Source organism: Coptis chinensis, chromosome 6 (assembly GCF_015680905.1).
Source record: "Coptis chinensis isolate HL-2020 chromosome 6, ASM1568090v1, whole genome shotgun sequence".
In the NCBI taxonomy this organism is placed as follows: domain Eukaryota; kingdom Viridiplantae; phylum Streptophyta; class Magnoliopsida; order Ranunculales; family Ranunculaceae; genus Coptis; species Coptis chinensis.
Genome location: NC_141461.1, coordinates 32,121,703 through 32,193,791, shown reverse-complemented (window position 1 = coordinate 32,193,791; position 72,089 = coordinate 32,121,703). Strand labels below are relative to the sequence as shown.

General features: G+C 38.8%; 3 protein-coding genes and 1 long non-coding RNA gene across 4 annotated transcripts; 2 read left to right on the top strand and 2 right to left on the bottom strand.

Moving 5' to 3' along the window:
• Window positions 1–34,419: 34,419 nt before the first annotated feature.
• On the top strand, window positions 34,420–36,573 carry LOC147492608 (2-hydroxyacyl-CoA lyase-like). The gene is made up of 2 exons (XM_086567559.1): window positions 34,420–34,494; window positions 36,259–36,573. Exons 1-2 carry the CDS (start codon window positions 34,420–34,422, stop codon window positions 36,571–36,573), a joined length of 390 nt encoding a protein of 129 aa, XP_086423685.1.
• Window positions 36,574–37,219: 646 nt separating this feature from the next.
• On the bottom strand, window positions 37,220–39,848 carry LOC147492607 (uncharacterized). The gene is made up of 3 exons (XR_015200243.1): window positions 39,176–39,848; window positions 37,712–38,048; window positions 37,220–37,628 (listed from the first exon to the last, which is right to left on the bottom strand). It is a non-coding gene; the product is annotated as an uncharacterized LOC147492607 (long non-coding RNA).
• A 115-nt stretch (window positions 39,849–39,963) lies between these two features.
• LOC147492606 (Inositol monophosphatase family protein) lies at window positions 39,964–42,866 on the top strand. The gene is made up of 3 exons (XM_086569331.1): window positions 39,964–40,450; window positions 41,447–41,843; window positions 42,184–42,866. The coding sequence occupies exons 1-3, from the start codon at window positions 40,067–40,069 to the stop codon at window positions 42,582–42,584; spliced, it is 1,182 nt and encodes a 393-aa protein (XP_086425457.1). The 5' UTR covers window positions 39,964–40,066; the 3' UTR covers window positions 42,585–42,866.
• Window positions 42,867–43,605: 739 nt separating this feature from the next.
• Window positions 43,606–47,361, bottom strand: LOC147492605 (protein ECERIFERUM 2-like). Its single transcript, XM_086569329.1, has 2 exons — window positions 46,647–47,361; window positions 43,606–44,594 (listed from the first exon to the last, which is right to left on the bottom strand). Exons 1-2 carry the CDS (start codon window positions 47,073–47,075, stop codon window positions 43,728–43,730), a joined length of 1,296 nt encoding a protein of 431 aa, XP_086425455.1. The 5' UTR covers window positions 47,076–47,361; the 3' UTR covers window positions 43,606–43,727.
• Between the last annotated feature and the right edge of the window lie 24,728 nt (window positions 47,362–72,089).

The window sequence follows — 72,089 nt, the reverse complement described above, 5'->3', positions numbered from 1 at the left end:
AGTAAGATCCTATTTTTTATTCATTTAACAATTTCAGCCAATGGCCAACACATCAGTACCAAAGTATCCGTATCCAGCAAATCTCAATGTAGCCAATTTCGTCTCTCTTAAACTCTCCTCTACAAACTATCTTCTGTGGGAAACACAAGTTTTGTCATTGATTAAAAGTCAAGACCTACTTGGTTTTGTTACAGGTGATACAATCCCACCGTCTACTGAGATTACTGATGCTAACAACACCAATATAATACCGAATCCAGATCTGGCAGCATGGACTCGCACCGATCGATTAGTAAAAGCATAGATAACGACAACCAGCTCTGAAGAAGCTCTGGGAGTCATAGTTGGTTTGAAAACATCACATAATGTATGGTCTGCATTACAAAATGCATTTTCTCAAGGTTTTCAAGCTAGGGAGTTCGAACTACTTCTCTAACTTCAGGAGAAGAAAAAGGATTCAACACCTTTATCTGACTATATCAAGGACTTCAAGGCTATATGTGATCAGTTAAATGCCATTGGAAAGCCACTCTCTGATGATAAAAAGGTATTCTGGCTTCTTAATACTTTTGGACCAAGGTATGAATCTTTTGCAACTGCTATGTTAAAACCTCCAGTTCCATGTTATGTTGATCTTATTCCACTTTTGCAAAGTCATGAACTCCAAAATAAGTCAATCTTTTCTGAAAATGTCAATCCTAATATGGCATTTGTGGGGCAACGTCGTAACATTCGACCTCAATGGGAGCGTGGCTCATCATCATTTAGCTATAGAGGTCGTGGCTTTACATAGACTAGCAATAGGCCTAACTATAACAATAGGTCACAGCTTACAGCACCAAGGAATCCTACTCCTGCTCAGGCTCAACCTCCTGCTGCTCAACCTGCTATCTTATTCTGTCAAATCTGTAACAAAAGAGGACATAATGCTCTCAAGTGTTGGCACCGATTCGATAACAATTTTCAAGATGAGAACGTTCCACAAGCCTTAGCTACTCTCCATATGAATGACTCTAATGATGGCGAGTGGGTTCCAGATACTGGAGCTACATCACAAATGACTGATAATACAGGTACTCTTTGCAATTTACAACCATATACTGGATTTGATTATGTTATGGTTGGTAATGGAGATCGTCTACCCATCACACATACTGGTGATGCCACTTATAACTTTTTACTACAAATTAAAAATGTTCTTGTTGTACCTGATATTAAGAAGAAGTTTCTCTCTATTTCTCAATTAACATCTGATTATCCGTGTTATTTTGAGTTTGACAAAAATGGTTTTCTGATTAAGGATCAAAAAACGAACCAGGTGATGGCATCGGGAGTAGACAAACAGGACTATATGTTTTAGCCAATGCCAAAGCTAAAGCTTTCTTCTCAAATAGAATTCGAGTTACAGATGAAAGTACTTGGCACAGTCGGCTAGGCCACCCTCATTCCAGAATCATTGCTTTTCTTAAGAAGAATAACTCTATTTCAGTTAATAAAAGTTCTTTTGGCTTATGTATGAGCTGTGAGATGAGTAAAAGCTCCAAACTCCCATTTTTTTCGTCAAGTAGTAGGTCTTCTAAACCACTCTTTTAAGTTTATTGTGACCTTTGGGGTCCTGCACCAGTTTTATTTAATCATGGCTTTCGATATTATGTTGTCTTTGTTGATGATTTTTCGCGATATACATGGCTTTATCCTATCAAGAAAAAGTCTGACTTTTACAGTGTATTTCTATTGTTCCAAATGATGGTGGAGAAACAATTTGAGAAGAAAATAAAAAAAAAAAGTCAGATAATGGGGGTGAATTCTTGAAACAAGAGTTCCTTGATCATCTTAGTGGTGAAGGCATAATTCATCAACTATCATGCCTAGGTACTCCTAAACAAAACAGCGTAGCAGAGCGTAAACACCGTCATGTTGTTGAACTTGGCTTAGCTATGATGTTTCATGCATCAGTTCCTAAGAAATATTGGGTCGAGGCTTTTAACACGTCCACATTTCTAATAAACCGATTGCCTTCACCAACTCTTAACATGGCCACTCCATATTATCTACTACATCAAAAACCGCCCACATATGATTTCCTTAGAACTTTTGGCACTTTATGCTATCCTTATCTGCGAGGATATACAAAGGATAAACTAGAACCAAGATCTCTCCCTTGTGTATTTATGGGTTATAGTGTTAAACACAAAGGCTATCGGTGCCTCAATCCTCAAAATGGGCGTGTTTATATCTCGCGTCATGTCGTCTTTGATGAGTGTCGTTTCCCCTTTCACAGGCCCACACAATCCCAAGATACACTCATTGACACAAGTCACACAACTCATTTTCAGAATTGGTTGCATCCTATTGAAACTCATTCCAAAAATCCTCTCACTGAACTTTGCTCACCTACTGGCCAAGAACTTGCTAGGCTATTTAATTCAGCTCCTATCAATCCATTACTACCCACTGAACAATCACCTATCATACCACATCAAAATGAACCACCTATTCCATCTCAAAATAATCCACCTCAAAATGAACCTAATACTACTCAAACAGCCCCAAGATCAGTACACATATCTTCTTCCACCCTTCCTAGGCCTGCACAACCGCACTTAATGATAACTTCAGATGAAAGCGAAAGATTAAGCCCCAAACCGAAGTATGGATTACTTGCTACTACTCCTCCTATCCCTACCACACCAAAATCCACAAAAAGTGCTCTTAGTCACCCAGGATGCATGGAATTCTGCTATGCTAGAAGAAATGAATGCTCTCTCACACAATGAGACATGGGTACTTGTTCCATGACAACTCTACATGAATGTCATTGATTGTCGGTGGGTGTTTAGAGCCAAACTCAATTCTGATGGTTCATTGGATCGGTTGATAGCAAGACTTGTAGCGAAAGGCTATAACCAAAGGGAAGGAGTCAACTTTCTCGAAACATTCAGTCCGGTAATAAAACTTGCTACTATCAGGACTGTTCTCACCATTGCAACTGTTAAAGGCTGGAATTTCCGGCAACTTGATGTTAAGAATGTTTTTTTACATGGACATCTTCAAACCACAGTTTTCATGGAGCAAACCCCCGGCTTTGTAGATGAACTATTGCCAAATCATGTGTGTTAGCTCCAACGAACGTTGTATGGTTTAAAACAGGCTCCACGAGCCTGGTTTGATAGATTCAGTTCTTATCTCATTGAGTATGGTTTTAGATGCAGCCCAGCTGACTCATCATTATTCATTTTCAACAATGGTGTTAATATCATGGTTCTACTGGTATATGTTGATGATATAATACTCACTGGTGACAATAATATTTTATTAGATGAATTTGTTGCAGAACTTGGGGCTCAATTCTCCATCAAGGATCTTGGCCCTCTCAGTTACTTTCTCGGAGTACAAGTACAATATTTCAAAGATGAACTCTTTCTATCTCAAACAAAATATATGCTGGACTTGCTTCATAATACAAAGATGACTGACTGCAAACCGACATCTACTCCTATGGCTGCTAAACCTGCTCTCATTTCAAATGGTGAAGCTCTCTATCATGATGTTACCGAGTATCAAAAGATTGTCGGCACACTTCAGTATCTCACCTTGACATGACCCAATTTGAACTATGTTGTGAGCAATGTTTGTCAACATATGCATGCACCTACCAATGCACACTTCCAGATGGTTAAAAGAATACTCTGTTACATCAAAGGAACTATCTCTTGGTTTTGCGATACTCGAAACCGCAGCGATCTTGATCTCTATGCCTTTTCTCGACGCCGATCGGCTGGTGCCCCCTTTACTAGACGATCTACCCACTGGTTTCGTACCTTTATGGGGTCTAAAAATGTATCTCTGGAGTGCTAAGAAGCAGCCTACCGTATCCGCGTTCGACGGAAGCCCGAATATCGAGCAATGGCATCTACAACTGCTGAACTCACATGTATTTCTTTCATCCTACGTGACCTTGGAATTTTCCAGTCAAAACCACAAGTTCTATTCTGTGATAATATCTCAGCACTTCACATGTCAATCAATCCAGTGTTCTATGCTCGAACCAAACACATAGCTATTGATTATCATTTCATTCGTGAGAAAGTTGCTCTCGGCACACTCGTTACTAGATTTGTTCCTTCAGCAAAACAACTTGCAGATATTTTCACGAAACCTCTATCTTGGGCTGTCTTTGAAGGATTTAAAAGCAAACTTGGACTTTGGCTCCAACCCACGTCAAGTTTGAAGAGGAGTAATAGAGCACAGAACACACTGTTGTGTTAATCTACAACAGCTCAAAGACTTGGAAGACTTGGTCTTATACAAGTGTCAGTAGATCCCATTTTGTGTAACAACTTAAAAGATAACTTGTAGTGGCAGGATGTAGCACCGGGATATCAATGGTGAGATGGGCCGGGTCAGCATAGCACATAAGTCCGCGATCCACCGGATCGGGGTGACAGCGCAGGTCGTGATGCGATGCGGAAACCCTACACATGGAGCTAAGAGGACCGCGAGATGGAGGGACAGGTGGAGGGCCATGATGGATGAAAAGAAAGGTATAAAGAGTAATGGTGGGAGAGAGAAAAGGGGGGATGGATCCATTAACCGAAGAAAGGAGGAGACCTAGGAGAGAAAAAGGAGAGTGAGAGGGCTGCGAAGGAGAATAGTGCTTAAGGGCTAGGGAATAGTGCTCGTAAGAGAATTAAGGTTGTAACATTTGGCACCGTCTGTGGGGACAACGAAGTAGAAATGGCACCAAAGAAGGCGGCGGGTAGGCCCTGAAAGATAAGGGTCCCAGAACAGATGCCGGAAGCGGTGGTAGAAGAAGGGGAAGGACGAGAGGAGGGAAGAGCAGAAGAAGAAGCGCGACTTATGCGGGAAGAGATTGAAAGGCTGAGGGAGGAAAATGAAGAGTCTGAGGAGAGAAGAAGGAGAGGGTGGAGGAGGAGGGAGACCGAGGAAGAAGCGAGGGGGAGGAAGCAGAGAATGAAAAGGCGGAGGACGAAGAGGAACAAGGACCGACCCTAGTGGATAATCCGGTGACCGGGTTAACGGTTGAACAAGTACAACAAATGATTAACAGTGACCGAGTGGCGAATCTTCAACAAACAAGGGTCCAAATGGGCACGGCCAGTCAAGTGGTGGCGGGGCTGAACCGCAACCCGCTGGCAGATGCGATATGGACTTCGGAGGTACCAAAGCGCTTTAATCAGCCGAGATTTGAGAGATATGATGGAACGGGTGACCCGGCAGATCACATCCATCATTTTAGACAGCAGATGCCTCTTTGGCAAGAGGCGAGGTATGATGGTCTGCGGTGCATGATGTTCCCGGCCAGTCTTAAGGGTGGGGCTTCCGACTGGTACTATCGGTTGCCTTCGAAGAGCATAACCAATTTCCAAGAGTTAGAGCAGGCGTTTGTTGACCACTTTATACATCAGAAGAGGAGGGTTGTGGACATCGCGACCCTATTTAACGTTAGACAGAGATCCGCGGAATCGGTCAGAGAGTACCTATGTCGCTTCAAGGCAGAGACCCTAAAGGTAGAGAATTTGGATGAGAGGACAGTGGTAATAGCATTCGAAAGGGGGCTGCAACCTGGAACGGCAGTTCATCAGTCCGTGGCGAAGAACGAGATAGCAACATTGCACGAGTTATATCCGCGGGTAGAGAAGTATATAAGATATGAAGACACCATGCAGAAGGAGTCGAAGAAAGGAGCCAAGACAGTATCGGCGGTAGAGAAAGAACGCAGAAAAACCGAGGGAAGTGGTCGAGGCGCGGATAGGTACCGCGGACAGTCCTCAAGGCCGGAAAGAGGAAGGGAGATAGCGCGGAGAGAGCAAAGGGAGCGGAAGCCATACCGCGAGGTGGAACATGTCCCGTTGGCGAAACCGTTAAGTGAGATACTACCGCTGATTAAAAATGTGCAAGGATATGAAGGGCCGCGAACCATTCCGACCAAAATGCCCAACAAGCCATATTGTGAGTATCACCAAGTGCGCAATCATGAAACCAATGATTGTTATGCCTTGAAATAGTTAGTCCAGAGATTAATAGAGAAGGGATCGAGGAATTCGTTGGGGAAACTCGGGCCCGGGAACTGGCCTGCGGCGGGGACGAATATTGGGAACCATAAATGTTATCTTGGTAGGAGAAGCATTGAGTCACAATGCCCACCGGGATAAGGTCGAGGACAAATGAAAGTATTCACCAGGTCAATGAGTCCCCAGAGGGGCAGAGATCTGAGCAGATTTAATGGCGGGGAGGAGAAAATTACGTTCTCAAGGCAGACCTCCGAGTGGATGGATACGCCACACGAGGATCGTTAGTTATTACGATGGCGATGGGCAATTATGTGGTCAAAAGGGTCACGATAGGCGTGGTAGCGCCCGTGGATTTGCTATTCAGAGGAGCTCTTGAGGAGATGGGGATCAACCCGGGGCAACTGAGACCTCCGCGGACAAATTTGTATGGATTCAATGGAAGTGTGACAGAGCCTATGGGGGAACTTCTGCTGCCAGTAACAACGGGGCCCGTGCAATGTTCCCAAGGTTCATGGTGGTCGACTCCATTTCACAATATAACGCGATCCTGGGGAGGAGATGGATACATGAGATGAGGGTGATGCCGTCGACTTACTATCAAGTTATCCGATTCCCTACCCCAACGGGAACATATGAGGTCCGCGGAGATCAGGTGGCATCCAAGAATAGTCACCAGAATACAATTGATAAAAATAATTTTACGTATTCTAACTATCTATGCGTAAACACAAATAATCAATTTACGTAAATACGTGTTTATATCAATATTCCTACTCTCAATAACGAAGTAATATAAGAGAGTCAGGATTCGTTCCACTCTTAAACCTCAAGACTTAAACAAATTCAACTAATCAAACCCAAAATGAACAATGGTGAGAGTAATGATTTGATGTGAAATTTCTATTCTACCATTCCCAACAATTGAATCTAAACAAGACATAATATAAAGATTTGAACTTTATTTGTTTAAACTCAATTCGAAACTACTCATGCAATAATTGAATTAAACTAATAATGACAAATAAGTAAATCTAAGGATTTAAGCTAATAAATAAATGAAAATGAAACTAGATTATGGAGAACTAATTAACTTTATTTATCTAATAGAACAATAAGAACAAGATATGATTGAATGAATAACAACTATTTTATTTATCTAATGAATGATATTCAATGATTTAAATAACTAATCTAAAACAAAGAATGAAACTAATTAATGGAATGAAAACTAAGTAATTAACTAATCTAGATCTAACTATCTTTTTCTAACCCTAAACTCCATTAACATTAGCTTCCTAACCTAATTTATTTTCTAACCTAACTATCTACCATTAACAAAGAGCTAAGCTTTGGTTTTTATATGTTCAGATCCAAAAATCGTGCATGGGCTTGGATCCATGTTTCGGGCCAGAGAATCAGGCCCAAAACCCAATACTTTCAGTCTAAAAAGGCCTCTTCAGCTACAGTTGACTTCGACAGACTTTTCGTCCACTTTTGCTCCTTTGATTGGACCAAGGCTGGGACCATTAGAAAGCTCTTTCCGAGCCGGTCGTTTTGACGTAAGGTAGGCCCAATTCCGAGGTCTGAGTCCAAAGATATGGTCTTCGGAAGTTCTGTTGACTTTGTGCACTGTTTCTGCCTGCATGGACTTTGACTTTTCATCTTTTGACCGGGCTTTACAGAGACTTTGTCTTCTTAAAAATTGGCCTTTAATCATAGAACTCCTTAGCAACCGACCTTTGCTCCTTTATCTCGCTAAAGTGGCACATTTCTGCACATAATGGACTTTGAAGCCTGAAATGCATAAAAACACGTAATCAGTATTAACTCTTACTTATTATTCACATAATTGGTTTAAAAGTACGATTGTTAAGGGGTTAAAACTACAATTTTGGGCTCTTATCAAACCACCTCCAAACAGCATTTTGCTTGTCCTCAAGCAAATATGAGAAATTAGAATAAGTGACCAAAAATGGAGTTCTAACTACTCTCGTTTTATTTGAGTCGCGATTGCATTGACCATATGCAACAAGGCCTTAAACCACTAGGAATTCCCTAGTGGATGAGTTATAGCCTCATTGAGAGTTTTCGGTGAAGGTACTCACAAACTTCATCTATACTACAACGACTAAGAAATAAAACTATTGTTTCCTCATTCATGTCTCAACTATCTATTCATCTCACTAGCAATTGAATAAGAATAACCAAGTCAAAAACCTAAACTAATATATGCATAATAATCAATCATCTATGATACAAATATATATACTATGAGTAATACTATGAAATGCCTAGCAAGTTCGTTTCTGAAAACTCGGAATAGCATCCTTAAGTAGGTCCTCACATAAATGTCAAGATAAAAACCACTCTGATTTTTCCTCTTAAGTTTTGCTACTCCAGTGTGCAGTGGGCACACTTTACCTTACAATCTCAATGACAAACAAGGAAGCCGGAGTCGATCAAACACATCTGCCACTTACTATCACACTAACCTATTCCTAATTGAGCTAGAGGTCTTTATTAGGTGTTGCGGGGATTAGGAGATGGTTTAAGAAGGAAGGAAATGGATATTCAAAAGGACAAGTCTGAGATAATAGAGTCTTCATATTATGTAACTTATAGAAAACCTTGTTATTTTCTTTTGCTTCTATACTTTGTTTCCATCCTTAGCCATATTTTTCTTTTTCTTTTCTTTGGCTTTTGACTCCCTTTTATTCTATTTTTGGAGTTTTTATTTATTTCTATTATTATTATTTTTTTCTTGGATGGAACTTCTTTTCTTTTTCTGAAGAAACTAACTAATTTTTGTTTACACAAATTTTTCTCTTCTTCTTTCTTCACTCATTCTATTCTCAGACTTATTCTAGATTGGGTAAGTTGAATTTTTTATTTTGTTTTGTTTTATAGCGAGGGTAAAGGAATTGTGGTTTATGGAAGGCTAAAGAAAGGCTCGAGGGGCTTAACTAGCGGAAAATAATTCATAGGTTTGAATTTCTGGCTATATCGATCCAAAGAGGGCCTAAATTCTCGCTTAGGATATGGCATAGTTATCAAGCAAGTGGGCGTGTGATTTCTCTATCCGGATTTTACTTCTCCCTTGTGTCATTTCTCAAATGTTTAGCTCATATAAAGGCTTTAGGCTATATTCTCACGGATTTGTAGAATAAGTACTCTAGCCTAGATTTGAAACTTCTGCTAACAATCATAGATACTCATGTAATATATTTATAAATAGATGCAAAGATTATTACCTACATATTAACCTAAGTTTCTAACAATTATTACGATGCAAAAGCTTCATTGAGACTTCTAGATTGTTAAGAGCATAGAAAGAAAACAATACCAATATTCCTAAGTGTATAGCATAAACTTATTTATTTATATTTTTAAAATTCTTAACTTGAAAACAAATGCATATATACATATCTATATCCTAACAGATGCCTTAATTACACGTGTTTCTATGCCCCCAAACAAGAAGCATGCTTTGTCCTCAAAGCATTTAAATAAAAGAGGGTAGAAAAATACCATAAAAATCGTGAAATTCGGAACATCCGCAAAACAAGGTTAGAACATACTAATATAGGAAATAAAAAACCGTACGAACTCTATAAGAGTTCCACCCATTATGGGGGGTATTGTAGAATTAAATTGCTTGGGACATAAGCGGATTAACTAACTGAAACTAAAAACTTACCTCCACTCCGTTTACTCGTCATCCTCCTCTTCTATAAAGAAGTGAGGTTCCTTCAAGATCTGCCATGCCATTATAATTTGCCAAGCTTGCCACCATTTATCATCTACGGATGCTAACACCATTAAAAGCGCCACTTGGTCGGATGGGGTGTAAGGTGCAAACGATGATGGTTGTATCCTCCACCCTTGCCAAGTCATTGCACGGAAAGATCGGGATAATACAATTGGTGGGTCTCACAACCCCAACCCAATCCGTGAAGCGGGCACAAAAATAGGGAAGAAACATAGCATAATACGGCAAACTAAAAAGGCATAAAAGATACTTATGCCTCATGCTATGGGCTCGTGCTAAACTAGACATCAAGGTTAGGGGAAGGTCATGGCACATACGTCCCGTGGCTAAAAGCAAGGAAGGCGCTGCAAGTGGCATCATTCACGTAAGAAAAAACGCCATTCCCCTAATGATTAGCATGATCCAAAACATAGCAGGTTCCTATGTTCATGGGCCGGGCTACCAAAGGCGGCGTTATATTAAGCCTTGGTCCTCGATCTGGAAAATGCCACGCCCCATAAGCCTCATGCAAAAGTCATAAGTGCGGACATGCATATTATCTACCCAATAGCATCATGGGTCTTGTATTTCAGCGGGCATGGCAAGTCCAAGAACAAATGCTAGCAAGAACCATAAGCGGTTCCCAGCCTACGTGTGTGATCACCTCGCGAAACCAAACACCATAAGTAGTGCTTTGAAACAAATCTTCGAAAGACTGTTTCGGTATTATTGTAGGAGATGTCATCTCAAAACTACGCTCTAGAACAGCTGCAAATCACCCGGGAACATCCCTTGGCTGGAATTTTCCGTTCCGTGTTCCGCGAAGGGGGAGGGCTGGTGCGCTCCACTTGGCGTGGGCGCTCGAGTTTTTAGATTTACGGTGTTTGAAGTAGCGAAGTGGCTTTGAGGTTTTTGTAGTTACAGTGTTGTTTGTGAGCAAAAAGCGCTCAAGTTGGGGCGGTCGCTCACGACGAGTAAACTTTTCGAAATTGTCTAGGGCGAGATGCGCTCGTAAATCTTTGAAGCGAAGTTTAAAAGGAAAAAGAAGGGAAAGCTTGGAGTGAAAGGTGAGAGATGATGGTGGGGTGTAGTGTGGGTTGTGAGTGTAGAATGAAGGAAGTTTAAATAGGTTCGAAGCTTCCAAAGCGAATCGGGTAAGTTTCCAAATTGTTTAAGGCAATTTCAGGAAATAGAAAATTTCCAAACCCGAAAAACGAAACAAACCATATTTTTGATTTTATAACAACCCGGTATCTTTTATCTTTGGATTTAGAATAGTAACTTCTAAACTCTCTTAGATTTCATCCTACCACCACATCTAATCATAGGTATGCCAATTACGACAATATTCTCAACCTTTCACTCCAAAACAAACTCTAAAATGGAGGATCTTTTACAAATCATGATAGAATAAATAATACCACCCCAAACATTCGGGGAAGGTGGGATTAACAATAAAATCCACGACAATTTGAAAAGAACAACATTATATTAAAATTGAAATTCAAACAACATTTAACTACCAAATTCAAAGTTAACTACGGAATTTAACAACGTAACATCCTATCTACTAAAAAAAAAAAACAACATCAAAACAACAAACAATGAGAAATCTAGCTACTCTTAAAAGGGAGCGAGGTGGGGATAAGAATAGGAAGTTTAGTGATCAAGCATGGAAAAACCAAACACCATCCCCAAACAAATTTTTGAAAACAGGTTTGTAAAAATTTGTTTTAAAAAATGGTCTTTTAAAGTCGATTTCCTAGACTTAAAGTGATATATATGTATTTACATGCAGTTTCCCATATATCAATAATTTAAACAATTGTGGATCTTTCCATAAATAGTTAACATGGAATGCACCACCAAACAGAATCAAGCTCCAAAACTTTCTCTGGCCTTAACTTAGTTGAATAAGAAGGTGTCAAGTGAATGATCGTGAGTAAATGAATGGTTTTGGAAAATACTTGGAATGTGGATAAGTGTTAGAAGAAAAGGGTGGGAAGAATGATTGGATTTTATGAGGGATTAACTCAAGTGGATGGTGGTAGGGTGGTGCTCTAGGTAGTGCTTGAGAAGGTGGATCATCACAGGCTCTTAGAAACTCGTCGAATTCCTCATCTAGGTTGTTCGCATCCATATAATTATGGTATTCATCTCCATCTTTGAGAAATTCATCTATCTCGTCTATTGTGAGGTTTAGTCCATCTCTTCTATGGTCAGAAGGCAGGGTTGAAAATTCTTTCTCTAGTTCAGTTATGTTCAAAGAGTCAAAATTGTGATCTTTGTCTTCTTCCATAAGAGGGATATGTACTAGAGTAGGGACGACATCGTCGGAAGCACTAATGTGATATACAAAACTCTCAATAGACTTAACTTCGCCTTCTATAGGAAAATCTAGTTGTTCATACGGTGTTTTATCCCTATACCTAATATGAAGGGGAACATATTTGTTAACCGTTGCTTTATCTTTTATCACTTTCCAACTAGGTTTCCATATTGGAACCTCTACAGTGTAAGGGTCTTCAATTTCTATGACGGTATTTGGTATGGTATCATTTATAGTTTCTTGGGTGATCTTTAGGCATAGTCACTTGGTTATCAACTACTCTCCCTGAGCGAAGGGTAGTGTATTTGTAGGTCCCCTTGGTTTATATTACCATTACTTTGAATACTTTTTATTTTGAAGGCGGTGTTTGTTAACTTAGGATTAAATCGCTTGACTTGGAAACATGCCGGTTTGGTTATTATTTTGGTTAGAAGACATGTCAATAACCTTTTGGCACAAAGACTGCATCATTTGCATCGTTTGTTTCATCATATTAGAGTTTTGATCATGCTGATCTTTCATCAAGTTGGAGTTTTGTTGCATAATTTGATTTTGTTTCTCTAACAAGGTCACTACTACTTTGTATGTAGATGATTGTATTGGAATTAAAGCTTGTTGAGCGTTCATGTCTTGATGTTGATAGTTCTGGGTTATGGGTACTAAATCTCTATTCTGGTCACCTAAGTTCCCTTGTCCTTGATGTTGAGTTAACTGGTTGAAGTGTAATGGTTGTGGTGGTGTTTGTGCATAGACAAGAGGACAATAGAAGTCGGAATGCTCAAGACTATAAACAGACATTACAACGAAAGTAGAGTTAATGTTCATGACTGGAGTGGGTTGTTGTTGAACAGAGATGGCATCTACCTTTTTAGTGAGGGCATCGATAAGAGTTTTAAGCTCGGGATCATGTTTAACCTCAAGAGAAGAAGGAGAGGAGCGGGAGGAATCATTTCCTCCCCAATTGTTGTTCTTCTTAGATTGATCTTCTAAGAATTTATAAGCCTCCAAGGCTCCTTTACTAAGAAAACTACCCCTAGTCATGATATCTAGAACCTCCTTATGATAATGTGAAAGCCCATTGAAGAAAGCACGAACAAGCGTGTCTTTCGCAAGATTATGATGCGGGCATTCAATGAGAAGATCAGTGAAACGATTCCAGGCCTCTGAAAAGGATTCATGAGGATTATAGTGGAAGAAATGAATCCTGTGAAGCATTTCATCTATCTTCAGTGGTGGGTAAAACTGTTCCATGAACAATTGAACAAGTTGAGCCCATGAGTCCACAGAGTTTGGCGTTTGGGCAGTTAACCAAGACGCCGCCTTGTCGGCTAGGGTGAAAGGAAACACCCTAAGTTTAACTTGATCTGGACTAACTCCAGGATGATGGAATGTAGTGAGAACTTGGTCTATTCTACGCATGTGCTGGTAAGGCTTCACGTGGTCTAAACCATGAAAAACCGATAACAAGTTAAATATATTAGGGGGATTGAAAATCCCCACTAGGTCCGGCAAGAACGATGCGACTTAGGGCCATCGTTTAGGGCTTTATAAAAATCGAGAGAGGAGTCTCTTGTTCTTTAGCCATTGATGCAAGTGTAGTGTGTGAAATTCTAGATAGGTGTGTTGTATTTATTTCTACGAAAAACAAGCCCTGATTATACTAGAATTAAAACTCCTCCTCGGATTTAAGAGAAGAGGAGGTGGAAGAAGGAGTACCTGAATGCCTCCTTGCTACGCGTTTGAATAGCGTCTTGTATACGCGATCTCAGTATATTTAACAAGTTAGAAACACTGAGTAACTTGAAGAAATAGAAATTTGAACTAACCTATGAAAATTGGACTGTTCACGCTGAATTTTCCTTCGAGGGCGCGGGTGCCCTCTGTTTGGGCGCAGGTGCGCTCAGGATTTTCAAATGTCCAGTGTTTTGGGCGCGGGTGCGCTCCTTTTGGGCGCGGGTCGCGCCTAAGGGTTTTCAAATTTTAGGCCTTTTATCGTACTCCAAAAAATTTGAAATTTTTATAGTAATTTTCTAAGACGTTTATCAAGTAGCCTGTAAAATTTCAGATCAATCGGAGCTATGAAAGTCCCTCTACTGCCCTGCAAAGTTTGTGAAACAGTTTTCAGACACAATACAAACAACCGAATGGTTAACCCATCAAAACAAAGCCAAAAATTTCCAAATATTTACTGGAGACTCCTGACAGATCCTACTTGTTCCTGTAAAAAATTTATAGCAATTGGAGTTCTACAACCTCTCCTTATTGGCTGGTGTTCCAGATATTAAGTGTTTGCAATACTGCAGAAACACACTGGAAACACTCTACTATTTAGGAGGTCAAAACAAATAAAAAACTCATCAAATTTTTACTACAAACTCCTGACTTAGGATAGATACTCCTGTAAAATTATAGAATTTTTAGAACTTCCTAAGTAACCTTACTTGTCTGTTTTTCAAGAACATACGGTGTGAAAACTGAAATGCAGCACTATAAAGATCGTATTTTTTTCTCAAGGTAAACCAACTTTGAAAAATCTGAAAATATTCCAGTAAATCAACAACACATTAAATATTATGTATGACAATTTTCAGAATTTTCGAAAATTTAGAAATACCTTCACCGCAGTGTTTTTCTCTGTGAATCCGCAGCCCCTATGCCTGAAATAGTGAACAGTTCCGAAAATTCAAGAAATAAGAATGAAAAATTAAAAGGGTTGGTGGGTAGAGAATGGGGGATTGCCCCTTGGATTCAAGCAATTGAATTCTTGTCTTGAACGAGATTAAGATGGCAGCGGCACCATTTGATAAAAATAATTTTACGTATTCTAACTATCTATGCGTAAACACAAATAATCAATTTATGTAAATACGTGTTTATATCAATATTCCTACTCTCAATAACAAAGTAATATAAGAGAGTCAGGATTCGTTCCACTCTTAAACCTCAAGACTTAAACAAATTCAACTAATCAAATCCAAAATGAACAATGGTGAGAGTAATGATTTGATGTGAAATTTCTATTCTACCATTCCCAACAATTGAATCTAAACAAGACATAATATAAAGATTTGAACTTTATTTGTTTAAACTCAATTCGAAACTACTCATGCAATAATTGAATTAAACTAATAATGACAAATAAGTAAATCTAAGGATTTAAGCTAATAAATAAATAAAAATGAAACTAGATTATGGAGAACTAATTAACTTTATTTATCTAATAGAACAATAATAACAAGATATGATTGAATGAATAACAACTATTTTATTTATCTTATGAATGATATTCAATGATTTAAATAACTAATCTAAAACAAAGAATGAAACTAATTAATGGAATGAAAACTAAGTAATTAACTAATCTAGATCTAACTATCTTTTTCTAACCCTAAACTCCATTAACATTAGCTTCCTAACCTAATTTATTTTCTAACCTAACTATCTACCATTAACAAAGAGCTAAGCTTTGGTTTTTATATGTTCAGATCCAAAAATCGTACATGGGCTTGGATCCATGTTTCGGGCCAGAGAATCAGGCCCAAAACCCAATACTTTCAGTCCAAAAAGGCCTCTTCAGCTGCAGTTGACTTCGACAGACTTTTCGTCCACTTCTGCTCCTTTGATTAGGCGAAGGCTTAGACCATTGGAAAGCTCTTTCCGATCCGGTCGTTTTGACGTAAGGTAGGCCCAATTCCAAGGTTTGAGTCCAAAGATATGGTCTTCGGAAGTTCTGTTGACTTTGTGCACTGTTTCTGCCCGTGTGGACTTTGACTTTTCATCTTTTGACCGGGCTTTACAGAGGCTTTGTCTTCTTGAAAATTGGCCTTTAATCCACAGAACTCCTTAGCAACCGACCTTTGCTCCTTTATCTCGCTAAAGTGGCACATTTACGCACATAATAGACTTTGAAGCCCGAAATGCTTAAAACACGAATCGGTATTAACTCTTACTTATTATTCACATAATTGGTCTAAAAGTACGATTGTTAAGGGGTTAAAACTACAATTTTGGGCTCTTATCAACAATCAAAAGGATGTCCCGCGGACCAGAAGAGGAGTCGACGAGCTCTAGGAAGAGGCTGGCATAGCAATTACGATTAATGGGGCGTGGAGGAGGGAGAGGAGGTCGCAGAGGATCCCAAGACTTTAGACGAGGTAGAGCTAGTAAACTTGGGAGAGGGCGAAGAGGAGAAGTTCACATCGATAGGGTCGAGTCTTACAGAAGAATGGAAGGATAGGTTGGTCCAATGCTTGGTGAAGAACAGAGCGTCTTTGCGTGGGGGATAGAGGATGTCCTTTGGGTTAGATCCGAGTTTTTGCGTGTCATCGCACGCGCATTAATGAGGGAGGACGCCGGCCCGGTGAGATAGAAGATGAGAAGTATGAGACCCAAATATGCAGAAGGGATCCGAGAAGAGGTTGCAAGGCTAAAGGGTGCGGGAATAATAAGAGAGGTGGAGTTCACAGACTGGTTGTCCAACGTGGTCGCGGTCCCGAAGAAAAATGGAAAGGTCCGGATGTGTGTGGACTTCACGGTCGTAAATTTAGAGTGTCCGAAGGACAGTTATCCGATGCCACGAGTGGATGAGTTGGTAGACAAGACGGCGGGGTTCAACTTCTTCTCATTCATGGATGTGTCTATGGGGTACAATCAGGTGGCAATGTATGGACCTGATCAGGAAAAAATTGCCTTCGTAGTGGAAGGGGGCACATACTGCTATACTAGAATGCCATTTGGATTAAAAAATGCAGGAGCCACCTTCCAGCGCTTGGGAGAGAAGATGTTCGAGGGCAAGATCCGAAAAGGCATTGAGATATACATCGATGATATGGTGGAGAAGAGTATGTCAGAACGGGAGCACTTGGAAGGGTTGGAGGAGACATTTCAGATACTGCGAACACGCAATTTGAAACTCAATCCCGAGAAGTGCACATTTGGAGTCACCACAGGGAAATTTCTGGGGTATATTGTGACACAACGAGGAATAGAGGCCAACCCAGAGCAGATAAGATCGTTGGTGGAGATGCCATCACCAAAGACAGTGAAGGAGATGCAGCAGTTGGCTGGAAGGGTCGCGGCTCTCAACAGGTTCATCTCGAAATCATCCGACAAATGTAGGCCGCTATACAGACTATTGAGAAACACAACAGATTTCACATGGACGGCAGAATGTGAACAGGCATTCCAGGGGCTTAAAAGGTATTTAGAGAGTGCGCGCCATTTGTGTCGCGCGACCGAAGAGGGAGAAAAATTGTATTTGTACACGGGGGTCCGATTATGCAATCATTTCGGTCCTCGTTCGAGTAGTGGATAAGATAGAAAGGCCGATTATACTTTTCGAGTAAAGGCGTTGTTGGATGCGAGAAACCCGATCTGGTCCGGTGGAGAAATGCGCCTCACCTTGATATTTTTGGCTCGAAATTTGAAGCCCTATTTTGAAGCCACGCAGATGATCATGGTCCACGAACTTGCCTCTTAAGCGGGCTTTGAGAGCAAAGAAGTCGGGAAGAATGTTGAAATAGGCGTGATCTTTGAGTTAAGTATGACATCAATATCGAGGTTAGGGACAGCCGGAGAAGGCTCGAGCGATGGCGGAGTTCTTGGCAGAGTTCCCCGCAGAGGATCCTACATGGGGGGAGGAGATGGTTTTGGAACCGGAGAGGGAAGAGGAACTGGATAGCTTAAACCCATGGGACGAACGAAATGGTTGGAGAGTGTTTGCGGATGGGTCAGCAACGGATGCTGGCAGCGGAATTGGTGTAGTATTGGTCACGCCTGACAACAACAGGCTAGAGATGCGACAATGAAATTGGTTTTTAAAGCATCCAACAACGAAGTGGAGTATGAGGCGGTAATCGCCGGCATGAGAATGGCAGAAGGCCTGGGGGTGAAGGAACTCACTGTATACTCCGACTCCAATTTGGTAGTTGATAAGAGCCCAAAACTGTAGTTTTAACCCTGTAACAGACATACTTTTAGACCAATTATGTGAGTAATAATTAAAAGTTAACACTGATCACGTGTTTTTATGCATTTCAGGCTTCAAAGTCCATTATGTGCAGAAATGTGCCACTTTAACGAGATAAAGGAGCAAAGGTCGGTTACTAAGGAGTTTCGTGATTAAAGGTCAAGATTCAAGAAGACAAAGCCTTTCTAAAGCCCGGTCAAAAGCTGAAAAGTCGGCTGGGCGTAAAGCGTAACACAAAGTCAGCAGAATTTCCGAAGGCCATATCTTTGGACTCAGACCTCGGAATGGGGCCTACCTTATGTCAAAACGACCGGCTCGGAAAGAGGTTTCCAATGGTCTAAGCCGTGATCCAATCAGAGGAGCAAAAGTGGACGAAAAGTCTGTTGAAGCCAACTGCAGCTGAAGAGGCCTTTTTGGACTGAAAGAATTGGGTTTTGGGCCTGATTCTCTGGCCCAAAACATGGCTCCAAGCCCATGCACGATTTTTGGATCTGAAAGTATAAAAACAAAAGCTTAGCTCTTTGTTAATGGAGATTTCTTGGTAGATAGTTAATGGTAGATAGGTTAGAGTAAAAAGTAGCCATTAAAGTAGCTTCTAGATCTAGTTTTTCTTTAATTGTTTTTAACTAGTTTAATTTCAAATCCAACTCTTGTTTTAGATTAAATTCTTAGAATCATTGTTCTTAATTAGTTTGATAAATAAAATAGCTAGTTGTCAATTTCGATTCTTGTCATTTACATTTGTGTTAGATCTGATTCATTTATTACTTGTTATTCAATTCTTAGTTATTAATTAGATTTTCATTATTGTTTAATTTAGATCAGTAAATTTCAATTCTTTATATCATGTTTAGTTCAAATTTAATCGGAAATGATTGCGTAATGATTCTCGGCTAAACCTCCATTAGAGGGGGTTGAGAAGCCTTGATGAAAGCTTGATTCCGACTATCGTAGAATCATCGTAATTTCCTTTCCACTTTAGAAACGATTAGTTCACCATGAGAATGGGTTTAATCGTTCACATGCTAGTTATGAATTGGTAGGAATGCCATGTGTAATTAGGGATTAGGAAGAACCAATTGTTCTGCGAAACAGTTCAATTCGGATTACGACGATTCGTCGTTAATAGGATTAAGTCGAGTTAAGGTGGAATCAATCCCCTTCTAACTCCTTATCATAGAATCAACGTAGCATTCCCTTAGTTGTCCTAATAGTTGACTAGTGCATCTTGTGGGTAGTTGCATCGTAGTCTAGTTGCCTTTTCGTAAATCTCTCATTAGACCTTAAGTAGAGTAATTACACGCGATAACAAGCATGCAGATCGAAGGACTAGGAGTGGAACGAATCACTCTACTCCACTATATCTCATAGGATTGAGAGTAGAAATCTTTGATAAATATAGGCATCATAAGCTAGTTTTAGTTTACTTACGTTTTGAGTTTCAACGTTCATTTCGTAGGTAGACTATTCAATTTTATGTTTTATCAAATGGCGCCGCTGCCATCTTAGTTTCACTTTCGCATTGTTTTCGTAGTGTTAGTACTTTTCTTAAAGTCCCATTTCACCCACCCACCCGTGTTTTATTCATACTGTGGTTATCCGTTTCAACGTTGGAAAATTCCGGGAAAAATTACACCGAAGCGACAGCGCCCTAGTAAGCGCACTGCAGCCTATATAACTGGAACAAAAGCGACCCGCCCCATGTAGAGTAGCGACCGCCCTAAAAACAACGTAATTTGAAAATTACCGGGCCGAGCGATCAGCGCTTCTCGGCGCAGCGCAGCGCCTTTGTTAATTTTTTCGGTTTTCGGTTTTGATTGAGCGTTGTTTTTTCAATTTTTTGGTGTTCTAACTTGTTATATACGCTGAACACGCGTAAACAAGACGCTATTCATAAGCGAAGCAAGGCCTAATCAGGTATTCCTTTCTTCTACACATCGCATCTCTGTTAGAGGTTTATACTAGTATATCGAAATTGTTTGGCGTGTTGGCGTGTTTAGTCTGAGTTTGGTTTTAGCCTTGTATGAGATTAAGGTGCGGCGAACAAAAACACGTAGCGTAATTACAACAATGTCAACAAACAAGTCTATCTAGTATACCACCCACTACACCTCTAGCTACTATTTCACACACATCACCTAACACAATGCCCAACGAAGAAGAGACTCCTCTCTCTGACTTCTACAAAGCCTTTAGCGATAGCCCCAAATCTTGCATCGTTCTAGCAGACCCAGTGGGGGATTTCCGAATCCCCCCAAATATTTTTAATTTTTACCCGTTTTTCATGGATTAGACCATGAAAACCTTATCGGCTTTATCGTAGGATTGAACAAGTCCTAACAACATTCCACCATCCTACGGTTGGTGCGGAACAAATTAAACTTCGGGATATTCCCTTTCACCTTAGCCGATAAAGGCGTCTTGGTTAGCGCCCAAACACCTAATTACGTGGACTCGTGGGCTAAACTTGTTCAAATTTGTTTATGGAACATTTTACCCCCCCTAAAGACGGATGAGATGCTTTCCAAGATTCATTTCTTTCGACAAAATCCTCATGAATCATTTTCAGAGGCTTGGAATCGTTTCACCGATCTCCTTATAGAGTGTCCACATCATAATTTAGCGAAAGACACGTTAGTTCGTGCCTTTTTCAAAGGACTTCTACACCACCATAAAGAAGTCCTAGACATAATGAATGGGGTTAGTTTCTTAAGTAAAGGAGCCTCAGAGGCATATAAATTTTTGGAAGATCAGACTAAGCGTAATAATAATTGGGGGGGTAGTGACAATATCCACCGCTCCGCTAGTTCGTCTAATACAGTTAAGGCCGCCGGTATGTTTGAAATTAAACACGATCCTGAGCTAAAAACTCTAATCGAATCACTCACTAAAAAGGTAGAGGCCATTTCGGTACAACAAAATCCTATCCCCGTCATGAATGTAAATTCAAATCCATGTAGTTTTACATTTGGAGCCACGAGCATCCCGACTCCCATCGTCCTATAGCCTATGAACAGGTTTGTTCTATTAATAGTGAACCTAACGCCCTTGGAGACAAAATCCCAACTTCGGTTGGAGAAATAACCAACACATCACACCTCGGGTACAATAATCAATATGTTAGGCCTCTACGACGGCTTTAACCAAGCCCCACTACGACAAGGGCGTGGTCAGGGAATTTTAATAATTATAACAACCAAGTGCAACCTCGACAAGGTCAAGCACAAAGTCAAGGTAGTTATAATAATTATAATGCTAATAGAGGTATCGTTAGATAAATAATAACTATCAAAATCCACCCATAAATAATTCACGTGAAATAGTTCGGTCCACACCACCCGTGACTACTACACCCACACAACCGGATCGTCTTGACACCTTCATACAAGTGAGCCAAAAACTTTTCCAAACCATGGCTCAATCTAACCAGCGGCTTCTACAATCCGTTAATAATTTAACCCAACGGTTGGCTCAAAATAAAGCCCAACTCAAAGGTGTGTTTCCAAGTCACGAAATACCTAATCCTAAAACAACAAATACAGCCTTTGAGGTAACCGATAATACTAGTAAGGAACATGAAAATGTAGGTGAGCTAAAGGCCATCACCTCGGATTACGGCAGAGTGGTTGATAACAAAGTAACTATGCCTATAGTTACCCCCACGATAACCCTACACTTGCTATATTACTAGATACCGAAATAGAAACTGAAGAGCCTACCACTGTAGAGGTACCAGTTACAACACAACCTAAGAAACAGGAAGCCACGGTTGAACATCCAGGTGATACCATTGCTAAATATAGAAAGAAACCACCGTTTCCACAAAAATTAGCCATGTTAACTAGGGATACAAATTATGAGGAGATTAGGGATGTTTTCAAGAATCTAGCTATAAACCTTCCCTTCCTCGAAGCTATAAAAAAGCTACCACACCATGCTAAGTTTCTTAAGGAATTGTGTACTACTAGGCGTAAGACCAATATACCAAAAGACGCCTTTTTAACAGAACAATTCCCAACTCTATCTGAACATAATGGAATTGTTAAGTACAAGGACCCTGGTCGTCCTACTGTACAATGCACCTTAGGAGATTCCTATACGACGACCGCGTTATTAGACTTGGGGGCTAGTGTCAACTTACTCCCGTTTTATTTGTATAGACAAATAGGTCTAGATGAGATGCAACCCACTAAAATGACATTGCAATTAGCTGATCGGTCTATTAAGTATCCTAAGGGTGTCGTTGAAAATGTTCTGGTAAAAATTCAAGATTTTTACTATCCGGCTGATTTTGTCATCATTCGACACGAAATTAAGTTAATGACTCTGTCGATCATCTTAGAGATCGTCCTTTTACTTGGCTGCCAATCGCTCATTCATTAATTGCGCGATGGTTCAATGTCCATGTCTTTTGGCCATCTTGTTTGTTGAATTCAATGTTTTTAAAACAAAAGACCACAGTTACCCGATTAGTCTATAGATGGAGAGGTTAACATGATCGAGCTTTGCTCAAGATTATTTCAACAACACGTTCACGATAATCATATGCCCAAATTTCTTTCCTTTGGAAGTTCAGACTCCAACATTTCCATCCCTACACTAGTCGATACACATATTACGGATGAGGATGAGATAGATGACTTTCTCAAAGATGTTGAGGACTATCACAGTAATGAGGATATGACCAATCTAGATGAGCAATTCGATGAGTTTCTTAGAGCAGGTAATGATTCACCCTATCAAGAACTACTTTGCACAACATCCACCTCGACTCCCCTCCTTCCACCCTTTGAAAGGAATCTCGAGTTTGCACTCGATCCTTTTGTTTCTCTTGTGCTCCATAATTTTTTAAATCCACCTAGTAAACAAATACTTCAAAAGGACAACCCATTGGACACCTTCATTTTCAGACTTGAGACAGTCCCTACACACACAATGAATGAGTTTTGTGCTAAAACCACATCCTCATTATTTACAGGCTGTCTTTCTACAACTTATCCATATCCACCATATTCTCCACAACTATTCACTTTACCACACTTATTTACTAGAACACCCACTCATTCAAAAATGAAAAAGAAGGTGCACGCTAGGTTACGTAATAGGGTTATCCGACTTCGCTTTCATTTCACTAGGGTGCGTCATAGGAAATCTTGGTGCTTGATTGTGTTTGGATATCTTTTCTGTGATATTTATTTATGGAATGATCCACAATTATTTCGGTTGTTGATATATGATAAACTGCATGTTCATACATATGTTTAGATAAAGTCTCGAGTATCTGACTATAAATGACTCAACTTTTGTGTTTGGTGCATTTTCTTTCATTTTCATATATTGGTGAGTGCACCATTAAGGTAACCGGGCCCTCCCTATGGAGTGTGTGGCTGTAAGTACCGGATCCTAAGTCCACGTTTAAACATAATTCACGTTTTCCACTCTTGCATGTTTTTCGGATTTTTGAGTCATGTTTCTCTATGGGTGAAATTATGTCTTTCTTGTTTATTGTTTTTAAAATTAAAAAATATATATATATAAATATATATATATATATATATATATATATAATAAATATAAAGTAATATAGGAAGTCGGGGAATCGACTTTAAAAGACCCACTGCTAAAAACAAATTTTCTAAGCTCCGTTGTAAAAAAATTGTTTGGGGGTGGGGTGTTCGTGTTTCCGTCCTAGAATGTTTATGTCCCATTACAGTTGCTTAGGCCGTTTAATTGTATTACGATTCGGGTTGACATAATCCATGATTTTAGAGTCCAATTGTTCGCATAACGTACGTCATGCACGCACTTCGAGGCATTTTCCACTATCTTATATGTCATCCACGGTCGAAATAGAGTGTTTTATGGATCATTAGATTGGAAATTCTCTCCTGATCATTTCTATATCTCATTCACAAAAATCAGACCGGTAACGAAGCGGAAATTTTGATTTGAAGTTTCGCGAAAAATCGAAAAAAATCAAAAATTTCGATTTGGGCTTGGGCCCAACCCGCGCCCACCGACAGCGCGACCGCGCCCTTACCTTAGCCAACAGTCGCGATCTTCTTCTCCATCCGCCATTAACGCCCAAAAGCTCAAACAAACCTAAAAATAAAATAAAAATAAAAAGAAAACCTAAATTAACCCAAGCCCACAATCCAAAACCAACCCAAATCTAATCCAACCGCACCGCCCCACAACCTCCACCGATTTACATAACCAAAAAACCACCAAAATATCAAATTTTGGTGCTGCCGCGCCACTACTCCACCACCACCACTGTTGTTTCAACCGGTCGATTAAAATCCCACCACCACATCACATTTAAACCCCCACTACATTCCAAACTTACAATGGCTCAACAACGCCGAATTTTGCCGGAGCAAGCTTTTACCGGCGACCACTTCGCGCCGTTTTACGGTGACGAGATGATCAGTCGAGACTGGAATAGCTTGTGTTACTCGACTGAAGCCTATTACCACGAGGACTTAGTACGACAGTTCTACAATACGAGGGAGTTGGAAGGGACTAGGATTTTTGTTGTTGTGGCGAAGAGGCGGAAGGAAGTGATGACTGGGTTGTTGGCTGAGATTCTAGGCATCCCGCCTAGAATCCATCTGGATGTCACCCTGCAGGAGTCCCAACATAATGGGGTAGAGCCATTGATGCACAAGACAGTTATTGGAGGCGACTACAATGCGAGATCGCATTGTGTTCGACAGGCTTCCCTTAGGACCAACCAGCTGGCTGCAGCTCAGTGGATTGGTCGGAACGTCCTGGGGAAGGAGAAGGTCAGCGACATCGGCCTGAACTGCCTCCATATCTTATGGATACTCCAGGAGCAGAAGTACGAGTTCTGTATCTTGGAGTTTCGCTTAGCATGATTAGGGGGGAGTAGGGAAGTCTGTTGCCCCTCTCCACGTGTTGATAACCAAGATCATGTTGAAGTTGAGAAACGGCTCGAGGGGTGATAGGGCGATATCACCCTACACCGTAACCCGCGCATCTATAGGGAGTGTGTCCAATGAGTTTGGAGGTTGGCTGAGGATAGAGAAGAAGAAGAAGAGGAAGGAGAGGAGAATGCCGAGGAGAGGTCGGGGAAATCAGAATGCCTCGGAGGATGAGGAGGATTTGGCGTGTTTTGACGCAGATGCCTTGGAGAGGTCTTTGGTGGGATCGCGTAACGCATGGCTGTGATTCATCGTGGCATCGCGTTAAGCTCAACACTATCTGCGAAGACCTCCGGACTCGACGAGGCAACGATGTATCATAACCGAGAGGTCCGCACCCGAGAGAGGGCGAGAGGTGGGAACGGATGAGGGGCGAGCTAGAAGCTCGGCCCGATTAAGGAAAAGATGCTTACATGATTCCCACCTCGGGGGGGACTCTCTTCCGAGGACACACCATCGCGAGTGTAACGTGTCGTCGCCGAAAAAGCGAATGAATGGTGCTGGCCCATCGGGAATTTCGGGGGGCGATCTCGAACCATGTGCCCTCCGCTACCAGTTCCGGAGTAGTTAGGGATAGCATCGTTTGATGTTTTTATGTTTATTTGTAGTTTCATTATTGTTATTTATTTTAATGTAAGTTTTATTTCCGTAGTTTGAATTTTGTAATGAAATGTACTCCGAATGAAAATTTTAATATAATGCGGTTATTTTTATTATGCGTGGTTGTCTCATATTGATCCCACCTTCCCAAATTGTTTGGGGGTAATTTTATCAATTCCAGCATTATTTTTATATAACCCTCGTGTTAGAATTTATTGCAGAGTCAAGGTGAAAATATGGTCGTTTAGGCATATCCAGGAATAAGTATAAGGGTAGGATGAAATCTAGATTAAATAGGTAGATTCTATCATAAATTCAACCTAAAAGATACTAGGTTTGAATTAGAATCAAGAAAATGAGTTGTTTCCGTTTTCGGGTTTGGGAATTTTAGAATTTCCGGAAACTGCCGTAAATACTTTTGGCAACTTCCCGATCCATTTTAGCAACTTAAAACCTATATAAACTTCATACATTCTACACTCACAACTCACACTACACCTAAACTCCATCACTCACCTTTTACTCCCACGATTCCCACGTTTCGGCTCATTTTCCGAGTTTCAGCAACTCCGAGCACACTCGCGCTCTGTATATTTTTTCTGAATTTTTGTCAGAGCGCGACCCGAGCTCAAACACTGGAAATTCCAAATACTCGAGGCTTTCACTCGCTATCGATCGAGCGACTTTCGTGCGGACTTCCGTGGACCAGAAAATTTCCAGTTTTTGCGAGTAGTATCCGGATCATTCGCAGCTATTCTAGAGCGTAATTTTGAGATGACATCTCCAACATTGATACCGGAACAATCTTTCGAAGATTTGTTCCAAAGAACTACTTATGGTGCTTGGTTTCGCGAAGCGATCACATACGTTAGCTGGGAGCCGCTTATGGTAAGACCTGATGCACTTTATTCTCCAGCACTAACATCCTATTTTTACGATAACTGCATTTTCTTTGAAAGACCAGATGGAGAACAAGTGTTCTCCATCAATATTGATAATGAACCAATGGAAATTACCAGGTTCTTGCTAGCATTTGTCCTTGGACTTGCTATGCCCGCTGAAATACAAGACCCATGGTGTTATTGGGTAGATAATATGTATGTCTACACTTACGAGTTCTTGCATGAGTCGTACGGTGCAGGCATTTTCCGTATCGAGGACCAAGGGGACTATAACGTCGCTTTTGGTAGCTTGTCCATGAACATAGGAACTGTTAAACATTTTAGGGGAATGGCGTTTTGGATCATGCTAAACATTTTAGGGGAATGGCTTTTTTCTTCTGTGAATGATGCCACTTGCAGCGTTTTCCTTGCTTTAGCCACGGGACGTATGTGTCATGACCTTCCCCGAACCTTGATGTCTAGTTTAGCTCGATCCCATAGCATGAGGCATAAGTTCCTTCTTATGCCTGTTCTAGTTTCCCGTATTATGCTATGTTTCTTTCCTGTTTTTTGTACACGTTTCACGGATTGGATTACGGTCGACACTGTACGACCCACCAATAGTATTATTCGATCTTTCCGTGCAATGACTTGGCAAGGGTGGAGGATACAACCTCATCAGGTTGCACCCTACACCCCGTCAGACCAAGTGTCTCTTAATAGGTTAGCAATAATAGATGATAAATGGCGGGAAGCCTGGCAAATTATCATGGCATGGCAGGACGCAAAGGAACCTCACTTCTTTATGGAAGAAGAGGATGAGGAAGATGATGAGTAATGCAGGAGATAAGGTAAGTTTCATTCTAGTTAGTGTCTGCTTATGTCCCAAGCAATTTCATTCTTATTAACCCCATAATGGATAGAACTTCATTATAGAGTTCGCGTCGAGTTTTATTACCTATATTAGATGCGTTCTAACTTTGTTTTGCGGATGTTCACGAATTTCTGCGTTTCAATGGTATTTTTCTTACCCTCTTTATTTACAATGCTTTGAGGACAAAGCATGCTTCTTGTTTGGGGGGGGGGGGGCATAGAAACACGTGTAATTAAGGCATCTGTTAGGATATAGATAGAGTTAATATGCATTTGTTTTCTAGTTAAAATTTTTAAAAAAATTCAAAAATATAAATAAATAAGTTCATGCTATACACTTAGGAATAGTGGTATTGTTTTCCTTCTCTATGCTTTTAACAATCTAGAAATCTCACGTAGCTTTTGCATTAGAATAATTGTTAAAAACTTAGGTTAATAGGTAGGTAATAATCTTTGCATCTATCTATAAATATATTACATGAGTATCTATGATTGTTAGCGATAAGTTTACGGAAATCTAGGCTAGAGTACTTATTCTACAAATCTTGTGAGAATATAGCCTAAAAGCCTTATATGAGTGAAACATTTGAGAAATGACACAAGGGAGAAGTAAAATCCGGATAGAGAAATCACTGCGTCCACTTGCTTGATCACTATGCCATATCCTAAAAAAGAATTTAGGCCCTTTTGGATCGATATAGCCAAAAATTCAAACCTATGAATTATTTCTGCTAGTAAGCCCCTCACGAGGAGGCCTTTCTTTAGCCTTTCATAAACCACAATCCCTTTACCGTTACAAAACAAAAACAAAATAAAAAAAATAAATCAACCTACCCAATTTAGAATAAGTCCGAGAATAGAATGAGGAAGAAAGAAAAGAGAAAAACTTGTGTAAACAAAAGTTAGTTAATTGCTTGAGAAAATAAAGAAAAGAAGTTTCCATCCAAGGAAAAAAAAAAAAATAGAAATAAATAAAAACTCCAAAAAATAGAAGAAAAAGGAGTCAAAAGCCAAAGAAAAGAAAAAAAAAAAATATGGCTAGGGATGGAAACAAAGTATAGAAGCAAAAGAAAATAATAAGGTTTTCTCTAAGTTACATAATATGAAAACTCTATTATCTCGGACTTGTCCTTTTTGAATATCCATTTCCTTCCTTCTTAAACCATCTCCTAATCCCCATGACACCTAATAAAGACCTCTAGCTCAATTAGGAATAGGTTAGTGTGATAGTAAGTGGCAGATGTGTTTGATAGACTCCGGCTTCCTTGTTGTCATTGAGATTGTAAGGTCAAGTGTGCCCACTAGCACTAGAGTATGAAACTTGAGTGGAAAAATCAGTGTTGTATCTTGACTATTATTGTGAGAACCTACTTAGGGACGATTTATTCGAAGTTTGAAAACTTAAACACGCTAGGCATTTCATAGTATTACTCATTGTATATATGTTTATTGTAGATGATTGATTATTATGCATATATTAGCTTAGGTTTCGACTTGATTACTCTATATGCATTGCTAATGAGAGGTATAGATAATTTAGAGCATGAATAAAGGAAACAATAGTTTTATTTCTTAGTCGTTGTAGTATAGATGAAGTTTGTGAGTACCTTCACTAGAAAACTCTCACGAGGCTATAACTTCGTCCACTAGGGAATTCCTAGTGGTTTAAGGCCTTGTTGCATATGGTCAATGCAATCGCTTTCAGAAAATAAAGAGTAGTTAGAACTCCATTTTTTTGTCACTTATTCTAATTTCTCATCTTTGCTTGAGGACAAGCAAAATGCTGTTTGGGGTGGTTTGATAAGAGCCCAAAACTGTAGTTTTAACCCTGTAACAGACATAATTTTAGACCAATTATGTGAGTAATAATTAAGAGTTAACACTAATTACGTGTTTTTATGCATTTCAGGCTTCAAAGTCCATTATGTGTAGAAATGTGCCACTTTAGCGAGATAAAGGAGCAAAGGTCGGTTACTAAGGAGTTCTGTGATTAAAGGCCAAGATTCAAGAAGACAAAGCCTTTCTAAAGCCTGGTCAAAAGCTGAAAAGTCGACGCGGGCAGAAACGGCACACAAAGTTAGCAGAATTTCCGAAGGCCATATCTTTGGACTCAGACCTCGGAATGGGGCCTACCTTATGTCAAAACGACCGGCTCGGAAAGAGATTTCCAATGGTCTAAGCCGTGATCCAATCAGAGGAGCAGAAGTGGATGAAAAGTCTGTTGAAGCCAACTACAGCTGAAGAGGCCTTTTTGGACTGAAAGAATTGGGTTTTGGGCCTGATTCTCTGGCCCAAAACATGGTTCCAAGCCCATGCACGATTTTTGGATCTGAAAGTATAAAAAACAAAAGCTTAGCTCTTTGTTAATGGAGATTTCTTGGTAGATAGTTAATGGTAGATAGGTTAGAGTAAAAAGTAGCCATTAAAGTAGCTTCTAGATCTAGTTTTTATTTAATTGTATTTAACTAAGCTTAATTTCAAATCCAACTCTTGGTTTAGATTAAATTCTTAGAATCATTGTTCTTAATTAGTTTGATAAATAAAATAGCTAGTTGTCAATTTCGATTCTTGTCATTTACATTTGTGTTAGATCTGATTCATTTATTACTTGTTATTCAATTCTTAGTTATTAATTAGATTTTAATTATTGTTTAATTTAGATCAGTAAATTTCAATTCTTTATATCATGTTTAGTTCAAATTTAATCGGAAATGATTGCGTAATGATTCTCGGCTAAACCTCCATTAGAGGGGGTTGAGAAGCCTTGATGAAAGCTTGATTCCGACTATCGTAGAATCGTCGTAATTTCCTTTCCACTCTAGAAACGATTAGTTCACCATGAGAATGGGTTTAATCGTTCACATGCTAGTTATGAATTGGTAGGAATGCCATGTGTAATTAGGGATTAGGAAGAACCAATTGTTCTGCGAAACAGTTCAATTCGGATTATGACGATTCGTCATTAATAGGATTAAGTCGAGTTAAGGTGGAATCAATCCCCTTCTAACTCCTTATCATAGAATCAACGTAACATTCCCTTAGTTGTCCTAATAGTTGACTAATGCATCTTGTAGGTAGTTACATCGTAGTCTAGTTGCCTTTTCGTAAATCTCTCATTAGACCTTAAGTAGAGTAATTACACGCGATAACAAGCATGCGGAAGGACTAGGAGTGGAACGAATCACTCTACTCCACTATATCTCATAGGATTGATAGTAGAAATCTTTGATAAATATAGGCATCATAAGCTAGTTTTAGTATACTTACGTTTTGAGTTTCAACGTTCATTTCGTAGGTAGACTATTCAATTTTATGTTTTATCAGTAGTGTGCCAGGCAAATGGAGGGTTCGCGGCGAGATGCCCCAGGATGGCAAGATATTTGGGAGTCCTGCGAAGCTGGGCGTCGAAGTTCGCACAAATCCGCTTTGTACATTTGAACCGAGGGGAGAATCGTTCTTTGAGATGCTCTGGCTTATGTAGCCGCGGCCATGCCAGGGTCCGAGGAAAGGACCCTCGAAGTGAGGAAGTTGGACAAGCCAAGTATCGAGGAAGCATTGGGAGTTATGAATACCGCGGAGGGTGACGAAGGATGGGTGATGCCAATCAAGTAGTTTTTGAGAGGGGGTGAGGGGATTTGTTCGAGAAAGGCGAAGGTTGGAGCGGACATCACGAAGATATACGATGGTGGGAGGGAATTATATCCGAGGAATTTCAATGGACCGTTGTTAAGGTGCTGGGGGCGGCTCTCTCAAGAGGTGCTCCGAAGTTACACAAAGGGGATTATGGGAGCCACTTTCGGTAGGCGTAACAACAAGATACGGGTTGCTAACACAAGGCTACTACCGGCCTCACATGAAAAAAAAAGACGCCGTGGAATTCGGCCAAAAAAATGTGAGAAGTGTCGAGGTTTTCTCGGTTGATATTGGCCCCAGAGAGCAGAGCCGCGGTGTGTCTAGCCCGTGGCCATTAGCGATGTGGGCCCTTGACATAGTGGGACCCGCTGCCCATGGCTCGCGGTAAAAGGAGATTCTTATTGGCCGCGACGGACTATTTTACAAAGTGGATCGAAGTCGTACCATTGCAGCAGGTGAAAGAGGTGCAAGTGATCAAGTTCTTGTGGGAAAACATCATATGCCGTTTCGGGGTGCCCTATTCTATCATTGCGGATAATGGAACCTAGTTCACGGGATCAAGGGTTAAGAATTTTCTGCAAGCGTATCACATCAAACAGGGATTCTCGGCCCCCTACAACCCCGAGGGAAACGGACAAGCGGAGTCCTCTAACAAAACCATACTTAACACTCTCAAGAGGAAACTGGAGGGCAAGAAGGGGACCTCGGCCGACGAACTAAATCGGGTGCTTTGGGCCTATCGGACAACCCCACGAACCTCGACCAAGGAGACCCCTTTTGCATTGGCATATGGAGTAGAGGCCGTGATACCGACAGAGATGGTGGCGGCAACCACTAGGACCGCGGCTGTCAAGGATGGGTCAAACTGGGGCATTCTGGCCAGAGACATGAATCTAGCAGAAGAAAGGAGAGACACAGCGTGCATCAAATTGGAAGAATATCACCGTCGCCTGCAAAGGCAGTACAACAAGAAACTGAGAGTGAGGAAATTTAAGGTGGGAGACAAGGTGCTTCGACGAGTGACCCCAAAGCACCAAGAAAGCCGGCCGAGGGAAGTTGGGTCCGACATGGGAAAGGCCTTACGTGGTGGTCGAGGTGGGGAACGGGCACCCTAAAGTTACAACCGTGGAGGGCATGTGCGGTGGATAGGCCGTGGAATGTAAGGTTCTGAAAAAAAATTTCACGAGTAAATGTAATGAGAGAAACTGAAAATGGCATGAGCTATTTGTACATATATAAAACCGTAGCACTTTTGAGTTAAGTATTATTGCATGAGTTTTCATTGCCCCTCAGAGTGAAGGGAAGGGAGGGGGTGAGCCCTCCAAGGACGAGAGGTCCAAACTTTAGTGGGGCAAAAAGAGTTGCCACACGAAGATGAGGTCCCACAGTGCCGGGGGGATAGGAGTTGCCCCTGACCTATGTGAGATAGGGGCAAACGGAAGCGAAGAGGCTTCCGCGCGCCGCAGGCAGAGTGCCTGCCAGAGGTAGAGAGAGTGGCGGAGGCCTGGTCTGGGCGTGGGGCAAGCAAATCAAATATTCCCAACCAATGGGGGTAAATACACTAATAGGGACCGGTTATTGCTGGATCCATATACGAGTAAGAGTATCAACAGAAACAATCCAAACAAACAAGCAAAACATAATATGAACATCCCAACTGGAGGGGGTGAAAATACAACAAAATGTAGCATAAAGAGTATGACAAAGTAGCATCAAAAGAAGCCTAGCCAGGGCATAAACAAGCTATTTTTAAGCCGCAGTATTTTCGCGAATCATGAACTCGGCGACTTCTGCTATGATTTCATCCGCAGCCTCATCTATCGCCCCGGCTACCAACGCAGTGGCCTCTTGCCCTTCAGAAGTGGAGTCCGGAATTGGCACAGCGACCTCGGTTAGTGGGGCAGCGACAGGGGCTTCAGGAAGGAGACGGCCTTCTTTGGTGAGCCGGTCAAACTCCTCCTTGACCTTCTTGGCCACCCTCTTCTCGGCTTGGGCCCGAAAGCTATTCCGGAGCTCGTCCATATCGGCCTCGTGTTGGTTAAGGAGAGCCGATACCTCCTCCTGATGCTTCTGAGAGAGGGAGTCCAGAGCGGCGGCGTGCTTTTCTTGGAGGGTCTCGCGCTAATTACTCAAGCGGTCATTAACCTTGTCCATGTAAGCAAGGTGGGCGGCCTCTGTAGCTTTAAGCTCATCCTGGGCCCTGAGCTTGTCCAGGTCCGCGGCCGCATTCTTCTCTTCTAAATGGGCGACTTCCTTGTCCAGCTCATCGATCTGTGCCCTAGCACCAAAGAGGCCGCGGATCATGAAGGAGATGTCCAGACTCATCTGGAAAAGGGAATAGGAGTTAGAATACTCAGAGAGAGGGAAGAAAGATACTTGAATGAAAAGAAAAGGTTACCTTCTCCCAGCTGGTGTAGAACGAAGTCTGGTGAGACTCAAAGGAGCCCCCCTCAGCGTACGCCATATCTTTGGGGAGATGAGACCCAAAGAACAGGGAGGAAGCCACTGCCGGATTTTCCAAGGCAGAGTCGTTGACAGTTAGAATGCGGTTGCGAAGTTTGAAAGCGGGGCAAAACGGAGGAACGGGTCCGATGGGCCCCTTTATCGGTCGGGGTGCTACCTCCTTCGGGGCGTTGTTCCGCATGGGGGCGCTGATAGGTGGAGATGTGTTCTTAGCTGGGGACCCTCGGGGAGCGGAGGGCGTGGACGTTTGGAATTTGGGGAGGAGAGGAATGATGGCCTGGCGAGGGGGCAAGAATGGGGACGACATCCTCATCCGAAGTCATTTGTCGAAGAGTTTGCGTTTGTTAACACCCATGTCCGAAGCTTGAGAAGTGGTGGAAGGGAATGAGAGGATGAGTATTGATCTTCCCAAGTGGTCGTGGATCGGTAGGGAGTAGGGCTACTGAGTGAGAAGTGGTCTTGCGAACGGGCTTGGGATGGATGGGGTTTCGTGGTATGGCGCTTTCCCCCAGGAGGTGGGGTGTCACGCGTGGCTTTCTTTCTTTGGGGGAGGACGGAAAAATGGGGAGCGTATTTTCCTATGGATTTCAATTCGTGGTCGGACAAGAGGGGAGTAGCGGTTGCAAGGTCAATCCCAAGTATCACGGCTCGAAAGCGGGAAGCGGGTCAGTCACTTAATCTTCCGGAAAGTGGTGGAGGAAATGTGTTCGTAAGGTCGCGACTTTGAGTCGGGCCAACCGAAAAAGAGAGTCGTCAAGTCAGATGAGAAACCAAAAGATATACATCAATGGGTGTAGATACAGAGAGAGACTCACCACTAGGAAGAAAAGCCAAGTTGTTAAGATTCAGTTCGGATAGAAGATCCACGGAGAGGAAATTGCCTGAGATATAAAGAGGGTAGTGATGCCACAATTTGTCTGAGGAAGTGACACGAAGAATAAAATGCCGCTTTCTAGGGAGGACACAAAAGGAGTGATAGCAAACGCTGACATCCTTGGTGCTCTTTTTGATGGAGAAGTGAGCGGTCATGTCGCGAACTGTTATCTTGGGTACTTTGGAACGGTTGTAGTGGTTCGCGGCATACATGACCCTCCAGAAATTGCCAATGCCTTGGCAAGGGGGGATGTTAAAGTGATTACACACCTCGACATCAAGACGGGTGAGGGGCAAACGCAGGCCGGCAACAATTTGTCCTACCGCAGTAGCTACGAGGCACCCCTACCGTAGGGAACTAGATCGCGGGGAAACGAAGTTAGGTCGCACATGCTCTAAGATGACGCCAACGGTATACCGTAAGCGCTTTAACAACCTCAAGGTTAGGTCTACTACCGCTGCGTGGTGGTGGCGGCGGGAGGGCAAAAACTTGCCCATAAATTGAAAGGGGCCCGGTGCCGGTCGGGGAGAGGTGGGGAAGCATGGCTACTGGAATTTGGGAAGAGGGAAGAAGTGGTGGATCTCGGAGCCGACATCATGGTCGGATGGAAGACATACTGATCCACAACAAAAGCGGAGAAGGAAGGGGAGATGAAAGCGATTCTAATACCAAGGACAAAGGAGAAATGCGCAATATAGCAATTAAACGGAGCTAGAGAGAAGAGGAGACCAACCCGAGGTAAAAGGAAAGCGGCCGAGCAAGCAAATTTCCTTGAAGAAACCGGAGAAGACGACCGCGGAAAGCGGCCGGGGCCGGAAAACAAGAAGAAAGGTAGGGGAGAGGTTGAGAGGAACCGAAAGGCAAAAGAAAAGCTAGGTGAAAGAGGAAAAATCGGCGGGCTTTTTATAAGAGGAGGGAGCAAAAAGTAATTTGAGGGGAATTTGAAATCGAGGGGACACCAAAATGAACTAAACCGATGAAGACGCTGGCGTGGATGCACAAGAAACGAGGGAGGGCGCCGGTTGTACTCACGCGGAAACTTCGTGAATCCGGTGAAAGGAAGACGGAAGGCTACTTGTTGGAAGGTTTAATGAGGAGAACTCTCGACTCCCGATCGAGATACTATCGCGGACTCGGAGAGGGGCATCCAGAAGTGGCGAGGATGTAGCAAGGGATATCAATGGTGAGATGGGCCGGGTCAAGATAGCATTATAAGTCCGCGATCCATCGGGATGGGGATGACAATGTGGTCGCGGTACGGAAACCCTACACATGGAGCTAAGAGGACCGCGAGATGGAGGGACAGGTGGAGGGCCATGATGGATGAAAAGAAAGGTATAAAGAGTAATGGTGGGAGAGAGAAAAAGGGGGGGCGGATCCATTAACCGAAGAAAGGATGAGACCTAGGAGAGAAAAAGGAGAGTGAGAGGGCTGTGAAGGAGAATAGTGCTTAAGGGCTAGGGAATAGTGCTCGTAAGAGAATTAAGGTTGTAACATAACTCTTAAATATCCTTCAGAGATTGCTTCTGTATGGAGTCTATATAAGTCCAACACTTTCACTTAAAGCAAATCAATAAAAACAACTTGCTATTATCTACTTGTTTAATATATGGTCATCGTCATCTCTTAAAATTGAAAACAATCCTGCTTTTTCAGTTTTCAGGAAAACCATTATAACTGTTAGACTCTTAGGAGTCTTAGCTTTCATTTCTGTCATAAGAAGACCATTTTTCATTATTCAGTCTTTAGTTAGAGCATTTTTATTTTATTTTTTAATGTATGCTTGTTTACCTCTATAGTTCCATCTGACCATATTTTACTTTTCCTAAACTCGTCACTGAGTTTGTGTCCATCTTGATAAACAAGCTTTTCTCGTGCTGATAATTGCTTTTCATTGATTCCTGCAGACATTAGTACGATATCAGTTGTATGTGGTCATGATTGTTTTTAACAATGGTGGTGTGTATGGAGGTGACCGGAGGAACCCTGAAGAAATTACTGGGCCTTACAAAGATGATCCTGCCCCTACTTCTTTTGTACCTGGTGCAGCATATCATAATATAATGGAAGCTTTTGGAGGCAAAGGTTATCTTGTTGGAACTCCAGAAGACCTCAAGTCTGCACTTGCGGAATCATTTTCTGCACGGAAACCAGCTGTAATAAATGTCACCATTGATCCTTATGCTGGTGCAGAAAGTGGGAGAATGCAACACAGGAACTGAGACAAGATTTCTGATGCTGATAGGAGGAGGAATCGGAGCATATTATGCTATGAATATCCTGGGGCTTTTTACCTTGTGTCCTTTTGATTGAATACTTGGACGTTATTGTCGGCAATAGTTGTAATAAGTTCATATGCCAGTGAATGTTGTCTTTATAGGTTCAACTTTTATTTGTAAATACGAGCTGATTCATAGTTATCTACTTATCCTAATTATTGGGTTCAGAAATGAGAATGATCCGATTACAATTTGTGTACGTCTGTAACTATGTGGTGCCGAGAAGGGGTATGCATTCAAGATTATCAGATATTCAGTAAGGATGCCGGCCATTTATTTTCAAGAGCTTGCCTTTATATATTAATTGGAAGTATTGCCTGTCAATAATTCGCATCAAAGCATGTCAGTTAAACAGCCAGTTCGCAGCCAGTTCTAGTTGAAAGTCTTGTGATGTGCGGAAATGCCTTGTAAATTACCTCACTGAGTATGCTCCAACCGAAAAAGATCTTAATCACCTAATGCTATGAGAACTCATTGCAGAATTCCTCCATGTAATTGTTCAATTTTAGGTTGTACTTCGAGGGCATCATCAGTTACAAATACAATATAGCCCTAGGTCCACCATTAGATTTTTAAAAAGAATCACGTCTTTTTCCTTGTTGCAAAAGATATAATCACTTAAAATTTAAAGCATATAAGTAGATAACAGAGGAAGCACAAATTAACACCCTAAGTAAGAAGACAACAGATTCATTACACCAACTGGTAGTTTGCCCACGTCTGCGCTCACAGGCATGTTCATGTGCTACGTTATGGTGTGCTACCACATTGAGATAAAGACAATCACAAACAAAAAAGAAGCTAGAGACGGACTTGATTTTAAAAAAAAAAAAAACTAGAGCCGGACTGAGTGCTAGACGGAGAAGTAGGATCCAGCAAACTCCTGCACTCACATCCAACCACCAGCTTCTTGACTCCCAGAGTTCATGCTTTTTGAAACCCTTCCCACAAGGTAATGATCTCTTTCTCTGGGCCTTGTACACCAGATTCCCTGCTTCCTGCATAGATAAATTTGATAAAGTCATTTCTAGATTATAGTGCCTTCATAAGAGAAAAAGCCATCAACGAAAAGCAAACAGACCTGATCTTCCAATTGTTGGGGACATGTAATTGGCAAGTGGATAGAGGAAGAAGGGGGTTAAATAATTGATATTAAGGTTTTGGTTTGTCAACGAGTGTGGATCATATGCGCTTCTTTGGAGAGTAAGTCTTCCAGAAAGGCTCCCCCAGCTCCCCATATACAACAAAACCCAAGGAACAAGGAGACCATCAATAAAACAAAACACTGGAGTTTCAAATGCACTGGAAATCATCAGTCACCATGCCCATCATTTGCAGCAAAGCCTTTGGTAATATAAGATATTGGTGTCCTTCCAGCATTTGTTCAATTTTTGTATCAGGTGATATATGTCCTTGAACTACATTTCTCGAGCATTAAAACCAATTAGCCAAATCAGAACTATATATGCATCTTAATCTCTATATTTTTTCTGTATTGCCAAAAAGAATGAGTAAAGATGACAAAGATTGGTCTCTTGGATAGCCTGACTACAGTCTGCACTCTGCAGAACCTTACGAAAAAATGATCCCAATCAAGTCTGTTCGTGTATGTGGAGCGCTTGCATTATGTGTCTATAGAGTCAACTCTAAGGAAGTAAATTGTTTGCTTCATGTTATTCTGCACTTTATATTTTCCTAAACTATTAAGAACACCTAGCTAGTCAATATCTAGAGAAGGAAATCTGCAAGAAGATTCAAAGATGCAGATTGCAGCAGACAAGACCAAAAAAAACAAAAAAAATATAAGAAAAAAAAAACAAGCAGCTATTTTCGAATGTGACATACACAACTTTGCAACATTGAGCTTTTCTTTGTTATATGGACGAAAATCACAAGACTAGCTTACTTGTAACTACACGGTTTGTACACGGTCTAATACACGCTATGTATGAGGAGGTTCCTAGTTCCTACACTCATTTTACACGGTTTCTACATGCTTTGTGAGAGAGGCTGAGAACATCACATCTTTTCTATCTAGTTATGTTACCAAGTATAATGGTATGAAAACAAAATATTTTATCAATGACCACAGTAGCACCTCGACTGAGAGATAAAACAACTGAGCTGCTGTTGAACATTTATTCTATGTCATCTCAGCTACTGGCTAACCAAATACAAGGGTTTACAACCCAGATCATTTGTCTATACATACAATGCCACTACAAGAAATGGAAAGTACAAGCAAAGACAATCAATATATTTACTTCAATAAAGGCGACTGTAGGTTTAACCAAGAAACAAAACAAAAGCAGTGTCCAGGCAATAAGTACTATAATAGATTTCAACAAGATATATTTGCATCATGAAAGCACCACTAAGACAAGTGAACCCCTTCAAAAGTACTAACATAATAGCTCTACCAGCCATTAAAACAACACTTCATCACCATTCCAACACAAACTCGTACTGCTCCATAATGAGGCGAATAAAACAACTTTTTAAAATAAACGTACAATATAATTAAAAACAAAATTGAATTGTTTACTTTCCGTTTTGTAGAGAGAACGAGATAGAAAAATCGAGGTTTGTCGCAACCAAAGAGATGGAGAGAGATAGACCGAGAAAGAGAGACTGCCCCTGCAAAGAGAGATCGAGAATTTGCCGCGAAGAGAAACCGAGAGATTAGACCGAATCAATCTTTAATTTGGCGGGAGACCGAATCGATTTTTGGTTTTTGGTTTTGGTAGGTTTTCGGTGAATTCGCGGAGACGAAGGGGTGGTAACTGGTTATTTCCGGTTTGTTTTTGTTCGGGTTTGGTGACGGGGTCTGCCCAACACAAAATGGGGTCTGTCAATAATAAGACCATAAAACAATAGGAGACCAGGAAAAAGGCTGCTTGATAAAGAGATTCAAAACTATGATACTGGTGTGATATGCTTACAAGAGGAAAGGTGACACCCAAAGTTCCTTACCCAGGGTGTGTTTGGAAGTTTTCCTTTGGAATTGGAATTGAAAATATAATTCCAAAAAATTTAAGTAGTTAAAAAAATAAAAAAAGACCCCAAATTCCAATCTGATTTTGGGGATTTGAGGTTTCTATTCCAGTGCATAAAAAGTTGCCAAACAGGTGACTCTTAATTTTCGGAAATATATTATGAATTCCACCCTAAAATCCTGGTCCAAAGCCTCATCTAATTCGAAGTTCCAAATTCTCATCTAATTCGAAGTTCCAAAGCCCAATGCTATAAAAACGGGCCAGAATTCGACAAGCCCAAGTCTTCTATCTCTCTGAATTCTCTACGTGGCAGACACATCAAAATTTGCCTAGTCCATATAAACCAGTTGATCATATCAACACACTCCATCTTCTTCTCTGTCCACATTCCACCACACCAATGCTCAAATTCAACACTTCCTCAAAACTCAAATAACCAAATGCAAATACCAACTCTATCCCTCACCTCAAACTTAACTCCCCTACAAACTTTTTCTCATTTTTTCCCGCCAACTAACTCTCTTTCCCTCCAAAAACTTCATTACCATCCTCAAAACACTTGTTCACCAACTATAAGACCAAAAAACAAGATGAGCACTTCATTAAACAGTTTTCATACTCTGTTAGATTACATTGGGAAAGAAGGAGAAGATGTAGGAGATGATTTGGTAGTGTTGGTGTCTCATTTACAGTATGCATGCAAGAGAATTGCTGCTGTTGTTGCATCACCGTTTAATTCTCTTATTGGGAAGGAGAATGAGAGTGGTCTTGGTTCTTTAGTTGGAGGTGAGAGAGATAAGCCGAAGCCGTTGGATATCGTTTCGGTATTGTTACTACCTCTTCATTATTGGATATTGATGTTTTTGAGGTATAATGTAATATTTGTTGGGTTTTAGGCATACTCGTTTTTTAATTATATGGTGCAAGCTGTGTGTGTGTATAGTTGAACAAGAATTGTTCAGCTGAACTCAGATTTTAGAATATAACAATGACATAACAATGCCGTCCATTTGAGTAGACAGTGTATATAATCTTACGATTCAAGTTGTTGTCGTTCCTGGGCATGTTACACTGCGGACCTCAGATCCCTGTGAGGACCATAGACTGCAACCCAAAAGATTTAGAAAGTTAAAATTTGTTAGAAAAATTGGCGGACTAGGAGGATTCACACCCCCAAATATTTTACAAAAGCTCTTTTACCGCACCCCCTAGTACAATTACTGAGTTGTGTATACTCTTGCACCCCAGACGTTGAATCCTGGTTCTGTCCTAGATTATATTTGTCAAGCTAAAAGGCATAATTGACTCTTTCTACACTAGTTTTGAACCAGCAAACTTTTAGGATATTTCGAGTCATGTAGGCTCTTGGTAAAAGTAGGAGAAGCTTTCTGTAGTTTCTATAGAGGTTGCGTCAGTCCGAATACACCTCCTTGTTTGCTATGCAATTTTGTGATACCACCAAATGTTGTTATTACAGTATGCATGTGCTTACGAATAATTTGTAAATCCTTGCCGAGAGTATCACAGCAGAGTGCTGTGAAGAATATGTAGTAATTTAAGAGACTATAAATCTGGCTCTTCTGGTAGGAGAATACAAAAGTCCTAGTTATGATGATTATAATAGCTGGCTGAACTGAATTTTTGGGGTGTGTAATTTTAAGAGAGGAGTTTCAGATTTGTTGGGTTATTTTTGGTCGTGCAAGGCAATCTCAAGATAGTGTCTTAACAAAAACCTAATTATTCAGCTGTAGTACTCTTAAATGAAAGGTACGAAAGAATAAACTTTTTGCTTCTGACCACCGGGGTTTCTTGTTTTTCAGAATGAAATCATTCTATCTTCTCTTCGCAATTCTGGAAAAGTTGCAGTTATGGCCTCAGAAGAAGATGATGTTCCAGTTTGGATAACCGATAATGGGCCATTTGTGGTGGTCACTGATCCTCTTGATGGTTCTCGAAATATCGATGCTTCCATCCCAACTGGAACAATATTTGGAATTTATAATCGCCTGATGGAATTAGACCATCTACCAACTGAAGAAAAAGCACAACTAAATTCGCTTCAGAGTGGGAGCCGGCTCATTGCTGCTGGCTACGTACTTTATTCATCTGCCACGATATTTTGTGTTAGCTTTGGTTCAGGAACACATGCATTCACTCTGGATCATACAACGGGAGACTTTGTTCTTACACATCCAAGCATAAAAGTGCCTTCTCGAGGTACAGCTTTTTTTTTATAAACTTTGACATATCACACTAAAGGGATTAAGGATACAGGCAGAACTTTGAATTATAAAATAGAAACCTTCTCTTCTTGTTATTTTCTTTGTTTTTGTGTTTTTTTCTTTTTATCCAAAAGAGTAAAGACTGCATTTGATCACCAGTTGTGTGATTATTTGGACCTGTTAAATCGTTGAAAGTTAATTGTTTCTTTTGAACATTTACTGCTAAGTGGTGGAAGCTACATTTGTCTTGCACTTTGTGTACTTATTGCATTCACTTAAACTCTGAACAAACAGTTGAAAATGACACTCCTCGTGTTTTCCCTTTATTGTTTCAGGGCAAATCTATTCGGTTAATGACGCACGATATTTTGATTGGCCAGAAGGCTTAAGACGATATATCGACACTGTCAGGCAAGGCAATGGCAAGTACCCTAAGAAATATTCTGCTCGTTACATCTGTTCACTGGTTGCTGATTTTCACCGGACTCTGATCTATGGTGGGGTGGCAATGAATCCTAGAGACCATCTTCGTCTAGTTTATGAGGCAAACCCTCTTAGTTTTCTTGCGGAGCAAGCTGGCGGTAGAGGTTCTGATGGTAAAGGTAGGATTCTTTCACTTCAACCTGTTAAGCTGCACCAGAGGCTTCCTTTATTCTTGGGAAGTCCAGAAGACATGGAAGAGTTAGAGAGTTATGGTGATGTTCAGCAGAAGATAAATCCTGGGTATGAAGTTTGATGCTGTACCCAACTTGCTAGGAAAGGAACTATCCCAATTTCCTATATTGTCAAAAAGCCAATAACCTTATCTCACTTCACTCTCTCTTCTCTCTTTGGGGTTGTGTTACAAGAGGTTTCAGTGCATAGTTTGTGCAGAAAGAATATGTTAGTAATTGAGTAAGTCGAATATCTGGGAGTGTCCTGGCCATTTATGCAGGCTTGGGAACCACAGAGTGTACTCAGTAGTCAGTACCCCCTCCGTTGTCTAAGTAATGAGATTTTGCAGACTTCTTTGGATCAAGTATATATTTGTGATATCTTCATGTGCCTCTTGGTTAGTGCCGTGTTTGAAACATATTGACTAGTATTATGCTCAACATGTCACCGATTAAAACAAAATTATCTTGAAAATGTCCCAGATTTCTTCATTTCGACTTGACTTTTCTTTCTGCTCTTAACATTGAACAATAAAATCATGTCTTCTTCCCCACCAATTGATTTATTTTAATACTGTGTATCCTCGAAGCACATCCTCATCACTGAAGACCTTTGAAAGAGAATCAAAACATCTTCGATTCACTTTTGCCAAGGAAGCCAAATAATCTTGACCAATTTATGATTCATTTCCTTTATATATATCTCTGTTTGCAGGTCTGTACTACTGGTTATATTCTGCAGAGAGTAGTTTTAAAGTTTCTCTATTTTAGCAGTTACGCTAGCACATATAACAAAAACCTAGACAAATACCAATTTGTGTGCACCTAGTCCAGTTTTGCCGCTGCAATACTTACTGTATTTCTTTCAGGTTTAAGGCTTTTATGCTTGGTTTGGTGTAAGTTAGAAATGGAGGTAAGTCTTTTGATTACTTTGTTATTATAGCATCGGTTATGTACTACTGCAGATTCACCATCTTTTCCGCAAGAGCCAAGGTTTGTTATCCTCCTGAACCCACTATCTGTTATACTCCTGAAGGTTCCTTAAACAGTCACTAAATATTTGGGAAAAAAGAGTAGCAGTTGCCCCTTTAATTTGAAGATAACTTTAGAAGCGATCTAACTGATGTTGTAGATTATTTCGAACCAAATGTGTTCGTTTTAAACACCATAGCTATAGCCAAGCAATGAAAAAAGATTCTTCACACAGTAAACAAATCCACAATGTTTCAGATACCCCATTTACTTTTTAGCTCGTATTTGAGTTCCATGACTTCATTCTGTGGCAGGACTGCTGTCACAGTCCTCCCCCCTTCATCAGTCTTTGGCCCTGGAAGCACTAAGACAACTCCTTCCTTCCCAACCCCATCAATTGTATAATTTACAAAAACAGGTCTACACCCCTTAAACTCGAGTCCATAGAGCTTGGCATCTTCTAAATCCACAAACGTCAGGTTTGTACCGTACACAACAAAATCTGACGACCACTCATTTCTCAACAGAGTATCTTCAATCGGGCTACTATTATCAGCTAGCTGTTTGACTATTAATGCGGCCAATTCAGATGGTTCAGTTTCCATGATGGAGGAATCTGCTTCAACCACACGTAAAATCTGGTTGTTGGACAAAATCTCATCTTCTCTATTATGATGATTATTTCTGCAGGTGATCGTGATTCTTGATTCTGAATTTCCTCTAATTTTTGTTAAGCATTGCCAAATAACAGTGCAGAGAGCTTCAAATACTCGAACTTGGGGAGTTTGACTTTGATTTGATAATTTTGATTGTAGGTGGTTTAACTGTGTGGAGGTAACTTGAAATGAGATTGTTTCCATCATGCAGTTATTCCCAGCTATCCAGGAGTCCCTGATGGCTTCTATCTTTTTGAAGGAGAGTATTTCTGTGGGAGTTGACATTGGGCCTTCAGATTCTGTGGTTTCAGAGGGTGCTTTCGGCCGGTTCAGTGAGTTAGGTGTAAGTTTTCCAGCCATGATTTGCCCCCAGATGTTTATGAAATTTGAAGCTGAGAATGCATCTCCAAGGACATGAGCCCAGCTTAGCCCCACTGACATTCCTCCACATTTGAACCAGGTGAACTGGTACAAACAATAAGCACTATCAGTTGATAGTTTCTCAACAATACAACTTTGCAAGACACTAAACTTTTGCAAAATGAAACAGGTACACTTCATATCCTCATGGACTTAGTAATTAAGTATGCTTTTTGGACAGAAAATGATAATAATATAACATGACATACGGGTGCATATCTCGACTGGGATAAGTTGGTTGCATGATCAGAGTTACAAATTCTGGTCACCAGTTTCTGTGCCATCTCACTTCCCTTTTTAGACCTAATCACTTGAGCGTAGTTTCCATATGTCATGACATACCTACTTAAAGAAAAAACTTGAGCCTGAATGAAGTCTTCTACCTAGTTACTATTTTCTTTCTGCTATTAAAGGTACTATTAATGTTAAAAAAACTAAGTTCAGACAAAAGTAGTGAGAAGACTGATATTCCATGGGTAGCTAGATGGGGGATATGGGATGCACCAATTGTTCTTGGGTGACTGGGATAATGAGGAAAAAATTTCTCAGGGCCAAAAGAGGGGGTTGAGAAAGAATTTTTTATTATGTTTTCAGGTCTTCCTGGAACTTGATCGATGTTTAACTTTTGGTTTTGGTCAAGCCTGGGACAGGGGTTGGTGGGGTGAGGCAAGATCCTGAGATTTATTCCTACCTTCACCTTGAGAGGTTTAATAATTTAGAGATCAAACATAGGACATGCACACAAGCAGTGGTATGGAGATTATCTTGATAAAGTTGCAATGCTAATAGTTTAGGAGAACAGGAAAATTGAGTGGAAAGAGATAATAATGAATCCAGTATTTCTTTATAGAAGCTACAACACTAGATAGTATTGGTACTGTGAAAAGTTAAGAAATTGGATCCATAGTGCTGTTGATTCTTGATACCAGGAATCATAACTAGTAGCGGAGTATAGGTATGTAAATGCAGAAAAATCATTTTGTGAATGCAAAGCATATCCGTGTACGAGAAACATCAACTGAAAACACTTAAATATACTTTTAGTAGGGTACTGTTGCCGCTAAAGAATGCTTATAGGGTAAGGCATGACAAAGATCTGCCATGAGAGCTCTTACAAGACTAGAAACAATTGGTTGCATTGCATCAGCTTTCATACTTCTTAGTGCACAACATTAGTTTCATGGAGAGTATAAAAGTTGAAAATAAAAAACTGATGGTAGTTATAAATTTATTTTTTATTGAAAGTGAATGATTAATTGACGGCAGCACTTGCTACATCCAAGGGACTCAATGGTAAATCAACTTCATATTGGTTGGTAGATGCTTAATGTAGGAAACATTTTATTTTTATACCAGTGAGTGTATTTCTATTATTCTGCACCAGTGACATATGGTGTAACATGGGCCTTGTATATAGTTCTGTAGATAGGAATCTTAACTCCTTGCCTTTCTTTTTAAAGTAAAAGTAAGACAATTGCCTATCAACAGGGATCGTCTGATAGCCGTACTGTAAAGTGTAAACAAAAAATTGATCTCTCGAAATGCATGGTTGTTGGGACCATGTGAAACATTGTGGGTTTGTATTTTCTGATTTCCTTTATCTCTTAGTACAGATAAGTTTTCGGATTTGCTTTTTCGCGAATATCAGTTTCATTTTATAGGAGCTTAGGTACTGGAAAGTATGCATTTCCTGCGATGACAATTTTTCCCTCAAGAAATGAACCTGAAATACGGTTTCATAGGGTATAAATCGTGGTTAACTAACGAGATATCGCTGTAAAGTTATGTTGGCTAATTCAATCTCATCAAAGCAACAAATTTACTGTATGTGGAGCATTGTCCAGGACAATGTACTGATTGCGAAAAGATGGTAAAGAATGCACAGGTTAAATATTAACGAATATAGTTAATTTTTACTTTTATAATTTGTTCTGACAAGGAATACTCCATGATATTCTGTCTTGAACTTGCTGTGTTTCATAGCGACTCATTTTGTAAATGTTGCTGTGTGTTTTTAGTGAGGATCTTGTCAAGGCAAAACTCTTACAGACCACAATCCCAGTGAACACATACTGAACAAATTTGATGAGGACGTACCTGCATAAGAACCAAAGGGGAGAAAGACAAATCAGGACCAAGAACTTGTTTGGGAAGAAGCCAGCCGTGAACCTTGAAATCGTCAGCACCAAGACACTCGTCCAGTGTCATATTGCTCTGCGCTTCAATGATCCTCACACCGCTGTCATTGCACTTAATAAATGGTCGATCTGCTTCGGATTTTCTTATCCTTCCAGCAGCCATGTAATATAGCTGAAGCCACTTGAACATTGGTAACTTAAAATCAGCTGTAGTAATCCCTTGCACTGCACTTCTGTCGAAATAGTACAACCCTTTGAGGTAATGAAGTTTCATCAACAAATCTATGTTAGAAAGTTCATGAACCCTGTCTTCCCCTGTCACACTAGCTGGTACCACTGACGAAACTTTGATGTTGTAAATAATGTTTTCGACATCAACAGAACCCATAGTAGATTCAGAAAATAGATGGAAAGACAGGGATGCCAGATGAGAACTGAGAATGGGAAAAAAGAGATGAAAATTGATGCTTGAAGGGAGTGCACATATGTTTGTTTTGATAAGGAACGGATCTTGAGTATGTTTTTATTCAGTGGTCAAGTTGTGCGGATTGCAGTTAGGTGCCCATTTATTGCTATGGGGATTGTTAGTTGGTTGAGACTCTACTGTCTCATTTATACTATCCGCCAATTCATTGAGAAAGCTATTTATTTTCTTGCCCAATGAGTCAATGATTGAAGCAAAGCAGAGCTGTCCAAAAAGTTCATTTGAAGTAGTTTAACAGTTTAGGTGCAGGACCTGTTGTCCGCTCTCTTTGAGATACCTCTGGCTATTTATTTGCGGAAAAAGATTTTAAATTCTCTGAACATTCTCGGAATGCGTTGGTCAGAGAGTTTTACAAGGCAAGAAGCTATTCTGCTAGACTGCTATTGGTAATTTGTGACCTCTATTGGTTATACGGCCGCTGTATTGGCACTCCGATAAATGGGACTAGCACTCTTTTGACCAATTTAACAGTACTAGCACCTTTTCCATTAAATATACAAAAAACACTAACAGCAAGCATCTGCCGCGGGATCGCATAATCCACGGCATCGGGTTGCCGCGAGATTCCATATCCCATGGAAGGTAGCTTCCGTAGGTCTTTTTTAATTTTTTTTTTTTTAAATAGCCACTATAAAAAAAAAATTAGTTGTCGCGAGATAATTTTGTTTATTAAAATAGTCTTTACTTGTGTTAATTATCAAAACTCTTCTTCATTAATTTGATAACAAAATTTTCTTAGAGCATATGAAAATATTTATCACGAGATAGCAAAATTATGGCTCGATTGCATTTTTTTTTGTCATAGTTTTGGTGTTGTTTTTAGAGTGTATAAATAAATTTTAAAGAAGAAAATGAGGTATCCATATGTCGTGTGTGTTTAATACGCAAAAATTGAAGTGAAAAAAAACAAAAAACACAAAAAATATGCTACGGCAACTGCCTGCCGTGGGATATGCGATCTCGCGACAACCCGATGCAGTGGATTGTGCGATCTCGCGGCAGTTGTCTGTCGTGAGATATGAGATCTCGCGGCAACTGCCTGCTGTAGAACTATGGGCATGTAAGGTGTAAAAAGACATATAAGAAATAACCATTATTGTCTTACTTTTTGTCAAAGGGGTGCTAGTCCCATTTATCGGGGTGCCAATAGCCCAATACCACACCCCTTGGTTATATGGATGCATGTACCCAGTTCCATACGTCTACATGTGCACATTATGATTATATGACACAATAATTATGATGCAGTTGATGCTTAGGTAGGCTGAAATTATAAACCAGTGTTTTGCCCTCCTCTGTATCAATGCATCTCATGGTTTGGAACTATAGTATTTTCTTTATCTTAGGATATGGAAATGACGGACAGGTAGGACGTCACGTCATGGAATGAATTTGGATCTTGGGGATGGGACTATGGGAGGGTTTCCTGTTTTTGTTTTTTATGCGAATTTCTTGATTTGTAAAAGTAATCCAAGTGAGATTTGAACTAAAACAGTGGAAGACATCGCAAGTGTATCCAGCACTGATACAAAGTGGAAAACTTTGCTGTTATTTCAAAACTGCAAAAGCTCATATGATTTCGGTCCCTTTTTCAGGACTTCAGGTTCACTTGGATTAACAAATTTACATGGAAACAAGATGAATGCACAAGGCTTTCACATTTCTTTCGAGTGTTGGTAGCTGATTAAAAGATGTCTCATTGAAAAGCTGATTTGTGTGCTGAATATTGTAGGCCAAATGTATTTCGCACCATTAGCATAATTTTCCGCTAAATGCTCTGATTACTAAAAGATATTTGATTCAGCATTCAAATATATTTATAACTGCTAGATGTCATGCAGACATGCGGGATGCCAAAAAGCATACCAACTTCGTAAAACGTGTGAAATTGGTGGAGACACAAATTAGTTTTATGGAAAATCTATCCGAGAGTGGTGTACTACTGTACTGTAGGCAAAAATAAATGTACACAGACACACAGTCCAATTGTCCAAATAAGCTACACAGAACTCATTGTTTGGTGTAAAAAAAATTTGGGAAACTTTTTCGATGGTTAATTTTCGTCATAATTTTATTGATCTTTTTTCTTTTTCTTTTTGAAGTAAGACAGGGTTTCAACGAATCAACTAGTTGATGCTCTTGCACATGACATACCAATACAACCTTGTGTTGATATTGTCATATTGACCTTCTCTCAATGACATTAGGATGCAGATGCTATTCTATGCCTCCAAGGGGGGGAAGCAAGATTTTCCAATTGGGCTGTGTGTAGGGGTGGGCGGGCTACTAAATGGACCGTCTATCTGAACCACTTGTATGTGATTAAAACAGTAATGATTGATGTTTCACTAAACATTATGCATATTAATTAGTTTGAAAACTTAATATCATCATGTTAATTAGTTTTTGTGTTTTGATAGAGTTGGCGACTATAATCGGCGCTTACAAATCAGGGGCAGATGCAGGATTCAACAATAGGGTGGGGTGGCACTATTTCTCACAACTATTTATTTTTTTCTTTTTCTTTCTTTTTGGGTTAACAACCACTGTATTTATAATTTTTGAGGAAAGTTAGGGGCGGGGGGCTACAGCCCTGGTCACCCAACTCATAGATTCCTGCTACAAATGCTTCGATACAAATTTGAGATGATGGTGACGTGACTATTGATACAGACTGTGACCAAGTACAATAAATTATCCCCCGCATACTATGTTTTATGTTGTGGGTATGTACATGCAAGTAATGCAATGGTATGGTAGAAGCTTTATTATGGTATGGTAGAAGCTTTATTAGAGTTTATTAGTGAAAACATATATATTTTTTTTTTTATTTATTTATTCTTAAAAAGTGTTTATTAGTGAAAAAATATTTTTTGAAAAAATAAATGCGTTTGGTCTCTATTTAAAAAAAAATGGTTTTTCATCCAAAAAATACTTTTTGGTCCCAAACACTAGTTTTATGATAATTAGGTAAAATTTGTTTTTCAAGTTAAAAAACTACTTTTCTTGGTACTTGCTATGGGCACCTTCCATTTTGTGTTGGGTGGACCCAAAAAAAAAAAAAAAATTTATTGCAAGTTTGTCATTGACCTAAAAAACATAATTTGTGTTGGACACCCCCCAACTTTATCAAGCTAACCTGTTGCATTTATCATTTAGTCTTTCTCTTAACCTGTTGATTGTCAAACCTATTTAGGGTTGGATTTTATTTATTTGGGGAGAATAAGGGCCTACTTGAGACCCAAGAGTTTTTTGGTCAGTGGTGTGTTTAAGATGGTGGATTACTGGGATAGATTCGCTCCTACTACAAATTTGAGAACGTGTTTAAGATGATCCTATTTATTTGGGGAGGGGCCGTGACTATTGATACAGACTGTGACCTGTTGATACAGACTGTGACCAAGTACAATAAATTATCCCCCGCATGCTATTTTTATGTTGTGAGTGCATCGATGCAAGTAATGCAACGGCACAGTTGAGGCTTTATTAGAGTTCGGGGGGGGGGGTTGGATTTATTTATTTATTTATTGCTAAAAAGTGTTTATTAGTGATTTTTTTTAAAAAAATAGAGACCAAATGCATTTAGGGGGGAGGGGGCTATAGCCCAGGTCACCCAACTCATAGATTCGCCCCTGCTACAAATGCTTCGATACAAATTTGAGACAGATGATGGTGACGTGACTATTGATATAGACTGTGACCAAGTACAATAAATTATCCCCGCATGCTATGTTTTATGTTGTGGGTACGTCAATGCAAGTAATGCAACGGTACAGTTGAGACTTTATTAGAGTTGGGGGGTGGGGTTGGATCCTATTTATTTATTAGTGAAAAAGCATTTTTGAAAAAAGTCTCTATTTAAAAAAAAATAGTTTTTCATCCAAAAAACACTTTTTGGTCCCAAAAACTAGTTTTATGATAATTAGGTAAACCTTGTTTTTCAAGTTAAAAAAACTATTTTTCTTGGTACTCGCTATGAGCACCTTCCATTTTGTGTTGGGCGGACCCAAAAGAAAAAAAATTATTACAAGTTTGCCATTGACCTAAAAAATATAATTTGTGTTGGACACACCCCAACTTTATCAAGTTAACTTGTTGTCAATCTATTTAGTCTTTCTTTTATACAAATTAAAACTAAGAGAAGAGAGATAGGAAAGCAAACCTATAAATAGAAGAGTTGCGGTGAAGTTTGGTGGTGGTGGCGATAAAATTACTTGCTTTGTTTTATTGTTGGTGGAGATTAATGGTGGAGAATGAGATAATGAGAGTGCTGGAGACCTGAGAGTTTTTTGTAATTGAACTTGAAAGTGTAAAATGAGAGTGGCGTGTTTAAGATGGTGGATTAATGGGATGAGTTAATGGTGGACTTGAGAGTGTAGAAATTTCAGTTGGGATTGGTGGAGAGTTGAATGGGGGAGACAATGCTCTCTATTCACTGTTCTAACCGGTTTCCGGTTCTTTTGAGTGGTGCCTAACACAAATGACCATTTTTTAGTGGTATGGCAAACTTGTAATTTTGATATTTTGTGGTGGAGTCTGCCCAACACAATTTTGGTGGTGTAGGAAACAGGACTCTTTTTCTTTGAGGGAAACACTTTGGGCGCTCAAGGCAAATGAATTGCCCGGATGTTTCAGACTTTAGTATTTTATGCCGCGATATGCTGACATATATCGAGAAATATAGTGCGAAATCTGATTTGATAAAATAGCTTTTAAGAAAAATCACAACCAAACATGTTTATTCAAAAACTGTTTTTAGAATAAATATTTTTTCATAAAAATGTTTTTAAGAAAAAATGATTTTTTGAAAAAATGAGACCCAAACACCCACTAAGCTAGTGAGATGGTTGTTATAGCGGATAGTTATTTCAAAAATGAAAATAACAAAACCTCTACCACCAAGTGTAAAAAGAATACAATTGGTTGATTGTAGCTACATATAAAGTATAGTAGTAATTAAATAGTCAAACCATAATCAAACTTCTTAGTATTAAGCAATAAGCATTATCTTTTATTTAACGATTGTTCTACTGTTTTTCTCTAATTATTTTCTCCTAATCATTGTACTTATTCTATAAAAAGCCAGAGACTTGAACACATATCTACTTCCGCATCAAGTCTGCAGTTTTAGTTGACACAATTTTCAATTTACTTAAACTTAACATAATTTACATAATTTAACACAAATCAACGTTAGCGTGCAGTTTTAGTCGACAAAGAAATGAATAACACCAAAAAAGGTACAACATATTCATGTACAATGATTGAGGAATATTGCATTCAAAGAGATCATTTGCATTAACAACCTCGCTTGCCAATCCAAAAAAAAAAAAAAAAAACATTTACTATAAAGCATGTGTATATTAATTTGCAATATGTATACAAGGTAAAATATTGCTATAATTTTACATCTCGTCTGGTCTGACTTCATTAGCAATAAGATGGTTCTCAACGGCTAATAAAGTAGATTGGTGGTGCTTCTTAAATCTAAGGGGAAGACTTAATGATACATGCTCCGCCTAAAAAGAAAGAAAGAATTGAAAAAGAAAACACATAAAGATTTGAGTAAAAAAAATAGTGTATTACCATAAAAAATGACTTGAAAAACGTTTTTAATTTGTATAAGCTTGGAAAGATATTGTCCATGTATATTTTGGTTGGATGTCTTACACGTTCATCAAAATTATCAATGGTACACTCAACTATTTTGCTAAATCAGGTAGGATCATAAGAGTTGGTACTTTAGACAAATTTTGACTCGAAACTCATTGATTAATAAATCCCTATGTAAAAAAAAAAAAAAAAAACTCCATGTGCATACCACATACATATCTTTTGTTGTATGTTTACCTGAATATGATATTTTGGGTATACCCTTAGCAAATAAAAAGTATAAATTTATTCACAGTAGCTTATGTAAGCAAATTATACAAGTGTTATAGTTTAGACTAGATTTTGAACCTGGCCATACGCCTGGGATCTTTTAGGTATCTTTTGTGATCTAAAAGAAATACTTTATTATGATAGTTTTTATATTTAAAAAATTTATGGTCTAATTCAAGTACAAAATGTGTGGCTCTTTCGCGTAAGACTCCTAAGAGTATAAGCAACTAACCCAACCAATGAGGCAGTGACCCACTACTAATTTTACTATCATCACTTAAAGTTTCCAAGTTGAAGTAGAGTTTACAAAAAAAAACTTTCAAAACCATTATGTTTATTCTTGTGACTTGCATTGCTTGGAAAGATAGTCTGCAGCCAGATATGTCATCCCTCCAAACCCCAAAAACATTGCACGTATATATTGTTCCAATTGCAGTTTTTTAGTACTGCCAACTTGTTTCATATGTTTGAATTGAGACTATTGAGAGTCATACTGGATTCGACTTACATATAAACCTACTTTAATAGCTGGTACTTTACTGGGCTTTGGGCTTGACTATTGTAATTGGTCTAAACTTAGTTGTTATTAGAGTGAAGAGTATGTGTCTCTTGAGTTAGAGCATGTGTCTTGGTGTCTCCTTTTTCGATCTTTTTTCGTGAAACCCGTCTCCAATTTTTTAGTTGAAACTTGAAACTGAGAATGAAGTTATTACTTCATTTCTCTTTGGATTAATTTGAAGTTATTATATTTTTTTTGGATTTTTAAATTCCTTTTATGTTCTTCATCAGTTACATTTGTCTCCTTCAACAATTTTTCTTCGTTCTTGACAGTGTTATTGTAGGTATTTATTTGATATATTTGTTTTTAAATACATTTTTTAATGCAATGAGTAAATCCGTTCTAGAGAATTGGTAATTGATTAAATCTGTAGTAATGTATAGTATATTGTTGCATTGTTTATTGTCTCCTTTGAAATATAGTACTTCGTTGACCATCCCACCTCAGCACCTCTTTAACTTGTCCAGTATTTTAGTTCACAGTAATGTGATATAGGTAATGGTTTGGTTGTTGAATTGTTTAAATAACACTGATGCTATAGGATGTTTAAAGAAGCCCATTCTTTTTTTGTTGAGATTTTTAAACTAATAGGCCAAATAAGTTGTTTCTATTCCTGTGTGGGCCTATTATATTAGAGAAAGAAAATTTTGTCCTCCAATCTTTATTGTACTTGGTAATGTGTAATTGTGTATCACTGTATTAGTGTATATCATTGTATATTTGCATGTATGTTGCTTTGAGTAATCAGTATACATGCTCCAGTTTCTACATCCAAAATAAGGTCAAATCATTAATGAGGTCTTATTCTCACATTTTAATGATTCAACTACATTGTCCAGATAATTTAGATATATCTCTCAATCCCTGTCTAGATGTTGTTCTTAAAACCACCACATACAATTGCCCATGTGTGAAAATTGTAATAGATTCACATCAATTTCCAACCTGAATTTCCTAGTACCTTGGAAAGCAGTGGAGGGTCTTTATGATTTTGGCAAGTCTCGTGCTATTGGTATTAGAATTTTTTTGTCAAAAAAGTTGAGAGAGCTATTGGAAGCTTCAAGTGTCCTTGTTGCTGTCAATCAGGTGGAATTCAACCCAGCTTGGCAACAGTCTCAGTTGCGTGTCTTTTGCCAATTGAATGGAGTACACCTATCCATGAGTTATAACTTTTAAGGAACTTAAACTTATAACTTTAATATTATACCCCTCTTTGCAGAGCTTTTTTCCATATTTGGCCTTCACTTTGCAAGGATATTAACCATTAGGTTCCCCTGGTTCAGCATGGCTAAAGAGTATTGTGCGTAAGCATCTAAGATTAAGTATGGTGTCAGAGAAATTGTTGAAGACTCCTGCACAAATTGCTCTTAGTTGGGAACTCCAAATGGGTAACAGTGTGCTGCCTAAGAGGCATGAATGATGGAGAATCTTTACTGCTTTGATTGGTTAATTCCTGAGGACTCTTTTGTGAAGTTCTCTAAAATTGAACAGACAATAACTGATCTCTAGCTTGTAATACTTTTATGGAATTGTAGGTCGATTTTGTTCTTTGCGTGCTCTGACTACACTTAATCAATCATTGCATGTTGTCCACTTATGCATCTGAAGCCATTTATGATTTTTTATTATTCAGAAAATAGGATCGGGGGTTGAACTGGATTTGATATGTACCATTCTTATGCTATCTAGTTATATTATTTGTTTGGTATTCTTGAGAATAGTATGTTGGTAACCAACATGTTAGTTATTCACTTGTGCTTATTGACTCGTCTTCTACTTGTTCAGTTGTGCTTTTGGTGGTGTTATTCATAAAATTAATCTATAATTTCTAAACATCAAAATTACATATGTCGTAGTAGGTAGTACTATTTATGTCTTGATGTGGTTGTCAGGCACTATATATTAACTTTGTTTTTTGTTTCAAATTAATTGTAAACTTACCAAATGGTTGCATGACAATATTTTGACGTATTTAGTGAGAAGGTGTTGCAAAAGATTGGTTTGGGAATTGATAAGGTGTTGCAAAAGATTGGTTTGGGAATTGATATGCAAGGTAATGTCCATAAGGAGTCCAATTCAACAATTGAATTTATAACTTAGTTATCATTAAAAATAGTTAAAAGTTTGCCTTCTCGTGAATAACTAGCACGATCTTCAGTTGACTCTTCTTTAGTTTCCAGTTTTTCAAAATCATCAACCAATTTGTATGACTACCGAGTCAGGTTCTTTTCCTACCTGTATCGAATAGAACATGCTGAGCAAAATCTTTTTCATGTAAAACCTGATTGATTTAGATCGGGAAAATCGTACGGATTTTATGAAACCGTGTGGATTTTATGAAATTGTGTGCTATGGGCTCGAATCCTTAGTCATCTGTTTCCCTTGTTTGATTTCTTTTCTATTTTATTGCATTTCATATATTAGAGGACCTATATTTGTATTTAGTCTAATAAAAAATGATTCTATCATTGATGTATCTGCAATTCAATATGGATGGATATATACCACATATATATGCCTATCTTACTCTCATTTTTTCCTATAATTTTTTATTACTTGAACGATCGATTCTTTTTTTTTTCCCCGCCTTATCTCTAAGGCAAATAAGATGTAAACTTCCCCTATAGATTGAGAGTTTTCTAATAGGAAATGCTTCATTTTTATAGATTTTACATTTAAAATTCTTACGATCTAGTTCAAGCACAAAATGTGATGCTTTAGTTAAATCCTTCAATATACAAAAGGCTTTAACTACGCATTTGGTAGTAACTCCTGACACCACACGAGAACACCCCAACTAATACATCACAATTAATCTATGTAGGTACAAACTGTAGTAAGCACTTATAGTAGTAATAACTTATAAGTTATAAGTTATAATTAAGTACAAAATATTCAAGTTCTTTTATCTCCCCTAGTCCCTTTAATATTAAACTGGATAGCTTAATTCAAAAAAATTGGCCATCTCAGCAATTAAGAGTCTCCTTGTGTATTTGCCTTACTCAATTTATCTTCTTTTTTATTTCCTTCTTATATATTTTGAATAAATTATGGTCTTTTTCCAAGTTACAGTTGGTTGATCTCAGCCCTAGCGGTATTCTGGCCACCTGTCAATATTTCAAAATAGGTATTTATTTGAACCAAGTGTGTTCTATGCTCCAATGCGCTTATCATCAGTCTATCATATATGTCCCATTCCCCAAGCCCCTTTGAAGTCCAAGCAAAAGCCCCATTTCCAGTCAAGGTTTTTGTGATATTATGTCAAATGGATTCAATGTTAAGATGGAACCTAGACACGTTCATAACATAGTTTCTAGACTTTTTCATGATTTTTTGACAAACACACAATTTCTCTAATTGAATCCCATTTTGTGTTTTCTTAACTGGCAATGAGGTTACTTGGCCACAACAATAATGATATTCTTTTCTTTAATTCCAACATGAAAGATCAAAATCTATTCATAGGGGCGGATGGAAATGTCTTGGTGCCAAGTCTTGCTTAATTCAATGCAATGGTAATTCTTTTACAATTTTGAATTTAATGAGTGTGTTTCATTTCAAGTTCCATTATGCATATTTATTTTGGTGGTGTTAATGCCTACAATTTTATGACAACATCCTCTCACTCAAATTTTATGCTTTTACCTATAGCTAAATTGTTAATACCATTGGGGGTAAGATAATGCGTATGTGACATGTCTGTATACACGCGGTTTATGGTGCAAATAGATAGTCTTAGAATAATAATATGAAGTCCATTTATGTTGTTGGGAATATTTAACATTGTTCTTTCCATGATCACCGTGTTATGCAAGTTTCTGGTTAATTTGTATTTTTTTTCTACTGTGCTTTCATGGCTTCATTATCTATTCTCTTCGAAACTTCCAATTATTTTTAAGATTTTTAGGAGAGAGCTTCAAATTTACGTATTTTTGATAAAATAATTGCTAGTTAAACATAATTATTTTTGCGGAATTTGTGGGTGGGGTAAATATAATTGCTAGTTAAACATAATTATTTTTGTGGAATTTATGGGGTAATTTTTTCCTATTTTTGAGGAAATAATAGGTAGTTAAAAATAATTATGTTTTAGGAAATAATTGTACATACTAATTTGAATTGTACTTAAGTTGGAAGAGTTTTACTAAAAGAGTACGTTTTGTTAAATGGCTTATGTTGATATTTAATTCCAACATTGAAGAAAAATCCATACGTACATAATTTGTGTGGGTAATAATATCATGTTTCCTATTTTTTAGAAAATAATTGATATATTCTTTATACGTGTTGAATTTGTGTGGTAATTTCTTTCCTATTTTTGAGAAAATAATTGTTAGTTAAACATAATTATGTTGGGCGGAATTTGTGGGAACTAATTTGAATTGCACTTAAGTTGGGAGAGTTATACCAAAATTGGAAACCATGTGGCAGAGCTATATTAATCGTAAGTAGGCACTCTTTTGGAAAGTGGAAATTGAATCAAACTCTCTAAAGAGTCCACATGGCATGGAAGAAAGCATTGTAGAAAAACTACGTAGGAGAGAGAAAAGTCTCTATCATATTATAGTGCCACCTAGGAGAGAGAAAAATCTCTTTCAGAGGTCTCTATTTTAGTATATATATAATAGATTTTCTTGAATCAATTTGTGTATTTTTTTTTTAAAAAAAAAACTGTTACATGACCAAAACAAAAACAAAAAACAAAAAGGAAATAATAATCCATAAAATATATATATCCATAAACCTAATACAAGAAATTGGGTTAGGGAGTCTCTTTTAGAAAAGTTTACGATTAAAAGATTGAGGAATATTATTTTATAAATTTACTACTACTTACTTTTTTTTATATAGTGAAAACTACTTGTACAAGAAAAAAAAACAATATTCAAAGGTACGTGTTATCTATAACTACCCACGTTTTTAGGAAGTGGACAATTTAGTTATTGAGATTTGTAACCATTTTATTCTCCTTTTTATCCTTATATAATTACCGAATTAAATATTTTTACTAAAAACAATATAATTCAATTATAACTACCTGTTTTGCATTTTTAAATGCATATGCACAAATATAAACCACCAACGTAGTAAACTTATTTTAAAATACTAATGCATTTTAAAATGTGTATGCATAATAATATGTATTTTTAAAATGCATACACAAAATGCATTTTATTATTTAGTAGTTCCGACCAACTACTATGAAATGCAATGAGATTGAGCCGAACATACCACTTTCTCACCTCTTCGTACAGACAAAAAAAATGAGGTTTTCACTTTTCAACATTTTGATTTCAAATATTCAAACTAGGTGCTGCTAGCCTACTACTGCTACACTTATTCAAAGCTTCTTCTCTTCAACTTTCATTCTCCATTTTTGATTTTCTATAGTGGTATATCTCTCTATCTCTCTCTCAGTAGACGTTTGTTTGTTTGTTTGTTTGTTTTTTTTTTAAGTGGAAATTTTATTGATACTGATAAAGAATTTTACAAATAATTAGGACAAGCGTGCAACAAGCTGCGCCGCAAGTCCTTTCTAAATAGCAAATCCTATTCTTCTAAAAACAAACTCGTTAGAACCAGCTGTCATAACATTACTGTCCATAACTTTCTGAAGTCTATTGAGAAGCTCAATAGACTATTGTTCCAAGAAACCAAAAGTGTCGAAACTAAACGGAATGAAACAATGCTGGTTAGCCGTGCAAGCTTCCTCATGCTTCTCCATCTTCCCTGTCGCTGCTCTCTTAGCTGCTCCCCCCACCTCAAAGACTCCATTCCCAAGCCCTACCAACGGAGAGGCTCCAGTTATATGAACACATGCATGTCTCCCCTCAGACCAACTGTATATCAATATATCCGCAGGTCGAAGTGTGGATCTTCCCTCATTTGGATCAGTGAGAAAATTCACAGGAGCCTCCTTCTTCACTTGTACCCCAACCCTCCAAAATGCATCACATAAAATATCTCTGACATGATCATGTTGGTATTTGAAACCTGGAAAATATCTACAATGTGCTGCATGGTCTCCAAAAGCATCTAGTCTACTCTTTTTGCAAACAGGGCACCATCAGAGTACAAAGGAATCATGAGACGGTACCGAAGAATAGAACGATACTCCACTGACGACATATGCTGTCCAAGTCCCTCCATCGGAATAGCAAGTAGGAAGTCCTTTGTGTGTTTTGACTGCAAGCAACCAATGACTGCTTTCTGACGAGCATATAACACAAACTCCCTCTCAAGACCAACAACAATCTTACTATAGAACGCTTCCGCCAAAACTTTTTGTGGTTTTGAGGGGACGGTAACATTCCCAGCCATAGAACTGAGGTCAAAATCGGGTAGACAAAGACTCATTGCACTGCTAGCAACATCAAGAATCTCATCCAAAGGCACTAGCCCACAACTCCTAAGAATGTGGTTCTGAAGCTCAGACGTCTGACAACGGGAAGCCACAAAAGCAAAAGTAGAGACATCAGTGACACAATAAATACCTAACCCACCCAGACGTAATGGGAGTGTCGATAAACGTTACTGCAAATCACCGAAGTTAGGACCATCAGAAACCACAATACCCTGGAGAACACCGGAGATGCCGATCAAACGTCTTAGCCTCTCTAAAAGGGATGGTGGACAAGTATTTAATCGCAAATACCAACTTAGAGAGCCCAAAGACAAGCACGTAAGAGAGCTAACTCACAATGTGGATCGCCTAATGTAGCTAAACGGTCCATCAAAGTCACAACCTTTTCAACACGCTTGCAAGCAAGGCCCCCGACAAAGGATGGATCGCCGATCGACCTGCACCCAAGCAACCTAACTCCTGGCCGAGGCCGGGACAAATCTGAAGGAAAGAGACCGGGGGGTGGAGCGGCGTGGATCCAATAATGGCCAAAATAGCTCTCGTTTTAGCCACATTAAGAACCAGCCCATAAGAAGGTCCTTCTTCCGAATCATACTCAAAGTCGCCGCCACGATTTTCAGATCTCCAATCGTGAGTCCCATCATCTAGATACCAAGCATGAAGCAACAACTGACAACTGGATTGGATCCGCAGAATTAGGGGATGCAACACCAGTGCAAATAGAAGGGGACCCAAAGGGTCGCTTTTGGACCCGATGGCAAGGACCATATGTAGCTATCCCCAAATATAACCTCGCCGGTTGACAATACAAGTACTCAACCCAAGGGGAAATAGCTGGGCAACGGATACGAACCTCTCTCAACATAGTAGTCCGATCAACCATGTTAAAAGCATTCTGAAAATCTACAAGCAAAGATCGAAAAGAGAGGCATCATTTGTTAGCATACACTATGCGGTTGATAAATATGCAAAAAATCGCTACGCACCACCGTAAACACCAACCCCATAATCGCGAAAATCCCGCAAGTATCCTACCACATTTTGGGAAACTCCTTTCATTGCAATCTTGGAGACCAAACGGCACCAAACCATCCCCACGCCTATAGGGCCTAATACTATTATCCAAATTTCGAGAAGTGAAGTAAGCAGAGCACTCGCGAATGAATTCGCTTAACGGTTTGTGGACATCGTCCCCTCAGAACCAAAGATTCACCGTGGGTCAATGCATCTAGCAAATCAGACGATATGGCTACTGCAGCCCCACTCATGGCATCCAACAAATGCTGAGCTCGAAGACCATCACGACCACAAGAAGTACCCTTTGGAAATGACCTAATACATGACAATAGGGCATCTCTCTCTACCACTAAAGGAGGCTCAGCAAAAGGAACAGTCGGTCTCACAGGTGGTTGTCGCATCGGGTGTTTCTCCTCTAATGCCCATATAGTCTCCGCAGTATTGGAGGCAACTCTTGCTGATGATAACACTTTGACCGCTGCAGTAAAATGTCCATCAGCAACTTTCTGTAAACAGCGACGCACATTCTAAGTGAAGGCAGATTTCCTGGTCGGCTGGACTGAAAGAGACTCTGTTATAGACTCTAAGAGACGAAACATCCTGCCAGGCTCATTCCATGTCGTCAAAGCATGGAGAATCTGTTTTTGCTGAAAGTTTTTCCTAGTGCGAACGGCGTTCACGACGATTCTGGTGGTCGGAAAACTTGCAGAGTGCAACGCGGCAAGAGGAGGAGACGAACCCAAGACATAACTGAACTAGGATCAGTTGTAATATCCCAGAGAGCCGATTTCAGTGCACCCGAAAATGCCAATCAACAAGCACGTGGTATACTTTTCACGGTTCGGAAAGGTATTCGAAATGAATTATCCAGTAATTTCTCATTAAGAGAAGAAGGGACAACAAGCGAATCAAGGGTATCACCACCACCCCTCTGTGTCGTGGATGCAAGATCTGTAGTGTCGGGCTTAGGAGGCGGCTGTGGTATGCCCACAATAAAATATGGGGATTCCCCATTCTCCAACAAAATAGGTGGTGGTATGATAGCATCTGGATGACGACATGGTATACCAAATGCGTGGATACCCAGACAACGACCACACATCCATTTGTCTATAGACTTTAAGGAATTCTCCAATAACAAATACAAATCACAATCATCATTAAGTTCATCCCGTACCCTATCAATACTCAACTGACAACCTACGTGTTGTTTATCAAAATGCGTGAGAAAGTAGGGAATAGTAAAGCCATTACTGTTAACCCCATTAGTGCATCCATGACGATCACGGAAAGGGCAATGAACACGTTTCTTAAGAGGCAGGACAATAGAACCAGAAGAAATAACTTTCTTCTTTCTCATATCCAAATCCTATCAACAACTTAACAAAACCCAAATCCAATCAAACAAAACCCAACATAAGCAAATCCCCAATCCTGTCAGCAAAACTATAATTTTTTTTTTGTTTGTTTGTTTGTTTGTTTTTTATTATTTCAATAATTAAAAATTAGAGAATCGATAGTTGTTTCAAAAAATAAATCGTGAAGATGTGTCTAATCCGATGGCTCCTATTCAAAATATTCATAACAATGAGGAAGTGGAGATGGAGCCAAGATCGAAAAAGATAAGTCTAACTTGTATTGAGGTTGATGTGTCGAATCTTGAATCCAATCCTGGTTTACGACCTAAAGTTTCTGATTATCATCCAAAGGATCAAGAAGCTGTTAGAAATGGCATAATTGCTAAGAGGGCCTAGTCAACCATTTCAAGCTCATTATCCACCAACACAAGATGGAAATAAGGTTCGGCGTTTCAATAAAGACTTTTTCACTATATATGGAAATTGGTTGGAGTATAGCATTCACACGGATGCTGTTTTTTGCTTACACTGTTACTTGTGGAGGTGAGAGTCTGGAGATAATAGGGATGCTTTCATCAATGGTGGGTTTAGGAGTTGGAAAAATTGCAGAAGGATTGAAGATCATGTTGGGAACCATAATAGTGCTCATAACGAAGCGTGTATGAAGAGTGAGAATCTAATGAAGCATGACCAACACATCAAGAACTTAATTGTCAAGCATTCTGATAAAAGTAAAATAACAATCTTTTACTCCTAATTTTGCTAGGAAGAAGTAAAGCTGATTTTTAGTTCTTTATATCAAAGTTTCTACTCTCGATTATCATATAATAAAACTGGAGTCAGAATTCGTTCCACTCCTAATTTCTTAGAACATAACTAATTCTACTTGTGATTAACAATTCAACAACTTGAGAGTAATTATTCTAAATATAACTAATATGATGAAAACTATGATTTGGTGTATTCTAAATTGAACTATGACAATTAAATAAAGATGTGAATATGAAGAAGGAATTAGGGAGATTTGAAATTCACCTTGATTAATCCCTAACATGCTAGTATAGATTTGTTGCAACCCTAATATTTATGTTTTCACACAAGGTTCAACATAAAGGTTAGGTATTTTTATCCCTAATTATTCATGGCATGTCTAACTAACTAATAATTAACATGAGAGGAAGTTGAAACCCATCCTCATGGTGAATGAACTACCCTCTAGAATTGAAACTCTTAAATACAACTATTTTATACTAACACCTCAAGTCTTCATCAAAGCTTCAATCAAACCCCTCTAATGGAGGTTTAGCTATAGATCATTAGACTATCATAGAATAAATAATAAGAAGAAGAAGACATAATGAAAGAACTACTCTATTAAAAATAACTTGAATTGAATTAATGGTGGCTAAACTAATAAAACATAAAATAGATTTTAACTAAAGAGACAAAAGGTAGGAGAGGAGTACTAGAGTTTTGCCTTAGTCCTCGTTATATAGGAGAGGGATAGGTTTACAATTTCATGCATGGGCTTTGGAGCTATGTTTTGGGCTACTAAATCAAACCCAAAACCTAATTACTTAAGTCCAAAAAGGGTTTCTCTGATCAAAATTACTGCAATAGCCTTTTTGTCTACTTTTACTCCTTTGATTGGATTAAGGCCTAGACAATTAGAAATCTCTTTCCTAGTCGGTCGTTTTGACAAATAATAGGCCAAATTCCAAGCTCTGAGTCCAAAGATACGGGCTTCGAAATTCTATTGACTTTTCTACTCTTTTTCTACCCACGTTGACTTTGGCTTTTCAGCTTTGACTAGGCTTTAAAAAAAAGTTTTTTCTCCTTGAAACTTGAGATTTAATCATATAATTTCTCTAGCAAGCAATTTGACTCCTTTCTCTTGCAAAAGTGATGTATTTCTTCACATAATTAATTCCAAGACCTAAAATACACAAAAATATGTAAACATTACTAACTCTTATTTATTATAAACATAATTGGCCTAAATATAATACTATTAAGGGGTTAAAACTACAGTTTTGGGCTCTTATCAAACCACCCCCAAACAACATTTTGTTTGTCCTCAACCAAATATGTGAAATCAAAATAAGTGGACAAAAATGTATTCATAACTACTCTTGTTTGCTGAGTGCGACTGTATTGACCATATACAATAAGGCCTTAAACCACTAAGAATTCCCTAGTAGACGAAGTTATAGCCTCGTGAGAGTTTTCTAGAGAAGGTACTGACAAACTTCATTTATACTACAACAACTAAGAAATAAAAGTAATTATCCCCTAATTTATCTTAGATATCTATACATCTAACTAGCATTTAAAGAAGGATCATCAATTTAACTCCTAAATTAATACATGCATAATAATCAAATCATCTTAAGATAAACAACTATATAATGAACTATGCTATAAAATGCAGTGGCAGGTCTTTTTCTGAAACTTTTGGGTTGCGTGCCTAAGTAAGTTTTCACAAGGAATGTGTCAAGACACATAACACTCTGATTTTTCCACTTAAGTTTGCTAACTCTAGTGTGTAGTAGGTGCACATTTCCTCACAATCTCAATAACAATCCAAGAAAGCCGAGGTCGATCAAACACATCTACCACTTACTATTACACCAACCTATTCCTAATTGAGCAAGAGGTCTTTATTAGGTGATACGGGGCGTATGTGTTGGTTAAAAAAAGGAAGGAAATGGATATTCAAAAAATAACAAATCTAAGAAAATAGGGTCTTCATATTATGTAACTAGAGAAAACCTCGTTCTTATTTTGCTTCTACACTTTGTTTCCATCCTTAGCCTTTTTATTTTGGCTTTTTGACTCATTTTATTCTATTTTTTTGGAGTTCTAACTTTTTATTTTATTGATTTATTTATTTTTTCTTTTCTTTGGATGAAAATTTTCTTTTATTTTCTTATTTGAAGCATCTAACACATTCTTGGTTTTCCGCGGTCTTTCTCTTTTCTTTATTCCATTTCATCCTACTTCTCAGACTCATTCAAAAATGGGTAGGCTGATTTTGTTTTTATAAAAAGGTAAAGGATTTGTGGTTTATGAAAAGGCTAAATAAAGGCTCAGAGGGGCGACTAGCGGAAAATAATTTTATATGGGTTTGAATTTATGGCTATATAGATAAAAAAAAATGGCCTAAATTCTCGCTTAGGATATGGTATAATGATCAAGCAAGTGGACGTATGATTTCTCTATTCGGAATTTACTTCTCTCTTGTGTCATTACTCAAATATTTCACTCATATAAGGCTTTTAGGCTGTATTCTCATAGGATTTGTAGAATAAGTATTCTAGCCTAGATTTCATAAACTTACTGCCAATACAAACATAGATACTCATGCAATATATTTATAGAAAGATGCAATGACTATTACCTACATATTAACCTAAGTTTGTAAAAACTATTCTAATTTAAGAGCTAACGTGAAACTTCTAGACTACTATCATTACAGAAAAAGAAACAATACCAATATTCCTAAGTGCATAGTATAAATACTTTTTATTTATATATATTTTTAATTTTTTACTAGAAAACAAGTGCATATTATACATATATATCCTAATAATTGCCTTAAATTCCGCATATTTCTATGCCACCTGATATTCGCTTTTTACGACCACTTAGAGTTTAGAACTCTCTAAATTGAAGCAAAAGAAATCAAGGTTCCTTACTCACGATCTTCGTTGAGTAGAGTTAGAATAAGGATTCGAACTACCTAAAGTATAGAACAACTACAAATTGGATGTTACAATAAGGGAACTAAGGAGTAAGGGTCTATTATAAATGTTAAATTTTTATCATTCCTACTTAAACATTAAGAAAACATTAAGTTTGAAAACATGCACTTGATACTAAAAAAATAGAAATTTGGAAGAGAAGTTGGAGAGTTAATCCTCCTCATGTGAGCTACCATTAGTGTTGATTTGAAATAGGTTTTATTCTTCCTAAACTCATAGACAAGTCCCTAACGAAAAAAATATAATTGATCCCTAGCATGCATGGCTCACTTAAGAGCTTATACATGCTAGCAAGTGAAACCAAACAATGACTTATCTCTAAGCTCATTGTTTGATTTCTAACTAGACACTACACCAACTATCATTTTGGGATAGGATGTAGTGTTAGTTGTTTATCCTAAAAACCTACCAAACTCTCAACCAATGTTTTTCCCTCACATGAGTTGGATTAACTCCCCAAAAGGGAAGTTAGCTCATGATCCTTGGGACAAGGACTTATGAACTACTAAAAACTCAAAAGAGAAAGAGAGAGAGAGAGAGAGAGAGAGAATCCACAACCAAACTCACTTATATATTTCTAGAAGAACTAGAAGAACAAGTGTTCCTCCATTAAAACTATTACAAGCTTTTTTTGCCAATAAAATAAAACTTACTTCTCATTTTCACTAAGGAACTAAAATAATGCCATGTGAGGAAAATAAGTCAAGGGAGTAAATGGAGTATCCCCCACCTTTGTCTAATTTCTTCTCCATTTGAGAGAAATCTCATTTCCTCCCACGTGAATTATCAAACCACATTGATTCATTTTTATCTACCACATTAAAACAAAGTGACACCTTGCCTTTTTCTCACTATTAACACCTAATCTAATTTATTACATGCAAGGTGTCAACTTTGCACCAATAATTTGTTATCTTTGTCTTGACATGCTCCATGATTGATGACTCATCCAATCTTGTGGCCCCACTGCATAGTGGGTCCATGTGCGATCAAATGGCGATCCGGTATTTTGGGGGCGCTTTTACAACTTCCCCTATCGTAGAGTTCATCGCCTGATTGTCATCTGGGCTCTCTTGTCGATTCGAGTCCCTGGTTCGAGAAATAGGAGCTTTGAAAGTTTGATGCTTCAACGTGGATTTGAGAGAATTCATATATCGCCCGTTCCTCGTGCTTTATTTCGTGTTTAACCAATATTTCCATGTTTTCGCAAATACGCAAAAAGTATGAAAACATATTTATTTCATGATTATTAAACACATAATGAACCAAATTTATATGTCTCAATGGGGTTTCATAATACACTTTTGGATGCTTATCACACTACCCCAAGCGGCACTTTGCTTGTCCTCGAGCAAAGAAGAGACACTAAAATAGATAAGTGGCCAAAAATGTGTAGTCCTAAACTAATTCGTTTAGCAGAGTCGCGATTGCATTGACCATATGCAACAAGGCCTTAAACCACTAGGAATTCCCTAGTGGACGAAGTTATAACCTCGTGAGAGTTTTCAGAAAAGATACTCACAAACTTCATTTATACTACAAATCCACTTAAATGATGTAAACTTGTTTCCTAAATTAATCTCGGATATCCATACATCTCCTTAGCAGGGAGCGAGGATTTATTTCTTTGAAACTCAAGTTAATATGTATTCAATAATTAAAACATCTACATATGATTATTCATGCGTTGAACTTTTCATTGAAATATACTAGCGGGGTTGTTTTACGGATCCTTGGAGAGCATACCTAAATGGGTTCTCCACGGTATGTGTTGAAACACATATTCACTCAAAATTTTTCCACTCAGGTTTTGTTAACTCCAGTGTGCAGTGGGCACACGTTTCCTTACATCTCAATGACAGTCAGAGGAGCCGATGTCGATCAATCACGTCTACTACTTATTATCACACCACCCTACTCCTAATTGAGCTAGAGGTCTTTATTAGGTATTGTGGGGCTTAGGTGATAGTGTACAAGAAAATGGAAATGGATAATCAAAATTTACGAGTATGAGAGAATAGGGTCTTCATATATTTATACTAGAGAAATCCTTTTTTTCCTTTCCTTCTTCTAACTGAGTTTTTCCAACCTTGTTCTTAAGCCTTTCGGATACTAAGATTTTTTTTTTTTTTTTTTTTTAAGGCTTAAGAACATGATTCTATTTTTCTTTTCTCAAGCAAGTAACTGACTTAAATTTGGGACAAGTCTTTCTCTTTATTCTTTCCACATTTCATCTTATTTCTCATACTCATCACTTAGGTAGGTCTCTTTTATTTGGTTTAATAGATGGGTAAGGAATTTTTTGTGGTGAAAGTGAAAGGTTTGATGAAAGGTTCAATGGAGTGACTAGCGGTAATATTTGTTGTAGCGGTAAGAATTTTTAGCTATGTCGATCCAAAGAAGGCCGAATTCTCGCCTAGGGTTGAGGTGGTGATCAAGTAAGTAGATCGTAATTTCCTCTATCGGAAAAACTACTCCTCCGTGTCATCACACACAAATCACTCATATCAAGGCTTTTGGTTAGATTCTCACGGGGTTTATAGTTTAAGTAACTAACCGTTGTTTCCGGAAACTTATCTGCTATGTACAATCAATGATACTTCGGTACATGAATATTCATGAAAAGATGTATAAAACTATTGCGTACGTATTATCTAAAATTTCTTAAAAACAAATCCTAATTAGGATACTAATGTGAGATTTCTAGACAATTTTCATCATTGAAAAGGAAACAAGACTTTGTCACTAAGTACAATTATTAATATGAAAATAAAACTATATATAGGCTACAAGATGCCTAATTCTTGCTATAGGTTTTAAAGCACCCCAAACAGAATGATGCTTAGTCCTCGAAGGATCAATAATTAAAGAGAGAAAGTACACGAGAACCGCAGGGAGCAAAATTAGGGCTAGATTTTGGGAACCGGAGAGGTTGGAGATCATAATATATTATTCAGAAAGAACAAGAAAATGTTCAATAGCACACTAAACATAGCACACGATATAATAAACCACAGCATATGAAACATAAAAACAATAGCACACCAAACAAAAGGTTTAGCTAGATATATGTACAATGGCAAACTCAAGTTTACCATCCAGCAGGACGTGAGGGTCTGGCGTCCTCTTTAAGGAAATGCATTTCCTTAGCATCACGCCAATAGATAATAGTCTGCCAAATTTCTGCCCATTCTTTGTCTCCGGATTCTCTCAAATTGGTCTTCATCTTTTCATCCTTTGGGTAACATCGAACATGCCTCAGGTATCGAGCGGGACGCTTCCATTGACGAAACCTCAATGAGCGAATGATTCTGTTTGCTGGGCACATGGAATCCACCTTGACATGTCATGAAAAGTATTTTAAACCGTGGGAAATGTGTCTTCATGATTCGCAAGCGGTATTTGGTAAAAGTATATACTTATCCGAAAAGTGCGAGCTCGTTTCAGCTGGAGACAACACAACCTAAAATGTTAAATAATGCATGACCTCGAAGTTAAGGTAATCAATACAAGCGACCTCATTGGCGTTAGAAAAATGCCAATCTCCCATAATGTTTAGGAGTACAAATAACATGGCGGTCCCATGTTCATGGTCATGCTTGCTAATGGAATGGTGATGTTTCGCCATGGCACATGGCCATCTCCTTCCGATTTGATCTCAAGACCATCACCATAAGAGTCGCAAGCGGCTTGCCTTTGAAAGGCGGTAAGAATTATGAAAGATGTACCGCCAAGATCGCACCGTTTGGTTCGTGATATGGGAGGTCCAAAGATAGAGCAAGTTGTTGTTCAGAAAAAAGATATGAGGTGTGTCATCAACTCGGATTGTGAACCCGTCTAGAAGTAGAAACCATGCGCATGGTTGAATCTTCAGTGTGTCATCCATATTAGCATAAAAGTATGCAACCAAACTAGGAGAATAAGTTTGGTGAGGTTGAAGAATTAGGGAAGACCACCCAATGTTTGTGATGTAATCATGGAAGAGATGGCCATAGGCATTGGAATCCATCATAGGGGAAAGGATTGCTCGGGGAATGATTTTGGGAGGGACCATGGATGATGAAGATGCTTTGTGTTTGATGAAGAAGCCATAGTGGATGAAGTAATAAACTAGGTACGCAACTGGATGGAAAAATGAGTATGTAAGAAAATAGACCCTCTGAAGCACATGTTAAAATTATATTAGTCACAATGGAAATGATGACAATCCTACTAAGCATTTCATACAAAATAAAACAAAAGGATAAGATAAAATACATAGTGCACGACGGAAAAACGTAATAACATATATGATTATATACTTATTGACTAAGTAATATCATGGATTACGATATTGATCTAGAAGATGCATATTTTGCACCGCATTTTTTTAGGTCTTCTATTTGTTAGCCGAAATGCATCTGAATGTCCCCTCGGGCCCGCAGAGAGTATGTTTGATTTTCCATTAGGGAGCGCTGATTTTGCAAGGATTGAGAATGACTTTCCAAGATCTCTTTCGCTCAACATCATGAGTTGCTTGACGATCTTGGAAATCCCAAGAGTTGTGATGATGATATTCCGACGAGCGCAGTAGTTCCCTCAAACCCCGATGAAGGAGTTTAATGCGTCCATAGGATTAATAATATTCACCATGGCATTTTCATCAAATAAAATGAAGTCCAGAATTTGAGCTTGGGTGTTCTCGCTCATCTATCGAGTATTAGGGTCCAAAACCCAACAAGAGTAGTCCGTTTGAAAGACCTTTATATATGCTCTTTGAAGCGGGTGTCTCTCGAGAAATTCATGGATAACCCCAACGATCATAATCTAGCGAACCAAAGTGGGTAAAGCTGCCGACCTTCTTGTTTTTCTTGGTGATTACGTTCCAGGTGTTGGATCATACAAAAGTCATCTCTACGAGTTTGCAAAATCCAAAGTAGGTGAAGCCGAGGCTTTGTGACTTGATTGGTGTGATGTACCTAACACATTATGTCCCAACTAGAGTGGAGCACAACACGTTGATTCTGTTTCAAAGAGCGTTGAAGAACAATGTGATGTGTATTTTCGACGTCGCCATGAGATCTGGTAGCTTCATGAGAAAGTTTTTCATGAATCAAATGATGACTCTTGAAAAAGGGACTCGGTTATTTATTGGGATTTGAAGTATGTCGGAGATCATGTCCTTATTCAATTCCAAACGTTGTCCATAGGCATTGAAGTAGAATCTTCCATCTTCATAACCGCTAAATTGGTAGAACATCAAAACCAATTCTCGGGAATAACTAGCTGATGAATGATATAGAAGAGGCGTCCAGCCGCGACGACTGATTTCAGTGTCAAAATAAGGAGAAAACCGGCCCTCTTCGAAAGATTTCAGGTAGTCTTTCTCTGCCGTTATTTTTCTTGGTTGAGCCATTATTGAGGGAAGGATAGTGAAAATTGTATGAATAAGAATGGCTTAAAAAGAAGAGATTTATAGCCAATCTGGAGTCCAAGTGTAGTTAATGACCCATGTGATTATGAACAGCATCATAGGGGATCCACAGTAAGTCTTTGTCATGTCAGATATCCAAATATAATTAATGAGATTGTTGAATGTTTAGAAAATACGGAGGAAAGTTTCACAGGGTAGTTAAACTTACACGTAATTTCAGAATTGATGATCATAACTCAGTAATAGAATATGGATAGAATAATCGAAATGCGATCGCGTGACAAGTGTTATGTACCTTGTAAAGCGTCGCGTGATTTTTCTCGAACACCATGTGTATCCATTAATGATTTTGTTGAATTTTTGGATGGCCTTTCGTTGTTATGGTTTGCTTATTTATTTACTTATTATTATTATATATATATATATATATATATTTTTTATTGTTTTTAATTTTTTATGATTTTTTATTTTTTTATTTTATTTTTTTTTTATGAAATATTATTATTATTTTATATATATATATATATATATTAGAGACGAAAAGACAACTAATAGACACA

What these genes read in the sequence shown, in the direction of transcription:
- LOC147492608 (XM_086567559.1), top strand. Translation starts at nt 34,420, where the DNA reads ATGCCGCTTTCTAGGGAGGACACAAAAGGAGTGATAGCAAACGCTGAC. An exon ending in GTGCTCTTTTTGATGGAGAA is followed by an intron (nt 34,495 to 36,258) that starts GTGAGCGGTCAT and finishes TGATTCCTGCAG; the next exon opens with ACATTAGTACGATATCAGTT.
- LOC147492606 (XM_086569331.1), top strand. Translation starts at nt 40,067, where the DNA reads ATGCAAATACCAACTCTATCCCTCACCTCAAACTTAACTCCCCTACAA. An exon ending in AGCCGTTGGATATCGTTTCG is followed by an intron (nt 40,451 to 41,446) that starts GTATTGTTACTA and finishes CTTGTTTTTCAG; the next exon opens with AATGAAATCATTCTATCTTC. An exon ending in CATAAAAGTGCCTTCTCGAG is followed by an intron (nt 41,844 to 42,183) that starts GTACAGCTTTTT and finishes TTATTGTTTCAG; the next exon opens with GGCAAATCTATTCGGTTAAT.
- LOC147492605 (XM_086569329.1), bottom strand. Translation starts at nt 47,075, where the DNA reads ATGGGTTCTGTTGATGTCGAAAACATTATTTACAACATCAAAGTTTCG. An exon ending in CCCCTTTGGTTCTTATGCAG is followed by an intron (nt 44,595 to 46,646) that starts GTACGTCCTCAT and finishes TGTTTGTACCAG; the next exon opens with TTCACCTGGTTCAAATGTGG.